Source organism: Schistocerca nitens, chromosome 2 (assembly GCF_023898315.1).
Source record: "Schistocerca nitens isolate TAMUIC-IGC-003100 chromosome 2, iqSchNite1.1, whole genome shotgun sequence".
In the NCBI taxonomy this organism is placed as follows: domain Eukaryota; kingdom Metazoa; phylum Arthropoda; class Insecta; order Orthoptera; family Acrididae; genus Schistocerca; species Schistocerca nitens.
Genome location: NC_064615.1, coordinates 615,203,646 through 615,275,734, shown reverse-complemented (window position 1 = coordinate 615,275,734; position 72,089 = coordinate 615,203,646). Strand labels below are relative to the sequence as shown.

At 37.7% G+C, this 72,089-nt stretch overlaps 1 protein-coding gene across 1 annotated transcript; it reads right to left on the bottom strand.

Moving 5' to 3' along the window:
* Positions 1 to 42,086: 42,086 nt before the first annotated feature.
* On the bottom strand, positions 42,087 to 71,334 carry LOC126236707 (esterase FE4-like). Its single transcript, XM_049946230.1, has 11 exons — positions 71,181 to 71,334; positions 70,754 to 70,897; positions 62,916 to 63,050; positions 62,274 to 62,424; positions 56,961 to 57,146; positions 51,120 to 51,319; positions 49,008 to 49,173; positions 44,804 to 44,985; positions 44,202 to 44,334; positions 43,926 to 44,046; positions 42,087 to 42,361 (listed from the first exon to the last, which is right to left on the bottom strand). The coding sequence occupies exons 1-11, from the start codon at positions 71,247 to 71,249 to the stop codon at positions 42,208 to 42,210; spliced, it is 1,641 nt and encodes a 546-aa protein (XP_049802187.1). The 5' UTR covers positions 71,250 to 71,334; the 3' UTR covers positions 42,087 to 42,207.
* Between the last annotated feature and the right edge of the window lie 755 nt (positions 71,335 to 72,089).

Sequence of the window (72,089 nt, the reverse complement as noted above, 5' to 3'; positions counted from 1 at the left end):
AAGTGCCAGTGCTTAACCAAACCATTGCTCTGCAGGTGGTAAGCTGTTGTTAAGTTCAAATGGTTCAAATGGCTCTGAGCACTATGGGACTTAACTTCTCAGGTCATCAGTCCCCTAGAATTTAGAACTACTTAAACCTAACTAACCTAAGGACATCACACATATCCATGCCCGAGGCAGGATTCGAACTTGCGTCCGTAGCGGTCACGCGGTTCCAGACTGTAGCACCTAGAACCGCTCGGCCACCCCGGCCAGCTGTTGTAAGTACTTTGTTTGCACTGCATAGGTCACACAGCTCGGAAAAAAGAATAGCCAAAAATTGTCATTCCTGGTCCATTGTGACAGAAAAAGGAAGCAACCTAGGAGGTTATAAAGGCTGCAACAGAGTCAGCTGTTATACCTGCAATCAGAATGGCCTCAGCCCACCGACTATGCAGTAAGTACCTGTTTGGGGGAATGGGCCAACCACACAATATGTGCATGATGGAATCTGCCTTTAGGAACGTCAAACGAGCCCAATGGTAGGTATGCATCACGACCAACCTTGTAGTGTTGGCAGGGCATGCATGCATGAGACCAGTTTTTACAGTCAGCCCTAACCCCTCTACATACAAAACACTCTGTTATTAGATGCATGGTGGCCTGAATACTAGGATGTGTGATGTCACAGACAGTAGCAAATATCCATGGCGCAAGAATGCTGGAACTAGAGGGCAGTCCATACCTGTGGAAACATCGCAGAGGAACAGTAGAGAAGAACCTGGAATTTGGCATGGCTCAGCTGAGAGCAAGGTAGACTCACATGTAGCTACTGCTGCATGTCATCATCTGTCTGTTACTGGGCTGCTAGTTCATCCAAGTTCCAAGAGGACGAGGTAGACCAACCCATGACAGGTAGTCAGCGCGAAGTTGTCTGCACCCTTGATTCAACAGAAATTTGTGGTGAACTGACATACTAGATCCATGTGTCAGAGTGTCGTGGGGGGAGGTCGGCTGTGGGGTTACGCACTACATTGGCCAGAGGCTCGTGGTCAGTATACATAGTCACTGACCTGCCCTCAACATCCTCATGAAAGTATCGAACTGTTTCACAAATGGCAAAAAGTTCTTGGTCAAAAGTGGACCATTTACGCTGGGAACTGGACAACTTTCACAAGAAGAAACAAAGGGGTTGCACAGGACCCTCGACCTACTGAATAATCATGGCACCTATGACTGTATCACTTGCATCCACTGTGGTCGGTATCAGAGCATTGGAGATCAGGTGTGTGAGATTGACTGAGTTCGCAAGTGCAGTTTTTAATGCATCGAATGTTCATCACATGTCATCACACAACAGAACCTTGCGTTGACAGGAAGTGTTCTTTCCCACAAGTTTATCATTCAACAGTGCTTGCAGGGAAGCAGTATGCAGACTGTATTGGTGAAAAAAGTTTATCACTCCTAGGAAATGGTGTAGATTGCGGTAAATGTCATGGGTAAAGGCGACTCACCAAGATGTAGGGTGGAACCCTTCCGCAGATACAGTATAGCCTGGGAATGTCACACTAGCAGCTCGCAGCTATGATTTGCTGTTGATCATGACCCATTCTCAGTGAGTATATTAGGGACTCCTCAGGCATGACGTTCATGCTCCTCGGTGGTGGTTGATGAAATAAGAATATCGTCTAGCTACGCATAAACATGTGGGAGCGAAAATACTACGGAATTAAACGTTGTGCAGCGTTTATTAGGCCATACAGCATATAACAGTACTCATAGAGTCCGAAAGGGGTGATTGTTACAGTCTTGGGGTTGTCATCCTAATGCACTGGGATCTGGTGGTACACTTTCCAGCAGTCTATCACACTGAAAACTCATACACTATGGAGCTGCTGGGCAAAATCCTGTATGTGCAGTATTGGATAGTTATCTGACATTGTCAAGGCGTTCAGTTGTTGGTAGCCACCACACAAATGAAATGAACCATTCTTCTTAGGAACTAAGTGAATCGATGACGGCCAGTTGCTTTTGGATGGGCGCACAATACTGGAATCTAGCAGTTGTTGTACCGCGGTTTTTACATGCTGCAGTTTTGTGGCGTTAAAGTGCCGATTCTTATGGCCTATTGGTGGGCCTTCTGTGGTGTTCAGTTGTTGACACGTACCATTACTAATTGTGCCTACCGTCAACAGGATTCCCTGTGCAGTCACAGTGGTGGCAGATGTAGGAACACTCGTGACAATCCATGCCACAGCAATATCAAGTCGTCATGCCCCTGCAGTGCAGTGACATCCTCTGCTCCCTCGAGTGCACGTGTAAAGTCAGCTGACATGGCAGCGATCAGCTATTGTAGGTGTGTGTTCTCCACGCGAAGGTCATTGGTCTCGCAGAACTGAGTTGATAGATGGGCCACGGAGCCAGTGAGTTCTGCAGTGAGATGGGAACATTCAGTTGTAGCAATAGACACGGCATCTCAGTGTGCGGCAGGAGGTGATGGGGCAGTGGCAAAGATTCCTGGCATCTGGTTACCAGTAGCGTGGTGCAGGAGGGCTGCTCCTCGAGTTCCAGTGAGAATCCAAAGTTGCATATGAGCTCCATGCCAATGATGGGACAGGCAACAACTGCAATAAAGGATGTCCAAGTGTAACATAAGGCAGACGAAACATGCAGTTAAAGTTTGGCTGAGTCATAGACGCGAATTGTTGGCTGCCTGGAGTGGCATAAAAGATGGCAAGAGCACAGGTGGGGTGCTCGACTTGGGAATGCCACTAGTGTTGGCACCCATTTCCACAAGGAAATAGAGCATACTGATCTTGTTGTAGATGTATAGTCTGCCAGCATGATGGGAGGTAGGAGTGGTGGGATGGGATGTGTTGACGCCCTAAAGTATTTGGACTTTCGTTTCTGTTTTGGGTGGTTGCAGGGCACGCGATAAGTACATGTAGCATCCCCAAATGTAACGTGGTACCAAAATAGTGGGTATGCTATGGGCAGTGCGTCGGCTGGTGAACTGGCCATGTGGGGTGAGGTGGTCTGCTGCAGCATGGGGGTGGGCGGGGCAGCTGTGTAAGAAGTGGCAGCAGGTACGATAGTCTGACCATCAGGTGGCAGGTAGGACAGTCTGGCCATCAGGTGGCTCTCTCGGCTTTTTGGACAACATGTTCATGGAGAGAAGCAGCGATTAGTATGATTAATCAGTAATTCAAAAACAGTCTTAATCGCATATATTATTATTATTACACCGCCAACCGGTTTCAACCAGACGTAGGGGTCATCTTCTGGGCATTTAAACCATTGGTCGACTGCTGGTGGTATCACTCCTGTCTACATAACAGCAGATAGTTTCCTGCCGTTATGTAGACAGGAGTGACACCACTAGCAGTCGACCAATGGTTTAAATGCCCAGAAGATTTCCCCTACGTCGGGTTGAAACCGGTTGGCAGTGTAATAATAATAATAAAAGCAATTAAGCCTGTTTTTGAATTATTGGCTCTCTCGGCTGCTGGTGCATGCTATGCGCCTGACCTCTGCTGGCCGGCCAATGAAATGCAGGAATCAGGGACAGCACAGTGCTACTGACTTCCAGTGTACCCAAAAAACTGGCGGACGTTAGCTGATGATGTTTAATAATGTTGTATGCCTGGTCTGCCAGGTTCAGCTTTTCTTCCAGGGCAATGTTTTTGTGAGCCAACAGATGTAGCTGAAGATCTGACAGCAATTTTATGAGCCACAATGACTAGAGTACGAGGCTGCAGAGTTTGTCCGTGCCGATCTGAGCTCATAAGTGGCACCGAAGATGAGAAGGCGTATGGTCCCCTAAAGACACTATATGAATAATAGAGTGGATGGCTTCTGTAGAGGGGCCACATTAAGCACTTGATGATATGGGTTCTTGTGACTGCATATTTGTCCTGGCTCGGTGGTGTGAGCAGTAGATTGCTGACCAGTTCTGGCTCATTGTGTAGATGGATCAGCAATCAGCTGAAGCATGCATCGTCTCCCAGCATGCCTTGGATGTCCAGGATATTATTCACCAGTATGAACTATGTTGTAGGTTTGTCCTGTTGGAGTTGTGGAAACTTTGTGAACTGCCTGACAGGTGGGTGCTGAAAGATGGTGGGGGGATCCAGAAACTGGTATATGATCTGTTTGTAATGCAGCACAAATTTTCATCTCTCCACACAATAGATAAGACGTGGGAGAAAATGCTGTAGGTATGGGTGTTGCGGCAGCTGTGAAGGCGGTCACAGGTTTTTGATGCGGGAACATAATGACATCTGAGTCAGACAGAAGTACATGCTCATGTGTCGGACTGGCAGGAAATGTGTTTCCTTAAACTATTGTGAGGCACTGCAGTGAAGGCAATACTTGTTTTAGCTGTGGTACAAAGTCCGGGAACTGCCACACATGTAGACACAGTGCAGTCTGTGTCTGCCATGGCTCATGGACAATATTTATGGTTGGTTATGTTGTCCCTGTATGGAAACACATGGACACAAACATGCACTCAGACCCATTGATGTCTGGACTGCCAGCTGGTCGTCAGTGAAAGAGACTGTAGGCAAACTCATGACCACTTCTGGATGACACACCACATGGTGGTTCATTAGTACAATAGTACATGAATAATACGAAAATAGAATAGAGAAAACAGATGCACGGTCATATCGAAGAAGTTCGAGTTCACCACTATGAGGAACAGGTCACATAATCATCGATTAAAAACCCGAACACCACTTTGTACATAAAATCTATATTTGTTAAGAACACTGTACACAACACAGCATCACAAATCAAGCATCAAAATATGACTGAAGAACAAAACAGCCATGGTGGCACTAGTTTGAATAGTCAAAGATTTTGGTAGTCAAGGATAGTACATTTCATCGCCAATCAATTTTGGTGGTCGATTACTGCCACACGCTCTTTTATAATCATTTTTGCACTACAATTTATGTATAATTAATGATTATAAGCAAAATGATAATACTTATGGTCATATTTCTAGAAAACAAATTATTTGATTTATTTTTCTGTGATTACTGCATAAAAATTTAGAAATGAAAGAACAATATTATTAGAAGCTGTAGCGTGTTTTATATATTTTTATCGTCAGTTAACAAGTTATCAAATATATTTAATCCAAATTTTTACTTTCCCACAGTATAAATCACTATTCAGCACATATGAATTGCTTGACTTGATTACATCACACTGTTCACTTAATATGAAACCTGTTTATTTTTATACTTATTAAGCAAAATCCACTCCTAGCATTTTGTCATTTCTATAGACACCCTTAGTATGTGACAGTGTAAGGGTATTACATTCTTGTTTTTTTCTGCTGTATATTAACTGAATCAAAAAGGTTCAGCCTGTTTGTAATCAAAATATCTAAGATGTTCCCCTTACAAGATCTCTGTTTAATTTATGGGTAAGGTATATAGAACAATATCACTGAATCCTTGTTCACAACAACTGCCTTAATCTCTTGAGTCTCCCAGTCTACAGCTGGTATGTTGAAATCTTCTGCTAATCCTATAACATGTTTGGGAATTTACACAATCTGTCAAAAATTTTCTGTGAGCTCTCAATGGTCAGAAATGCACTCTCTTTACTTGACCAGAATTTTCTGTGAAACTGACCAGTGTCCAAACAGATAATGCAATCTATACTGGCTCACATGTGTCCATAGCAATGATCAAGAAATCAAAACAGTTTTTAAAGCATAAATAGCAGCAGGACAGCCAGTACCTATTTTTGTCTCCTGATCATAGATTTTTGGGCCTGACACTCTTTTCTCTTCTTCCTCAGCTCAATGAGAACTGGCCGTATTGAATACATCATAAGTCATAGTGAAATCATAGATCCCAGGCAATGCTAGTCCTAACACCACTTTCAAGTTTTCACTGAAAGTGATCAGCCTCTACCTACACCTGTAAATGAGAAGCACAATACATATCTTAACAAGAAATATAACAATAACCCAAGAAAGCACTAGACACAACCTAAGCACTCATGCTATAGCTGCTCTTGACTGTCAATCCATAACAAGTTCACTACACCTGAGACTAACACTAAAACACTTTAAAAAATCAAAGCTGCTTCAAAATAATAAATACACACATAATATTAACTTTTTCATAGAAACATGGAAGATAAAGACTAAAGCATACACTGAGTACAAGCTGTGTATTGCCACTGCCAGTGGTTACACATGCCTCTGCAGTTGTAGCACTACTTACTATTTGTCATACTATCTGCAATGGTCACAAAATTCAAAGTGAATCAGATGATAGTCGATGCTTAAATGATTTGAAACTACACAATGAAGTCTGTTCACCGCGTGGGATTAGCTGAGCGGTCTAAGGCGCTGCAGTCATGGACTGTGCGTCTGGTCCCAGCAGAGGTTCGAGTCCTCCCTTGGGAATGGGTGTTTGTATTTGTCCTTAGGATAATTTGGGTTAAGTAGTGTGTAAGTTTAGGGACTGATGACATTAGCAGTTAAGTCCCATAAGATTTCACACAGATTTGAACATTTTTTTGAAGTCTGTTCATTCAAAACAAATAGTCATAAAATAGGCAAACAGAAAGAAATTAATAAAATTACCCAACAGATAAATACCAAGTACTAATCACAACTTCACAGAAGCACCTAAGAAAAATAATAACAGAAATGCTGTGTACAAACTAGGTACTACTGCTGCTGGTGCCTTGATAACTGAAACACTACTTTGCATATGTTGAAAATGAGAAATTTTCACCTTTAGAAATGATAAGTTGATTCTATATTCAAACCTCCAATGGTATAATGCTTTTTGCAATGGAATGTAAGACTTTTGCTGTAAGAACTATGAAGGTAATTTAACAGAAAGGAAAAATAGCATTATGAGAGTATTTAGATTATCAACTATGACCTACCATTTTGATTTTCATGATGTAAAAGTGTCTCTCAGTTAGTTTATGTGTCAGTCAAATCACAGTTATATGAACTCAGAGACCTAATTTTCAATTTAAATGGTATCATTGTTTCCATCTAGTATTTATAGATTATGAATTTTTCTTTTGGTGAAGATAATTTGGTAATAGTTTGGATAACTTCTATGGCTTGTGCTAATCCTACCATCCACTATATTATTATTTTGACCATTATCTATGAACGGATAAAATAAAGGAATTGTACATATTACTAGATTAAGTGCTCAATGCCTAGACATATGGAAAATTGAAGTAATTGAATTGGTTGAGTTGGTGGGAGATGAGGGGTATTGATGTGTGAAATTGAATAAAAGTTTCAGTACACTCAAATAAATCTAATACTTAGAATTTTATTAAAGCTTTCCATTTCAGTTATAAATAAAAAATGAGATACAAAAGACTAAACATTAATTGAATTTGTTTGAAAAGCACCCTTCAGACTTATCTTCATCTGAAGGGAAACACATGAAGGTATTAACTATATTTCTGAAAAAACAAACCTTAGTAAACATTTGAGATAGCCTATAGTGTACTCTTGGCAAGCAACTGAACTACTGAAATAATTAGTGAAGGATTTTTGGACTGAATTAATACATTCCTCATTACAGACATAAAGTAGTTGTATTATTTAATGACACACAGTTGAATGACTGTTAATTGTAATAAATGTTTATGGAGTAAAATATTGTTTGCTGGGTGTAGTGGTAGTTTTTAAGAAAAAATACTACTCATCTTGTTCTTTAAGGAACTCCTTAAATCTGTTGCTTGAATTTCTTCTGTCTCGAAACCAGGTTCTCTTGTAGGTCTGGAAGCCCTATAGGTTGATGTGTTTCTTGAAATAACATAGACGACAAACAGATTTGTACATAATTTTCATATTTTATAGTCCTAGACCCCTTGATGCCATAAATTTACAATGTTCACGAATTGAAATACATACCATTTGTACGCAACTCGAGTAAAGTTATAGTCATACTAAGATTGAAACATAGAGCATTAAATCAAAAATAATTTACAAATAAATGACATTTATTCAACAGCACAATAGAACAAATTATGATAACATATATTATTCACATACACACACACACACACACACACACACACACACACACACACACACACACACACACACACACACACACATATATATATGTGTGTGTGTGTGTGTGTGTGTGTGTGTGTGTGTGTGTGTGTGTGTGTGTGTGTGTGTGTGTGCGAGTGTATACCCGTCCTTTTTTCCCCCTAAGGTAAGTCTTTCTGCTCCCGGGATTGGAATGACTCCTTACCCTCTCCCTTAAAACCCACATCCTTTCGTCTTTCCCTCTCCTTCCCTCTTTCCTGATGAGGCAACAGTTTGTTGCGAAAGCTTGAATTTTATGTGTATGTTTGTGTTTGTTTGTGTGTCTGTCGACCTGCCAGCACTTTCATTTGGTAAGTCACATCATCTTTGTTTTTAGATATATTTTTCCTACGTGGAATGTTTCCCTCTATTTTTTATGATTTTTTTCACAGGGTTTAATTGTGTTGGCATGACATATTATACAGTCAGAGTTTAAAACATTTCAAATAAAATTGAAGAATGAATAAGATCAAAATTTGTGAATTTTTGTGCTTATAGCACGATACAATTACCTACACCAACATTTCTCATTGTGCATTGTCATTACTGTATTTGTCTTTATCTGCATGTATTTAGTATCACTGTAAACAGAGAGCATGCAAGGTCATTTCTTCATCAGTATTTTAATGCCTACGAAAATTTATCTAAAAACTTGTTTAGTACACCAAATGCAAAGCCTACATACGTGACCCAGTACTGTTTATTATGGCACTTGTCTAAATGTGTTGATCTAAAAGATGTTAATAAAGGTTTATCTAATGCACAATAACCATTAACAGCTATTATATGTGGAAGAGTGTGATTTCAACATATAGGCATTGATTTGTTCAACAAGGTCATGCTAACATTTTTATAAATATTAAACTTTTGAAAACAATAGTATAGTACTCTCTTTGTTAGTAAATGGTACACATTGAAACTATTATGGATAAGATTATTAACTTGTCTGCATGCATACTGAGGAACATAGTTTACTTGGTCTTCACTGAAATGAGAAACATTCCTCGTTTCCTCTCAACCTCCATAATGGCTTCCTCTCATCCTGGAATGTGAATGACACACTTGTGTCTCAAGTGTGCTAACTAAATAACTATAAGCTCTTAGAAGAACTTTACATTTCGCATTTGCATAGTTCTCATAATGCAGTATGTTACTTTGATTGTAACTTTATCATTATTTGCAGCCACCAATACCTGTGTCTTCTTTGACAGAACAGAAAGATGATTTGCAAACACCAAACCGATGCATACAGATGGATGGTTTGGGAAATGTAAAGGGAGGTAAAGACTACATCTACCTGAATGTCTTTAGCCCAGAGGTAATCTCACAAGAGATTATCTAATAATTGCAGTTTATGTAAACTTCAAAAATAGAGCAAAATTTCGTCTAATTGACTGTTCCTAAAGTTAGGAATATCTATGAACGTAAATGAGCTAATATGTGTAATGAATATATAAAAACAATGTTTATATACTGAATCTCATGGTAAATAAGAGAGTGTAGAGAAAGAGAGCTACATCCAATTTTCTTCTGTTGACATTTCTTCCCCTAAAGTTCTATACAGTTCCTAGATTAATTAGCATGTTAGTTGAATTTCACATCTAAATGTTGCTTGACAGTTAGTAATTACTGATTGGAAAATTCTTGTTCAAGGCTGTGGCATTCCATCTACCACAAAGAAACTGAAACTTGTAACACGCTCTTTTATTTAATCCGCTCGTTCGTGATCTGAATAGCAGCCCAACATTAGGTAATTAAATTAATGTGACCGTGTACCTAATGGGCTGGCAATCAGATTGGACTGCTCAGGGGATGTTACATTCCGTATTGTCCTTCGCAAATACTGTAATAAGTACTGTTTGGTGGTAAGAAGGACACAACACAGTTTCACAAACAAGATCTATATTCTTAGCAAAAGCACAAAATAAGGAGACAGCCACTGCCTTCGTCAATACACTGTTAATGACGGCTAATCTCAGCACAGGTTTCTCTAGTTATTCTCAATCGTCACACGCAACATCCAATCACTGTAATCCAAGTAATGCCGGCGCGGTAGACGCGGAAGTTCAATATCGGCACTTAATACCACTGAAATCACTCTGTAATTAAACTTTCTCACTTTCCCGTATAATACTAACACAAAGGGGTTAAACCGCGGCGATGGCCACTCCCTTTGTCGATAATTTATATTAATTCAACTGCTGGCTTCTGCACAGCTCTGCCCGCCTCGCGGGAACCTAGCACACCCTGACTCCGCACTCTCCACACTCTAACTCTTACTAACTGCTCTCCACCCAGTTCTTCCCGCCTCGCAGGAATCTACCCAAGCAGCACTCGGCACTCCGGTAAACCCCCTCTAGCTCTCGCGACCTGCACACACTAATCGATAGTTGCCCTGTCGACCTGTGTGAGCGCAAACTTAGCAGTAAGGGCCTGCGGACCCCTTACATCCCCGCCCTCAAAAACTTCTTTTGAACCGCAGGTGAAAAAGAATTGGCAAGGGATTTAAAACATGGCTACATTTGAACAGAACATACAATACAAATAATTAATGAATTTACAATTTGTCAAGATAGTCCTGGACTCTGGTAGTGGGCTGCCTCCACAACAATTTCTACAAAGGTTATTACATCACATAAATGGCATTGTCCAAATTTACAATTTTTTTTATCTCAACCAGCAATAGTCCTCTCTAGTTCAATATCAAATGAAACCACACAACATATATATTCAAAAATTATTATCTAAACACAGAACATATGAACTCTACACTACCATTTAGCTATTACAGGTTCTATATTCATTCTTAGATAGTCTTTGACATGAAATATGCAACTCTAATTGTAATACATCACAAAGCACAAATGTAAATAAACCCTTTCCTCTTTCAAATGTCTATTTTACAGCTAATTGTCCTAACCATGTCTTAGCAGGTTTATTTGGGTCCTTATAGCCCTCACCCTTGACCGGACCTCACCTGGAGTGTCATGGGGTTTTTCGATTCCTCCGCCTCTTCCTCGGTAATCAGACGAATGATTAATATGAATCCTTGGGTCATTACTCCCTTCTCTGTTTCGATCATTAGCTTGCTTGTATTTCTGTGATTTAATAGACTCCAACTGCTCCAGTATCTTCATTAAGGCCTCCTTATCTTTGATTAGGCTCCGAGATATAGTTCCTTGCTTTTTCTGATTCAATCTTCTTTTTATTGCAGATACCATTATGTTATCACTCAGGGGTTGTTTCAACATCTCGTTCCATTTCCACAAATGTTTGGCAAATTCTTACGACGTTCCTTTCCAATTACTAAGTGGTCTGCATCGTAGTGGGTCCACAAGTGCTGCACACTGACGACTTTTGGGCCAGCATTTCTTCAATAATCCTCCTCCAAACTGATCATAATTAGTAGTCTCTTTCTTCCTCTTGATTCCACAAGTGAAGTCCTCACCTTCGATTGCATCCCTCTGGTTACCCTCTTCTCGCTGCATGGCTACAACATTTCTCAGACTGACAGGCAATTGGTTTTGCCTATATCCTATCTCCTTAACTACCTCGTTGCATTGTTTCTGCATATGCGTCACCTCAGTGATCTTTCCTCCCAATTCGGTTTTAGTTTCTTCAACATCGTCTTCTATCTTCTTTGTTAATTCTCCTTCCATCTTCTCCATGTTTCCCTGGACCTGGTCTATATTCTTCTGTAGCTTACTTTCTTTCTCGTCGACGTTCATCTTCAATCGTTCTGGTAACTCCTGCATTTCCTTCTTCAGACTGCATTCCATCTTTGTGTACGATGTTTTGATCTCATGTAAATCTTCCTTTAGTGATTCTCTCGTTTCTTGTGAACTCTTCTTAAATAATTCTCCAGTTTTTCGGTAATCTTCCTTTAATGCCTTAACCTCCTTTAGCAACTCTGCTAACATCGATCGTATATCTGCATCCTTTGAAATCGGCCTAGCTCTCGTCGTTTGTCCCGGTGTCTCGGGATAATTAGTTGAATGTGCTGATGGGCTTCCTAATGACAATCCACAATCACTAATTCCTGAATCATCTCTGTCTTTCTGTCCTATCCCTTTCCTTTCAACTACTGCCTCGCAGACCTGCTTATCTTCAGAAGACATGTTTGGTTTACATTTAATGCCCAGGCAAGTAATACAAAATAACCTCCAATAACCCAAAACACTCCTAATTATCATGAAACTCATCAAACAGTACCTGCAGCCCTTTCAGTAAATTCCCAAAATGATACATGCATGCGTACTGGACATAACAGCTCTCAAAAACCTAAATTTCCAGTAACAATTTCCACATACACAGTTTATGTAAAAATATTTTAAACAAGATAATCATAACACTCACAAAATCTATAAATGCAAAATTACCAAAACAATTACCATTTATACAGTGCAGTGTGCATAAGTAAGCATGCTAGACTTCCCAGTATGTTTCGCAACTTTTCTGAAATTACTGCAATTGAGCACTTTTCCTAATATAAGTACCAGTTAAAAACTGTTTATTTATCGCGAATACTGCACACTGCAATTTACTGTTATGTTAACCCGTCGTCTTCACTCACCAACCGACGTTACCGCGAGTCGCGATGTTTTGACGTTTGCGATGGGCGTTGCTGTGCCGCCGCTGGAGCTCGCGTGAAGTTGAAGATCAGCTGCAAGGCGACGTAGTTCCCCGTCGGCCGCTCCGTGGCGCTGCAGGCGGACGTAGTTCGTAGTTCGGCCGCTAGATGCCGGGACTGCGCTCGTTGTCTCGAAGTTGCGTCGCTCGCCGTGGTGTCGTGTGAAATCACCTCGCGGATCGAAGCTCTTTGGTGCGACTGCTACGTGGCTCTGCGTGACGTCACTCACTAATTGCGTCGCCACAATACGTTATCGTCAGCATACCAGTTTATGGGTCCACACGAATTGGTCCGATTTTCACCGTTCAAAAGGCAATTTCGGTCAACATATTACCACAAAACACCTTCTGACGACTTGTATGACGAAGTCTTGGCTCGTTTTGCTATTTTACTGTTCACACGTGTCTTTCTTTAGCGTCCACTTTTCACAGTTTTTCGCGCGGATTTTCGCATTTGCACTTATACTACAGTTTATTGACGCTATTGTTCTATTTAATATGGCAAGAAAAACAGTTTTGTCACAATCGTAAGATATTATTACTTCGTATTGTTCAAAAAATGCACTGTTCCTTGTCGCGATTTTAACGTTCATGCACTGTCCCGATTCCACATTGAAAAATTAGTACGACTCGTCCGAAAATTGCACTTGTCCTGTCACGGTAAGCCAAGGGTGTAACACGCCCTTTTATTTAATCCGCTCGTTCGTGATCTGAATAGCAGCCCAAAATTAGATAATTGATTAATGTGACCGTGTACCTAATGGGCTGGCAATCGGATTGGACTGCTCAGGGGATGTTACATTCCGTATTGTCCTTCGCAAATACTGTAATAAGTACTGTTTGGTGGTAAGAAGGACACAACACAGTTTCACAAACAAGATCTATATTCTTAGCAAAAGCACAAAATAAGGAGACAGCCACTGCCTTCGTCAATACACTGTTAATGACGGCTAATCTCAGCACAGGTTTCTCTAGTTATTCTCAATCGTCACATGCAACATCCAATCACTGTAATCCAAGTAATGCCGGCGTGGTAGACGCGGAAGTTCAATATCGGCACTTAATACCACTGAAATCACTCTGTAATTAAACTTTCTCACTTTCCCGTATAATACTAACACAAAGGGGTTAAACCGCGGCGATGGCCACTCCCTTTGTCGATAATTTATATTAATTCAACTGCTGGCTTCTGCACAGCTCTGCCCACCTCGCGGGAACCTACCACACCCTGACTCCGCACTCTCCACACTCTAACTCTTACTAATTGCTCTCCGCCCAGTTCTTCCCGCCTCGCGGGAATCTACCCAAGCAGCACTCGGCACTCCGGTAAACCCCCTCTAGCTCTCACGACCTGCACACACTAATCGATAGTTGCCCTGTCGACCTGTGTGAGCACAAACTTAGCAGTAAGGGCCTGCGGACCCCTTACAAACTGCCTATGTTTTATGTGATGCTGCCTCTCACTACAGTACATTCATTTCATCAAGTATGATTTTAATTTGTAAATCATTTCACATATAGGCCTATATTTCATGTATGATTACAAAACATATAAAATTATAGGATGCATATGGAAAGAATTACGAAATGCATGAAATTAAAAGAAAATTTCTAGCACTATAATAAATTCAATGATTTTCATTATTTTCTGAAGTACAGCTCATGTCAGTCCAAAGCAGCACACTGAACAGAAGCACCAACCTTGCAATTATATATTGGACTTTCATCTTCTTTTTTCTGATTGCTCTTTGTTTATAATTCTGATGAACATGTATATTAAAGACAGAAGTACACAGCCTAAGCATTTCATAAAGTATGATTTTTATTAAATTGTAGTTACCATCAGATACAAGTGTCCCAAGACCAGTACTGGTGCTGATACATGTTGGCTGCTTCACAACTGGTTATGCTCAGCAACATTATTTAGATTATTATATTGATCATGGAATAGTGGTTGTAACCATACAGTACTGTCTTGGACGCTTAGGTAAGAACATTGACAATATAAGATAAAATCCTGAATGTTACAAGTAATTATATGCAAATAATAATTCTCTTATTAAATATAATAATACTATGAGATTGATTGATTGGTTTTTAATTGGTCCTGTTCGTTTACATTATGTACTGAGTGTCTACTTGGAACACAGAACAAGTCAGCTTACCCTAATATTCTAAAATATTTAGCTTACATATTACATTATAATGCAGCAAATTAGCAACAATGTTTGCTACTAATTGCATCTTCAGTTTACATAACTCATACTACAGTATATTTAACTGATTACAGTTCACACATACAAGTAATATCAGCATTCCCCATTCTTTACCAATATACTCCTCTAGAATACAAAAATCTTTTTCCATTAAACAATCCTCTAGAAGTTGATGAAACATTATTCACTTACACTGCTGTATAGACTCTTAGGAAGACGCTTTAATAGTTGCACACTAGAATTTCAAGGATATTTTTCAGCAGCTATCACTCTGTGTGGTAGTCTACTCTGCTGATCTTTATTTCTTGTGTCATATGAGTAATAATCTGCATCTTCATCTAGCAATGTATTTCCTTTTATTAATGAAATTACTTTTCTTTACATGCACATGGATGGAAATGTCAATATATTTATACTGAGCAAGGCAGATATGAAAGAATCTGCTGCTTTTTTTTTATTCAAGATGGTACCAATGGTCTCTTGCAAAATAAAAATTTGTATTTTATTTTTGCTTCTGGGGTTTCCCCAAACAGTAACACCATTCTATAAGTATAGTTCAAATAGAACATAGTACAATGTACATGCAAGTTTTTTGCCAGCATAATGTGCAGGCAATTACATAATAAATATCACAGTATCTAATTTACAGCAGACATTGTCTATGCATTGTCTACATTGATGGTTATCATTCACTGTAATCCCTTAAAATTTGATCGAGTTAGCTTCTTCCAGTCTTGTTTCATCTCTGAGTGTATCTGTACATGTCTCCTTTCCTATGTTTTCAAATGATCTCATATTGCTTCTTCCCGTTATTTGCAAGAAAGTAAATGACCATTAACACTGTCTTTATTTAGATTTACTGCAAAGTCATTCTCTATGAGCCACTGTACTTTGTTATTTGTTGATATACACATACTTCATTCCAGTGTTTCCAGATTTTCTTCTGCATTCACTAATATCATGTCTCAGCATACAATGGCTTTTGATCCTTCTCACTGACATCAATATTTTTAAAAGAAGGTTGAGCAGAAGGAGACCAATTATAAATTCTTGAGATACATTGTATTTAGTTTTCCAGTTTCAGATGTGCATTCAGATTGTCTTTTCCACTTACTATGATTTTACTCATTGTACTGCCTGTCCATGTATGCTGTAGCTTTCAAGTTTTTCAGTTAGTGCTGTATAAGTGATTGTGTCAAGAACTTTAGACCATCCAGAAACATAGCAGATACAGAGTCTGTTTTGCCTAATGCATCCATAACAGATTATGTTAGGTTTGAGATAATGGTTGCTGTCTACTTTCGTTTTCGGGAACCATGTGGTGCTGGAATCAGAATACTGTGTTCCTCTAGTAATGTAACCATCCTGCTGTGCACGAGTATCTCTTGCGGTTAGGAGTATTCAATGGTTAAAGACGCTAGTCTGTAGTTTTTCATGTTACCTTTTCCACCATTTTTGTATACCGGTACAGCCTTTTATAAAGACACCCTTCTCCAAATGAATAATTTACTATATTCAGAGGAATTTAATAATTTCTTCATTTACACATTTTATGAAATGTGATACTTCATTGTCTCTTGCAGACTTCTTTGATTTTAATTTCTGAATTATTTTTATGAGTTCCATTTCTGTTACTGGTTCCAGGAACACTGACTGGGATGGCTGACCAAAGGTTCTAGATTTCTTTTACCCTGATGATTTCTTTTCCCTTTTAAATTTTGTACAGCAGCTTTGAAATTGTTGTTGAATACATTGGCAATTTCAATTCCATCTATAACTATGCTGTTCTCATTTCTCATTTACTTCATAAAAATTCTGTTATTTACACCATTCTCTTCTGACTACCTCTTTTAGTGTTGATTCTGCCCCATGCAGTTTCTTTTTCATGATATGATTTTGCTATGGTTCTGTGTGCTGCAGTGGCTTTTGGTTCTCTTATTAACTGGCTGCACTACTTATGATGATGTTCACATGTCCCCATATCCACTATTTGTCAGAGTCCCTTCACTATAGTCCTGGTTCATAATCCATTGCCAACTGTGACCCCCTGTTAAAAAAATCATGTTTTGTTGATTGATAATCCTGAATTTTGCTTGTTCAGCCTTACTTCTGTTTTTGATGCCTATTTTTTGTAGCTTTAAAGCTTTAAATGAAGAAAAGTGAAAGACGAATGGAAAACATTCATAGGAAAATTGATATACAGGCATTACTTCAGCACACATGTCCAACAGAAAACATGCCTCCTGGAGGGATATGCTCTTCATTTTTCAGTTCAGTCCTTTTTGGTAAAAGTGAATGTATCATGCTTTGTCTGTTGGTAATGATCCATGAATATCCAGTACTCATTTGTGTCCTGGAGTACTTCAAAATGCATCCGAGTTCATGTGTTATATGCCTTGATACACTATCTATGCTCTCTTCAGTGACAGTCAACAGTTGTCTTGAAACAACCCTTTTGTATTCAATGTTATGAAAATTTACCATAAATTTTACATGTCAGTGTTTTATGCACAATGCATCTTTTTTGTGTCTCAATAACTCAATACAAATAATTATCACTCTTCTACAACTAATAGATGTAGTGAATTTTTTGAATAAATTTTTCCTATGCTTTATGGCACAAAACAGGAGTTAGAAAGTATAGTATATAAAACAAGAAGTCATATGCCTCTTGTCAAGAGAAGACACTCATTATTTTATTAATAACCATTTTAATCTTACATTGAGTGCCACAATTGTTGTAGTCAGACCACCTTCCTACATTTATGACCAGGTGTGCAGCAATTTCCATACCTCATGATGATTGGAAAGTGCTTATATGTTAGATGCTTCAAAAGTAATGTAGATTTCCAGCATGGTATCATTAGAAGTCATTGTGCCATTATGGAGTTGGAGTGTTAATGTGTGATGTCAGTGATAAAAAGCTTATTCAGACATGGTGAATATGTTGACACACATACTATCTTGCTGGTCCTCTCTAAAGTGTTTGAAAAGATTGCAGCAAAACAAATTAATAAATTTCTTACTGCAAATGATATAATTTTTAAAAACCAGTTCGGATTCCAACAGGGTAAAAGCACTATGAATACTATAAATGAGTTTATCCAAAAAATATTCTGTGATCTAACTAAAGCTTTCAATCTGTATATTGAGCAAGCAGTAAAGGAAACAAAAGAAAAGTTCAGAGTAGGTATTAAAATCCATGGAGAAGAAATAAAAACTTTGAGGTTCACCGATGACATTGTAATTCTGTCAGAGACAGCAAAGGACTTGGAAGAGCAGTTGAACGAAATGGACAGTGTCTTGAAAGGAGGGTATAAAATAAACATCAACAAAAGCAAAACGAGGATAATGGAATGTATTCGAATTAAGTCAATTGATGCTGAGGGAATTAGATTAGGAAATGAGACACTTAAAGTAGTAAAGGAGTTTTGCTATTTGGGGAGCAAAATAACTGATGATGGTCAAAGTAGAGAGGATATAAAATGTAGACTGGAAATGGCAAGGAAAGCATTTCTGAAGAAGAGAAATTTGTTAACATCGAGTATAGATTTAAGTGTCAGGAAGTCGTTTCTGAAAGTATTTGTATGGAGTGTAGTCATGTATGGAAGTGAAACATGGACGATAAATAATTTAGAGAAGAAGAGAATAGAAGCTTTCGAAATGTGGTGCTACAGAAGAATGCTGAAGATTAGATGGGTAGATCACATAACTAATGAGGAGTTACTGAACATACACTCCTGGAAATTGAAATAAGAACACCGTGAATTCATTGTCCCAGGAAGGGGAAACTTTATTGACACATTCCTGGGGTCAGATACATCACATGATCACACTGACAGAACCACAGGCACATAGACACAGGCAACAGAGCATGCACAATGTCGGCACTAGTACAGTGTATATCCACCTTTCGCAGCAATGCAGGCTGCTATTCTCCCATGGAGACGATCGTAGAGATGCTGGATGTAGTCCTGTGGAACGGCTTGCCATGCCATTTCCACCTGGCGCCTCAGTTGGACCAGCGTTCGTGCTGGACGTGGAGACCGCGTGAGACGATGCTTCATCCAGTCCCAAACATGTTCAATGGGGGACAGATCCGGAGATCTTGCTGGCCAGGGTAGTTGACTTACACCATCCAGAGCACGTTGGGTGGTACGGGATACATGCGGACGTGCATTGTCCTGTTGGAACAGCAAGTTCCCTTGCCGGTCTAGGAATGGTAGAACGATGGGTTTGATGACGGTTTGGATGTACCGTGCACTATTCAGTGTCCCCTCGACGATCACCAGTGGTGTACGGCCAGTGTAGGAGATCGCTCCCCACACCATGATGCCGGGTGTTGGCCCTGTGTGCCTCGGTCGTATGCAGTCCTGATTGTGGCGCTCACCTGCACGGCGCCAAACACGCATATGACCATCATTGGCACCAAGGCAGAAGCGACTCTCATCGCTGAAGACGACACGTCTCCATTCGTCCCTCCATTCACGCCTGTCGCGACACCACTGGAGGCGGGCTGCACGATGTTGGGGCATGAGCGGAAGACGGCCTAACGGTGTGCGGGACCGTAGCCCAGCTTCATGGAGACGGTTGCGAATGGTCCTCGCCGATACCCCAGGAGTAACAGTGTCCCTAATTTGCTGGGAAATGGCGGTGCGGTCCCCTACGGCACTGCGTAGGATCCTACGGTCTTGGCGTGCATCCGTGCGTCGCTGCGGTCCGGTCCCAGGTCGACGGGCACATGTACCTTCCGCCGATCACTGGCGACAACATCGATGTACTGTGGAGACCTCACGCCCCACGTGTTGAGCAATTCGGCGGTACGTCCACCCGGCCTCCCGCATGCCCACTATACGCCCTCGCTCAAAGTCCGTCAACTGCACATACGGTTCACGTCCACGCTGTCGCGGCATGCTACCAGTGTTAAAGACTGCGATGGAGCTCCGTATGCCACGGCAAACTGGCTGACACTGACGGCGGCGGTGCACAAATGCTGCGCAGCTAGCGCCATTCGACGGCCAACACCGCGGTTCCTGGTGTGTCCGCTGTGCCGTGCATGTGATCATTGATTGTACAGCCCTCTCGCAGTGTCCGGAGCAAGTATGGTGGGTTTGACACACCGGTGTCAATGTGTTCTTTTTTCCATTTCCAGGAGTGTAATTGGGGAGAAGAGGAATTTGTGACACAACTTGACTAGAAGAAGGAATCAGTTGGTAAGACATGTTCTGAGGCATCAAGGGATCAGCAATTTAGTACTGGAGGACAGTGTGGAGGTTAAAAATCGTAGAGGGAGAACAAGAGATGAATACACTAAGCAGATTCAGAAGGATGTAGGCTGCAGTAGTTACTGGGAGATGAAGAAGCTTGCACAGGATAGAGTAGCATGGAGAGCTGCATCAAACCAGTCTCTGGATCGAAGACCACAACAACAACAACAACAACTAAAGCTTTCAATTCAGTGAACCAAGCATTACTCCTCCACAAATTACAGATGTATGGAATCAGGGACACTGCTTTGAAATGGTTTAGCTCTTACCAGTCAGGTAGGAAACAAAGAGTAATTTTAACTTCAAATGGAACCAGTTATTCCTCAGACTGGAAAACAGTTTCCCAAGGAGTCCCACAAGGTTTGATATTGGGTCCCTATCTGTTTCTATTTTACGTAAATGACTTACCACTTGCTATTGATGTTCATTCAGTCTTATTTACTGATGATACATCAGTTCTAAATGAAAATGAGGTATCTGAAAATATTCCAGAAAAGCCAAAAATACTTTAGAAAAACTCGAATCTTGGTTCTATCAAAATGGACTAAAACTAAATGTAACTAAAACCAAAATGATGCAGTTTGAAGCTAAATCAGTAGAAAGGACTGAAATAAAGATAACTTGTAATGATCAGGATATCACAGAAGCAAACCACGTGAAGTTCTTAGGACTAAATCTTGACAAAAATTTAAATTGGAAGTACACATAGATTACGTAGCAAATAAACTGAACAACTTAGCATTTTCAATCTGTATTTTGTCAGGTGCCACAAACATGGATACCATAAAGATAATTTATCACTGCTACTTTGAGTCAACTATTCGTTATGGCATAATCTTGTGGGGAAATTCAGCAACTGTCACTAGGCTCCTAGTATTACAAAAGAAAGTAATTAGAAACGTGTGTTGCAAAAAAACGGGAATCCTGTCGACCACTGTTAAAAAATAAATTTAAAAATACTATCTATCCCCTCACTTTACATATATGAGATGGTGGTGTTCCTATATAAAAATCAACATACACTAGACACTTTCCGTTTTGACCACAACTACAGCACTCACCACAGAGATAACTTCAGACTTCCAACACATTATTTAAAACTTTATGCCCAAACGTCAGAGTATATGGGGTTAAAAATTCTTCTGGTGGAAAAGTGTTATTATTCTGTCGATGAATTCATTGAGGACAGCTTTACAGTCTGAACACAGGGATTGTACTGTATGTATTATTTTCTATACATGTGAAGCTGTAACTTAGAAATGTAAAATATAATGTAAACTTTTGTATTTCTCTTAAGAAAGTGAAAAAAGTTTCTTTTGTAAACCTTGACATGTCTCCTGTACATCAAATCAAATGACTTGAAAATTGTACTTAATGAGATGAATAAATCACATATCACATATCACTGTTGGCCCATGATGGAGTTGGAGTGCTAATGTGTGGTCTCAGTGATATAGAAGCTTATTCAAACATGGTGAATATGTTGACTCGGTTTCATATGTGGTAATCATTGACCACCTAAAACAGTACCTTTGTGCTTTGACAGAACAGATTCTATGGTTTAACTACACTTTTGTTTTCATGCACTGGCTGTTTCCCATTCTTTGTTCTTATGTACTTGATATTTGTATATAAAATTTTCTCCAGTAATTTAATGTGTGTTGGTCTAGTATTCCCTCATTTACTGCAGGGGAACAGAGATTTCCACACATACCAGTAATATACATCAGTACATTATTACTGCCAACACTTTTGCAGCCTATGTAACCAAGAGATGATTAATGTATTAATATTTTTGATCATACTAACAATTTATCACATTTGATAAAAATGATCTGTTTTATGTAAAAGTTTAAGGAACTATACATCCTTCTTCAAGTTGTGTATTATTTCCTTTCTTCAAAAAATACATCATCATATCCCTCCTGCTCTCTCTCTCTCTCTCTCTCTCTCTCTCTCTCTCTCTATTTATCTATCTACCTCTCCCCCCTCCTCTCTCTATAACTCTCTCTTCTTCATCAGTCTCTCTGTCTCTCTCTCTCTCTCTCTCTCTCTCTCTCTCTCGCTCTGTCTCTCTCTCCCTCCCTCTCTCTCTCTCTCTCTCTCTCTCTCTCTCTCTCTCTTTCCAAGATAGAAAAGGAAAACAGATCAGCATCAGAGAATCTTCCTTCCCAAAACCCCTCCCAAAACAGTAAATTCATACATTTTAATAATCATTTCTTATTTTCACTGTTTGTAGCATGTAAATTAAACTTCACCTGATGCAAATGGCAATTTTTGTCTATTATAAGCCACGTGTAACAGTATAATTGCAAATGAATTTTGTTTATTTTTCAAGACATGTATTTTTTTTTCATGCTGAAAGAAATTATGTTGAACACAGGGTTCATGAGTATAGGCGTCTCACTTCTTCCTGGAAACCTTCGAATGAAATATCAAGTCCTTGCACTAAAGTAGATAAAACAAAACGTTAAAGCATTTGGTGGTAATCCAGATGAAGTTACTATTGCAGGTAAAGTTCAGGAGGACTTGCAGTACATTACCAGTTGCTGTCACCATTATCAAAAGGTATAGCAATAAATGTAAGATTTGAGAATTGATAATGAGAAATAATATTAGGATAATTATTTGAAAAGCTGTAAGGTGCTGCCATTCCAAGTATGTGAGAAGTGGTGGTATACACCAAAACATCAAACACAAGTCCAATAAACATGGGTCAGGAAACGCAAATATCCTCTCTGAAATTTGAACACCAATTCACAGGAGAAGCTGAACATGACATCCATTAATGACACTTTTCATAGAGGTGTTCAGTGTTATGTCTGCCCATGGAAATGCATCCCTCTACCATTTTCCATTACACATTCTTGACAATGTAAAATTATATGATATTTATTTTGTTTAGCAGTATCCCATTACAGATTTTGTTCTGTCTTCCCATTACAATATTTTTTAAAGGTAAAAAAGCTCCATAACTGTAATGTGAGGATGGAAAGCAATTACCAGAACCACTAATTTCCATCTGAATTTGTATCAAATTGTGCTGAACAGCAAACATACGCGACTATGTTGCAGCTAGTAAAACTAGTGCCATGTCTGGCATAAGACAGAGTCAAAAGGCTCTGTAAACTGAAGCAGAAAATCAGTACTGAGTTAATGAATATTAGATTCAATAAGCAGTGTCTTGCAGCAGGTGGCACACTGAATTATGCGAAAGTGAACATTAAACAATGGTCAGCCCTCGCCTTATTAATCAAAGCCAAAAGTGAGAGGAACTGGATTAGAGCCCAATTATGTGGATCATATAAACATAAAGACTTGCTAAGTAGAGAAGCTTTCGATTTACATTTGCAATTAAGTAACGAACTGTCTAGTACTCAGTTTCAGTTTGATTGGCAAGAAATTTCTAACAGAGTAAGGTCTAATGTTGAAAGAATAGAAAAGAGGCATAAAAAAATGTTAGGCTTATTGCTAAAGCGTCAGAAGGCTAATGTAAAAGTAAGGATGGCCTTGGACAACATCGCTTTTATGATAGAGTAGCTAACTTGACAAATATCGAATAGAATGAGGACAAAATCCTCCGCTGAATAAAGGTTTACAACATAACGTCACTACTAATCCTAATAATCAAAGCATTATAAGAGTCATAGTTGCAACTAAAATGGTACGGTATGTGAAGCAGCTAAGATGACGAAACTAGAAGTTGCGAACACAGCTGTTAAAGTTAATAAAGCTTTATCCAGTCAGTGTAACTCTTCTAATGCCGTCAATCATAAAAAATCTTAATACAAAGTTAGAAAAAGATAAGGCAATGGTCATTCGTGCAGACAAGGGTAATACAGCAGTCCTTATACATGAAGAGGACTATATTAAGAAAATGGAGGAATTCTTCTCTGAAAATGAGATAATAGAAGTTCACAAAGACCCAATACAGAAGTTGCAGACAGATCTACGGAAAAAGATAGACAGCTCCCAATTTCTGCTTAACGATCAAGAAAAGAAATCGCTAAAAATGATGAATCCTAAGCTCCCCCAATTGAGATCACAGGTTAAGATATATAACAAGGGAAACCCAGTCCATCCAATTGTTAACAATTTGTCATCACCATGTTGTAAGCTAAATAAGTTTCTTAACAACAAACTTAAAGCACTTTCTCTACCAATTTTGGGGTGAAAAACAGTTCTGACCTTGCTAATGCAATTAAAGATATACATATTCCAAGTAATGTGACACTAGCTTCCATATGTGTAAAAAACCTCTACAGTAGTGTCCCAATAAAGGAAATGATTCAGATCATTAAATGTAATTTGCTAATTCATAACAAGATTAGCACTGCAGAATATACAGAGTTATTAGAACTTCTAGAATGTTTGTTAATTTATAAATAGTTTATCTTCAACAGCAAAATATATCAACAAAAAGATGGTCTTGGAATGGGCAACAGTTTGGCTGGTACGTTAGCAGACATTTTCATTAACGTCTTAAAATGTAAGTTCTTTGCTATGTTTCCACGACTGAAAGACAAGACTATATATTATAAACGTTACATTGATGACATCTTGTTACTGTTAGAGGGGGATGAGAATGAGGTTACCGCATTTGGTCAAGCCATAGGCAGCATGCACCAAAAATAGTGTTTACTACAGAAATAGAAGAATTTTTATTTATTTATTTGGTCCTGTTGATTACATATTATAGAGCCAGTGTACAAGTAATATAGGACAAGTCAATTGATGCAATTACAGTAGTACATGAACATTTATACATTACATTGCACAGACATTGGTTATTTAACCCTTAACTACTATAGACCGTCTCTCAGACTGCTACTAATTTTTGTGTCGAGATATTTCTCACACCCGTGCAAAGCCAAATGGACTCTTCTGTGTACCTGCCTCTTGGCTGTCAAGCTACATGTGCCAGCATTGTTGCATTGTCGCTGCTCTTTGTTTCATAATTATTAGCCTTGAGAGGTCTCACAGACGTACCATAGTGGTTGCATGCCACGTTTTTGTTGCATGCTACTGTTTCTCCATGGCAAGGAAAGCTGGGCCTTCCATGCAACGTGTGTTTTGTGAGGCAAATGTGGATGTTCAAGATCTCTCCATTGAATCTTCAGATGAAGGCTTTGATGACAGCAATAATGACCCTGATTTTGAGATATTTAGTGATCACAACACTAATTCAGAGCAGGAAATTCAAAGTGATGAAGATGTGACAGCTGATGATTATGGAGCTTACTTCTTTAGTAAGAATAGATGTTGTCGATGGAGAAAAAATCAGCCACCACCTAACGTGAGAACAAGGCAACACAACATCGTCTTGCAGCTTCCTGGACTGCAAAAGATGGCGAAAAGTCTTGGAGAAAACCCTGCTGTTTAGGAGGTATGAAAACCGTTCTTTACACCAGACTTTCAAGACAAAATCATTCGATGGACAAATCTGAAAATATCTAAGCTTAGAGCACAGTATGCTAACGATCGCTTATCCTATCTACAAGATGTTGATGGCATTGCATTGAAGGCTCTAATTGGTCTATTAGTGTATTCAGCCATTTTCAAGTCGGGGAACGAGTCTGTTTACAGTTTGTTTGCAACCGATGGAACAGGCAGAGATGTTTTCAGATGCACTCTTAGCAAAGAAAGATTTCTGTTTTTATTGTCTGCATTACGATTTAACAATCCAGATGATCGGGTGGAAAGAAGGAAAATAGACAAATCAGCAGTAGTTTCACAAATCTTTTTGCGTTTCATCAAAAACAGTCAACTTTGCTACTCTGTAGGTGGAACAGTGTGTGTTGATGAAATGCTTGTTCCTTTTCGTGTAAGGTGTGGATTTAGAATGTACATGCCAAACAAACCGGCAAAGTATGGCCTGAAAGTCCAGTGTTTGACTGATGCTTCTACAAATTACTTGTACAATGCATATATTTATTCTGAAAAAGGCAGTGACAGTGACACCCTTCCCAGACACGAGAAAGGTTACAGTGTTCCCACACAGGCAGTTCTTCGATTGGTGAAACCCATTGAAAACACAAGGAGAAATATAACAGGTGACAACTGGTACTCATCAGTAGAACTAGTGAATGAACTTTCAAAAAAAGGTCTCACATACATTGGTACACTGAAAAAGAACAAAAAGGAGATATCCCACAGAACTTCTTACCTAATAAGAAACGTGGTGTGAAGACATCTGTTCATGGTTTTACAGAAAACATGACTCTGGTTTCCTTCATGCCCAAGAAGTCCAAAGCTGCAATACTGATCTCTTCTATGCACCATTCAGTAAACAATGATCCTGAATCAGGAAACCTGAGATTGTCCTGTTTTATAACACAACAAAAGGTGGTGTGGACTGTCTCGACCAAACGTGTGCAGCTTATTCATCAAGTCGCTGGACAAGAAGACGGCCTTTGGCCATTTTCATCACATTAGTGGATGTTGCTTGTGGTGTAAATTGTTACGTGGTACATCAAGCTTATCCAAAAGTAGAGGTAATGTCGAGATTGAGCTTCATTAAGACTCTAGCAAGAGACCTAGTTGAACCTCATATGAAGTGTAGATTTCTATTGGATGCTTGCCACGAGAGTTGAGTGACACCATCAGAAGAATACTTGTCTTACAAGGTGAGCCTCAGACACCAAAAGAAGAATTCGAAAATCGAAAAACGTGTGCCTTTCTCCCTCCTCGTCTGAAGAGGAAAACAAGATATCCATGTCAACAGTGTGGTGTTCCAATTTGTTTGAAGTGTTCCAGAAAGGTCTGTGTGAAGTGTTTGCAGGTGGAAATTGACTAAAGTACGATTCAGTGGCACATGAGAACATGTATTTAGTTTTTACTTGTAATTTCAGAAGTAAAATGTGGCAAAGTTTATCCATCCATAGACTTATGGACTGATATATTCGCTCTACATTGCAAAGATGAGTCATAAACTGAAAGTTGACTTTGCACACAATTTATCGTAAGTCAAGTTGGATTTTTCCACCTAGTTATATTGCCAATCAGTTATATAATCCGTCTGATGAATCTCTGTGTGTGAGTAGAGAGATAACTATTTGCTGTTATTTTTGTAACTCATAGAATAAAAATTTACTCCAAATTTTACTTTCTTTTAATTGTTGACGTGATATTCTTCTCGGGTATGCAGCCGGATCACGACGTCTTCAAGACACAATATTTCCGCGGTCCAACTGGCCGCCATCATCAGGTGACAGCGCTGGTGCACAATCTCGCCGGAACTGACTTCCCAGTGCAAGCGGCAGCCCATATATAGGCCGCAGAAGACCCACAACGCGTGCGCGAGAAGGTGCCGTAGCTGCCCTCTAGTGCAGTAAACATGCCGCGCCGCCAGTGGTGGAAAGAGGTGAAACCGAGATATCGCTTTCAAAAATAAAAGAAATTTTAAAAAATTCTATTCCGACGATTGAGACGCAGACCGTTGTTTTTTAATGTCAGATAACACCGGGTCCCAAGTCTTACTTAAAAGATAACCCTTGTCTCTATTAATAAGATTGTCAGATAAACGAATCTCTATGGATTCTTTTAAAACACAGTCCCAATAGCGAGATACAGGGGCAACCATTTGTGTCGCATCATATTGCATTCTGTGTCCCTCGGTGAGACAGTGCTCCGCCACTGCGGATTTCTCGGGTTGAAGCAGCCGTGTGTGCCGCTGATGCTAAACACATCGGTCCTGAATGGTCCGGATCGTCTGACCAATATAAGCCTTCCCACAGTGGCAAGGGATCTTATACACACCGGGCTTCCTCAAACCCAAGTCATCCTTAACAGAACCAAGAAACGCTCTAAGCTTGGCCGGCGGACGAAAAATACTTTTGATGTGATATCTTTTTAGAATTCTTCCTATCTTCGAGGAAATGCTCCCAGCAAAAGGCAGAAAAGCCACCGATTTTCAGGTATCTTCTGGTGGTTCAGGCGATGGTCCAAACTGGAAAGCACGATGGATCTGTTTATCTGTATAGCCATTCTGCTTGAACACAACCTTAAGGTGGTCCAATTCTTGTGTCAAGCTTTCTCCATCTGAAATGGCATAAGCTCTTCTCGCCAACGTTCGCAGGACCCCCGTACGCCGGAACGATGGATGACAGCTAGAAGCATGCAGGTAACGGTCCGTGTGCATAGGCTTTCGATAAACAGTGTCCCAGTGTCCCATCATCCTTTCTGTACACCAGAACATCCAGAAACGGAAGCTTTCCATCACTTTCCACCTCCATAGTAAACTTGATGCTAGGATGCAGGGAATTAAAATGATCTAGGAGGCGGTCAAGAGCCTCTCTCCCATGAGGCCACACCATAAACGTGTCGTCAACGTACCTCCAGAAACAGGTTGGTTTTAAGGACGCCGTCTTCAGCGCCATGTCCTCCAAATCTTCCATAAAAAGGTTGGCGACTATTGGGGACAGTGGGCTCCCCATAGCCACTCCGTCAGTCTGTTCAAAATATTTGTCATTGAATAAAAAGTACGTCGACGTCAGCACGTGGCGACAAAGCCTGGTTGTGTCCTCATCCAGTTTCTCACCAATTAATTGCAAGGATTCTTCCAGAGGAACCCGGGTAAAAAGTGACACGACATCAAAGCTCACAAGCAAATTGCCGGGACTAAGAGACAAGGACTTCAATCTCTGAATAAACACCATAGAATTGGGAATGTGATGTTCGCATTTACCGACGTGAGGGCCAAGAACAGATGCTAAATACTTGGCTAGATTGTAGGTAGGAGCACCCAAGTTACTCACGACCGGACGAAGCGGGAACCCTTTCTTGTGAATCTTGGGTAGGCCGTATAGTCTCGGTGGCACGGCAGCACCAGGACGAAGTTTTTTGAGAACGTCGTCAGGTAAAGAACTCTTCTTCAACAGTGAAAGCGTCTTCCGTTTTATCCGTTCAGTTGGGTCATCCTGCAATCCTCGTCTTCTCTAATGGATCGGACGGCTGCCCTTTCGAGAGAGGAGATGTTACTCCGTGGAGGCGGCGCCCGCCGCAATGTATGTGAGACCTCTTGCCTAATCTCTTCAGCTTGGCCCTCCGAAAGGTTGGACACTGCTTGTTCGACCGCACAAATGAATTCGGTGATAGGCACATTCCTCGGTGTAGGGGCAACATTCAGGCCTTTCTCCAACACTGACAGCGTAGCGTCATCCAGTTCTTTACTCGTGAGGTTAATCACTGTCCGTCGACGGGTGTTGTCATCAGATCTCATAGGTTGAGAACAAAGCCGTTGAAACTTAGAAGACTGTTTCCTGACGGCGCTCCTATGCGTCCAATCTGATAGTGCCCAAGAAGAACTATCCACCCATTCCCAGGATGCATCCGACAGCAGCGACGATAACTCCAAGTGCAAGAAAAGTAAATCCTTGGATATGAGATCCATTTGTCTTCGAGTGAAGCGAATGCGCTCCTTGACGAAGGCGAAACTGGCACGCTTCTTGATGTTGTTGGCCTATGAGATCTGATGACGACACCCGTCGACGGATAGTGATTAACCTCACGAGTAAAGAACTGGATAACGCTACGCTGTCAGTGTTGGAGAAAGGCCTGAATTTTGCCCCTACACCGAGGAATGTGCCTATCACTGAATTCATCTGTGCGGTCGAACAAGCAGTGTCCAACCTTTCGGAGGGCCAAGCTGAAGAGATTAGGCAAGAGGTCTCACATACATTGCGGCGGGCGCCGCCTCCACGGAGTAACATCTCCTCTCTCGAAAGGGCAGCCGTCCGATCCATTAGAGAAGACGAGGATGTGATAGTTCTACCAGCCGACAAAGGCAACGCAACGGTTCTTCTGTCACGTGATGACTATCTGGGAAAGATGGATCTCTTACTTGAGGACTCAGCATACGGAACATTGTAGGACGACCCAACTGAACGGATAAAACGGAAGACGCTTTCACTGTTGAAGAAGAGTTCTTTACCTGACGACGTTCTCAAAAAACTTCGTCCTGGTGCTGCCGTGCCACCGAGACTATACGGCCTACCCAAGATTCACAAGAAAGGGGTCCCGCTTCGTCCGATCGTGAGTAACTTGGGTGCTCCTACCTACAATCTAGCCAAGTATTTAGCATCTGTTCTTGGCCCTCACGTCGGTAAATGCGAACATCACATTCCCAATTCTATGGTGTTTATTCAGAGATTGAAGTCCTTGTCTCTTAGTCCCGGCGATTTGCTTGTGAGCTTTGATGTCGTGTCGCTTTTTACCCGGGTTCCTCTGGAAGAATCCTTGCAATTAATTGGTGAGAAACTGGATGAGGACACAACCAGGCTTTGTCGCCACGTGCTGACGTCGACGTACTTTTTATTCAATGACAAATATTTTGAACAGACTGACGGAGTGGCTATGGGGAGCCCACTGTCCCCAATAGTCGCCAACCTTTTTATGGAAGATTTGGAGCACATGGCGCTGAAGACGGCGTCCTTAAAACCAACCTGTTTCTGGAGGTACGTTGACGACACGTTTATGGTGTGGCCTCATGGGAGAGAGGCTCTTGACCGCCTCCTAGATCATTTTAATTCCCTGCATCCTAGCATCAAGTTTACTATGGAGGTGGAAAGTGATGGAAAGCTTCCGTTTCTGGATGTTCTGGTGTACAGAAAGGATGATGGGACACTGGGACACTGTTTATCGAAAGCCTATGCACACGGACCGTTACCTGCATGCTTCTAGCTGTCATCCATCGTTCCGGCGTACGGGGGTCCTGCGAACGTTGGCGAGAAGAGCTTATGCCATTTCAGATGGAGAAAGCTTGACACAAGAATTGGACCACCTTAAGGTTGTGTTCAAGCAGAATGGCTATACAGATAAACAGATCCATCGTGCTTTCCAGTTTGGACCATCGCCTGAACCACCAGAAGATACCTGAAAATCGGTGGCTTTTCTGCCTTTTGCTGGGAGCATTTCCTCGAAGATAGGAAGAATTCTAAAAAGATATCACATCAAAAGTATTTTTCGTCCGCCGGCCAAGCTTAGAGCGTTTCTTGGCTCTGTTAAGGATGACTTGGGTTTGAGGAAGCCCGGTGTGTATAAGATCCCTTGCCACTGTGGGAAGGCTTATATTGGTCAGACGATCTGGACCATTCAGGACCGATGTGTTTAGCATCAGCGGCACACACGGCTGCTTCAACCCGAGAAATCCGCAGTGGCGGAGCACTGTCTCACCGAGGGACACAGAATGCAATATGATGCGACACAAATGGTTGCCCCTGTATCTCGCTATTGGGACTGTGTTTTAAAAGAATCCATAGAGATTCGTTTATCTGACAATCTTATTAATAGAGACAAGGGTTATCTTTTAAGTAAGACTTGGGACCCGGTGTTATCTGACATTAAAAAACAACGGTCTGCGTCTCAATCGTCGGAATAGAATTTTTTAAAATTTCTTTTATTTTTGACAGCGATATCTCGATTTCGCCATTTCCACCACTGGCGGCGCGACATGTTTACTGCACTAGAGGGCAGCTACGGCACCTTCTCGCGCACGCGTTGTGGGTCTTCTGCGGCCTATATATGGGCTGCCGCTTGCGCTGGGAAGTCAGTTCCGGCGAGATTGTGCACCAGCGCTGTCACCTGATGATGGCGGCCAGTTGGACCGTGGAAATATTGTGTCTTGAAGACGTCATGATCCGGCTGCATACCCGAGAAGAATATTACCAATTATTGCGCCGGGAAAGCCTTCGTAGTCACAATTGTTGAGGTGTTTAAAATACTGCATTTTTTTATAAAGAGTCAAATTTCTACAAATACCACCTCTAAGAAGTGTAATGAACGACAGGAAGTTAAGAAACTATAAATATTCAGCAAAATTCTGGTTTGATATATAAAATATAAAAATGCGGTCTGTGTGACCCCTCCATAGTAATTGTGTTCCTGTGAATGACCATAGTAGTTAAGGGTTAACAAGAACCATTACTTGCATGCAGTATTAAAGCCTGCATTATGCCAAAAACAGTTTAAGTGTTTGTTTAAAATAGTAGAATAAGTGACAGTGCATATTTTTATGCTACTGACATATATAAGGAAGTAAATTTTCTTCATGGTCGTGGTTTGAATTGAATACAAATTTTAACTGCATTCCTTAAGAAGAGGCTTAAGTGAATGCTCAGGAGAGTGCGATACATGGCAGTTCACATTTTCTCATAATGAAACAGATAAATTTACATTTTATCACCACAATTTCAGTTAAACTACAAGTAACAGCATCACACTTTATCTTTAAGGGAGTGCTTTTCTTAGGCAGTTTCCCCCACTCTCATACCTTATAACTCTAAGTATTCATTCATTTTATAGAAAGTTTGTTCAATGAGGAATAATTTTAGTTTCATTTTGAAAACCTGTACATTATTTATTTCTTTTTTTATATTGATGGGGAGCTTATTGAAGACCTTTATACCTGACTCAGTAACTCCCCTATGTACTTTGGTGAGAGTTGCAGAGCCTTGGAGAAAATATTTCACCTGTCTTGTGTCATGGTTGTAGATGTCACAATTTTTCTGAAACAGGCTCCATTAACTTACTATTAAGAAGGTTGATTACAGGCATAAATTTTCGATTTTCAGAAAGCCTACATGTGCAGATACTATTATCGGAGCCAGTTCATTCTATCCACCACTATATAAAAGGGCCTTTTTCACTTCTATGATCCACCGACTTTTCAGATTACCATTGACCGACAATGAAATACGCCAAGAACTTGGTATATTAAGGCAAACTGCAGTAGCCAATGGTTTCTCAGCTAATGATGTTATGCGCACCTTATAATAGGCTAAAAAAAAAACAGAAAGTAAATAGTAGGCAGGCCCACAATCATCTAGAAAAAAGAAAGAATAAAGAAAACCTGAAAACTATTCCAATGGAATTTTACATAAAAATGTCCCAATAAATAGAAAATTGTTTGAGTATATCTGAGGTTAGATGTGGTTTTCAAGTTAACAACATTCTGAAACACCATGTAAAACATAGTTTGAGTAAAGATTCTGATAAATTTGATGGTTCTGGGGTTTACAAGATCATTTGTAGTAGTTGTGACACATTTTACATCGGTCAAACTGGCCGTACTTTTAAAATAAGATTCAGGGAGCATCTGCAGGCACATAACAAAACTGCATTGGGAATGCATTTGGCAGAAACTGGCCACACTGTAGGCAATACTGAGAGTTGTATGCGTATTCTACACAGGGCAGGGAAGGGTCGCACTCTTGACTTGTTGGAGGAGCTAGAGATTTACAAAGCCAAAAAGCGAGAGCCCACTAAGGTACTGAATAGACAAAGTGATTTTGTGCCCAATGCCTACTTTGCTTTGTTTGATAACGTACCATGATAACAAAATAATAAATAATTATACCTAACCTTGCTTGATGATTTGTGTTGAGAACAGTAGGCATTTGCCTTACTTCCATACATTAGTTGCACTACTCCTGTAACTGATTATGTCCTGCCTATTCATGGAATGTATGGCCAAACTATATAATTTTATTTATTGACTGTTAATATGTTGTTTAAATGTTTTCTGGGAGAGACATATCACAATGTATGTAAAGCCCTCTAGTGGCTAAGTTCTTACGATTGGTACACGCCTACATAACATCCTGGTGGCCAACCCAAGAGAGCGAGCTGATCATTGATCTGTCTTTCTTCAGCTGTCATATAGACATTTATCTTTCACAGATAATTTATAAATATAATAGAGGGAAACATTCCACGTGGGAAAAATATATCTAAAAACAAGGATGATGTGACTTACCAAACGAAAGCGCTGGCAGGTTGATAGACACACAAACAAACACAAACATACACACAGAATTCAAGCTTTCGCAACAAACTGTTGCCTCACCAGGAAAGAGGGAAGGAGAGGGAAAGACGAAAGGATGTGGGTTTTAAGGGAGAGGGTAAGGAGTCATTCCAATCCGGGGAGCGGAAAGACTTACTTTAGGGGGAAAAAAGGACGGGTATTTGATACAGGCAATGTATTACTATTGTAATTTTTGACTGTAAATTCACCATAAACGGGTTGGACCTATTATATTCATATATTTCCATTTAATAATTTTATATGGTTACGAGTATTCGTCTTGTACTGTATCACAATTGGTTCTATGATAATTATCAATATTAAAAGTCTGCTACATGTATTTTACCTAATGTGTTTTTATCGCATTATGTTTTTTTTTTTTTTGCGTCAATGATGACTACATCTAAGCCCACAGTAGCTACATCTAGGTAGGATGTAGGCAAACAGATTTCTGGTAGCTACTGTACTTCAGTAGCCAGTAGCAATATTGACTGTGTGGACGATGTGGCCTATTCTACACCTTATTTTAGATCTATGTGAGAATGCTGTGTTGACTATATTTATATGTTTTGAAGATGCCATTATGGCCTTATCACTTTAGGATATGGTGTAGAAAAGGTACATTTTACCATATTTTATCTGTAAATTTCCCTGGTTGTACGATAGTATATTGTGATACGTGTTACTGCATTGTGTTGAAAGACACACTGCTCACTAGGTGTATATATTTGTATATTGTAGATCTGAGGATGGTCATCATGGACTGAAACCAGTCATTGTCAAAATAATGTATATTGTGATCAAAGACTGGAATAAAAAATAAACATATTTAAAACGAATTTTATCAGCCACAGAAATGTTAGTCACTAATGAAATATCATTATTTCCAAGAAGCTGACTCCATAGAATTCCCTGTTTAATCTCACAATGTCAAGCAGTTTTCAGTTTAAAAGTTCATGCCCTTTCACCATGTGTTGAAATTAGTAACAGGAAGTAATAATAATTCCTTTTTGTGCATAAACTTGTTTTGTAACTCTCCATTATATTTTATTCTCTGCTGTTTCCTTTTTTACTGATTAGAAAGTATGAGACATTTACAGCACATTTCAGAAACAAATAAATGGTAGTAAATCCCACTACACTATGATAAAGAGGATTGTAAATGCAATTGGAAGCCAAAAATTTGGAAGTTTACTGTACTGTACAAATGACAAAGCTCACACATTAGTAAAAATATTGAACAGAGTGTAATGATTTAAAAATACTTCAAACTTTTAAATAAGTATTGATTAGTAGGATGCAGAGTAGAAATGAACACAAATGTAGAATGAAACAAACTCAGCACACAGAATTTAAAATGGTAGAAAATGAGAATTCATTTAGAAACAGGCAGTTACATTAATGGGATGCCACTGGTTCTAGTGAATTATGAAGAACTGCTGCCACCAGCCCATGTGGCAGTTGTAATGAGACGCTGCTGACCATACCAGTGCAGCATGCCATCCACAATGAAACAGCTCTGCTTTAATTCATTTAAGATTTGACTGTGTTTTCAATAAGAAGTTACAAATTAGTATTAAAAACAGCAAAATAACATTTGAATAATGAAATGTTGAAACTGAAGCTGCAAATATAATAATACTCTTGAGAAGTTTATGTGGATTCTGGATAAGTAATGATCTAAAACAAAAAAAGTGAATTTTATAATAATTATGAACTGAAAATTTATTTAAATTTTGTGACAGATAATTTTAATGCATATGATTTAACTGATAAATATAAATGACTATGTGTGACCTGATGTGGTTGGCCACAGATGGAGTTTTGACTAGGGTACTGGTCATGTGACTCATGGAGCTGAGAGCATGCAGGGATGTTTTTGGGGTCTTTATCTGGTGGATGCCGATTGGGTAAGATCGTTTAGGTGCTGAAGTGCTGCTCAGGTATGTGAGCTGAGTAGGTCATTTTGGAACACTGTTTTGATGCTAGGACTGTAATATCAGTAACTGGTTGTCTTTTGAGTACTATGTAACATAATTTTGTATTGATAAATCTTTGAATGTGAATTATTATTATTAAATAAAGTGCTTTCAAAAGTGTTAATTTGTTTTTCATAAATTTACTGACAGATTCATTGATCAACTGATAAAACTGTAATGTGCACATAACTGTGTAAATGGATTGGTGGTCAACCTATAACTACTCCCCTCACTAGACAAGCCAGCTGCTAATTTCAGGTTGATCAGTGACAAAGTAGCATTGGTTCCTGTAATTGAAGTCTCAACAGGTGTTTATTAATGTATGCCATTTCCCCAGTATGTTGCAATTGGGCAGGGTTGTCCTGGATTGGACTGTTTCCTTTCCAATTAAGTATTTCAAGATCAAATGTTCCAGGAAATATATAGACCTGTCAACAGTCAGGCTGGGGGCTCAGAACTAAAGGCAGTGCATAGCAGTAACAGACTAACAGTGAAATCATGGCGCATATGTGAATGTCAATATACTGGTAGGCTGCAGTGTAAGAAACTCCACATGGGGGCCAAGTTCATGCTGTCACATTTCATGTGACAGTTTTTCACAAATTTGGGATGCCACTGGTCCTAGTGAATTATGCAGAACTGCTGCCACCAGCCCATGTGGCAGTTGTAATGAGATGCTGCTGACCGTGCCAGTGCAGTGTTGCTGTTCTTGCATGCTTTGCCACACATCAACTTGCTATAACTGTCCCACACCAATGCCTGGTCATCTACATGCTATCACCTGTCACCTGTCACCTGTCAGCCAGCCATCTCCACACCATCACCAGTCCATCTCCACAGCATCTGTGTTGCTGCCATGTGCTACAGTAAGTCAGAATTAAAACTTGAACTTGTTGATAAAATAGATGATATGTGTAGCAGGTATGATAATATGCTGTCACCATCTAATGAAGTAATAAAGGTGAATAATTCTTGCAAAAAAATTGGGAAATATAACCTGGAGAAGGATAAATCAGACAGTGAGAAGATCAAAATCATTAAAGGAGAAGCATTATGATATTAATGAAAAATCAAATGTAGTCTGTGAATAATTAGATCACATTGATAACAAAATAACTGAATTTAATGATAGTATTGACGATGACATTAAAGTTGCAAAAATCCAGTTCACAAATGGAAGATGTAGGAGAGGAAATAGGAATTCATGTTGAGGCACAAGCAGAGGAATTTGCACAGCATGGATTGCAAACAGATGGAGAATTAAAATATTGGGGTGTAAATCAATCTAAGGGGGGCATTAAAAATTACAGTAAAAGGTTAAGAAAGGAATTAAGTAATACTGAAAGAGAGAGATTCAGATTAAGGGATGTCATTTCTAGTGAAGTAACAGAGGAAGCAATCCTGTAAGTGCAGTTTGTGAATGGCATGGGAAGCATAATTATACAGAATTTTTCAGTGAAGGGAAGTTATCCAATTTAAGAAAAGACATGTTTAGTGCAGTGTTTGAGCAAGGGAAGCTGTTAAAAGTGAAAACATTTGTATTCAGGGAAAAGGGAGTAATGTAGTTCTGAGTAGGGATGTTAACAATGAATGGATGGGGAAAAATAAGCATGGGCATAATATAAATGATTGGCTATCAGATGCAAAGGTCCATCAGATGTTGGTGCCAGAGTAACTCAAAGCAAAAAAGAAAAATTGAGGAACTGAATTTTGAGAATGCAAGTGAAATATTTAATGATTTATTTAAAGTGAATATGACTACCCCCATGAACCATGGACCTTGGCGTTGGTGGGGAGGCTTGCGTGACTCAGCGATAGAGATGGCCGTACCGTAGGTGCAACCACAACGAAGGGGTATCTGTTGAGAGGCCAGACAAACATGTGGTTCCTGAAGAGGGGCAGCAGCCTTTTCAGTAGTGGCACGGGCAACAGTCTGGATGATTGACTGATCTGGCCTTGCAACACTAACCAAAATGGCGTTGCTGTGCTGGTACTGCGAACGGCTGAAAGCAAGGGGAAACTACTGCCGTCATTTTTCTTGAGGGCATGCAGTTTTACTGTATGATTAAATGATGATGGCATCCTCTTCGGTAAAATATTCTGGAGGTAAAATAGTCCCCCATTTGGATCTCCGGGCGGGGCCTACTCAAGAGGACGTCATTATCAGGAGAAAGAAAACTGGCATTCTATGGACTGGAGCGTGGAATGTCAGATCACTTAGTCGGGCAGGTAGGTTAGAAAATTTAAAAAGGGAAATGGTTAGGTTGAAGTTAGATATAGTGGGAATTATTGAAGTTCAGTGGCAGGAGGAACAAGACTTTTGGTCAGGTGAATACAGGGTTATAAATACAAAATCAAATAGGAGTAATGCAGGAATAGGTTTAATAATGAACAAAAAAATAGGAGTGCAGGTAAGCTACTACCAACAGCATAGTGAACGCATTATTGTGGCCAAGATAGACACAAAGCCCATGCCTACTACAGTAGTACAAGTTTATATGCCAACTAGTTCTGCAGATGATGAAGAAATTGATGAAATGTATGATGAGATAAAAGAAATTGTTGAGGTAGTGAAGGAAGACGAAAATTTAATAGTCATGGGTGACTGGAATTAGAGAGTAGGAAAAGGGAGAGAAGAAAACATAGTGGGCGAATATGGATTGGGGGAGAAAATGAAAGAGGAAGCCGTCTGGTAGAATTTTGCACAGAGCATAACTTAATCATAGCTAACACTTGGTTCAAGAATCATAAAAGAAGGTTGTATACATGGAAGAATCCTGGAGATACTAGAAGGTATCAGATAGATTATATAATGGTAAGACAGAGATTTAGGAACCAGGTATTAAATTGTAAGACATTTCCAGGGGCAGATGTGGACTCTGACCACAATCTATTGGTTATGAACTGTAGATTAAAACTGAAGAAACTGCAAAAAGGTGGGAATTTAAGGAGATGGGACCTGGATAAACTGACTAAACCAGAGGTTGTACAGAGTTTCAGGGAGAGCATAAGGGAACAGTTGACAGGAATGGGGGAAAGAAATATGGTAGAACAAGAATGGGTAGTTCTGAGGGATGAAGTAGTGAAGGCAGCAGAGGATCAAGACGAGGGCTAGTAGAAATCCTTGGGTAACACAAGAAATATTGAATTTAATTGATGAAAGGAGAAAATATAAAAACACAGTAAATGAAGCAGGCAAAAAGGAATACAAACGTCTCAAAAATGAGATCGACAGGAAGTGTAAAATGGCTAAGCAGGGATGGCTAGAGGACAAATGTAAGGATGTAGAGGCTTATCTCACTAGGGGTAAGATAGATAGTGCCTACAGGAAAATTAAAGAGACATTTGGAGAAAAGAGAGCCACTTGCATGAATATCAAGAGCTCAGATGGAAACCCAATTCTAAGCAAAGAAGGGAAAGCAGAAAGGTGGAAGGAGTATATAGAGGGTCTATACAAGGGCAATGTACTTGAGTACAATATTATGGAAATGGAAGAAGATGTAGATGAAGATGAAATGGGAGATACGATACTGCGTGAAGAGTTTGACAGAGCACTGAAAGACCTGAGTCGAAACAAGGCCCCGGGAGTAGACAACATTCCATTAGAACTACAGAAGGCCTTGGGAGAGCCAGTCCTGACGAAACTATACTATCTGGTGAGCAAGATGTATGAGACAGGTGAAATACCCTCAGACTTCAAGAGGAATATAGTAATTCCCATCCAAAAGAAAGCAGGTGTTGACAGATGTGAAAATTACTGAACTATCAGTTCAATAAGTCACAGCTGCAAAATACTAACGCGAATTCTTTAAAGACGAATGGAAAAACTGATAGAAGCCAACCTCGGTGAAGATCAGTTTGGATTCCGCAGAAATGTTGGAACAGGTGAGGCAATACTTATCTTAGAAGCTAGATTAAGGAAAGGCAAACCTACAGTTCTGGCATTTGTAGACTTAGAGAAATCTTTTGACAATGTTGACTGGAATACTCTCTTTCAAATTCTAAAGGTAGCAGGGGTAAAATACATGGAGCAAAAAGCTATTTACAATTTGTACAGAAACCAGATGGCAGTTATAAGAGTCGAGGGGCATGAAAGGGAAGCAGCGGTTGGGCGGGACTGAGACAGGGTTGTAGCCTGTCCCCAATGTTATTCAATCTGTATATTGAGCAAGCAGTAAAGGAAACAAAAGAAAAATTCGGAGTAGGTATTAAAGTCCATGGAGAAGAATTAAAAACGTTGAAGTTCACCGATGACATTGTAATTCTGTCAGAGACAGCAAAGGACTTGGAAGAGCTGTTGAACGGAATGAACAGGTCTTGAAAGGAGGGTATAAGATGCACATCAACAAAAGCAAAATGAGGATAATGGAATGTAGTCGATTTAAGTCGGGTGATGCGGAGGGAATTAGATTAGGAAATGAGACACTTGAAGTTGTAAAGGAGTTTTGTTATTTTGGGGAGCAAAATAACTGATGATGGTCGAAGTAGAGGGGATATAAAATGTAGACTGGCAATGGTAAGGAAAGCGTTTCTGAAGAAGAGAAATTTGTTAACATCAAGAATTGATTTAAGTGTCAGGAAGCCGTTTCTGAAAGTATTTGTATGGCATGTAGCCATGTATAGAAGTGAAACATGGACGATAAATAGTTTGGATAAGAAGAGAATAGAAACTTTCGAAATGTGTTGCTACAGAAGAATGCTGAAAATTATATGGGTAGATCACATAACTAATGAGGAGGTACTGAATAGAATTGGGAGAAGAGGCGTTTGTGGCACAACTTGACAAGAAGAAGGGACCGGATGGTAGGACATGTTCTGAGGCATCAAGGGTTCACAAATTTAGCATTGGAGGGCAGCGTGGAGGATAAAATCATAGGTTATTCACTTGCACCTTCAGTGGAAAAGTAGCATTGGTTCCTGTTACTGAAGGTTCAAGAAGTGTCAATTTTCTCAGTACACTCCAATGCAGTTGAATTGTACAAGTCTAGGTTGATACTGAAAGTGAGAGTTCGTTCCTTCACCGATGATTAATGGGAGTGCTTGGAGAACTAAGAACCTGTAAATATATTTTATGGGATACCTATTTTGGACTATTTTTTGATGGTAATGACTGACTGTGAAGGTCCCACTAAAGCACTCAGCGTATGTGGCAAGAGATTGTTTCTCTTTGAAGATAGGTCACCCATGGATGCCTATCAAGTATGAGAGAGACTTTTTGGTATATAAGGAGTAGCAGCTACTGAAGTGGAAAAATTTTTGGTGGGTAGTTGGCTTTGTATCAACCGACAGTTTTATGGAGATGGACAGACATCCTGGAAGGTAGCAAGTAAACTGTAGAAGACCAAATGAAATGAGTTTAGAGAATAAGGGCATGGACAAATATGATTAGAGGTGATGACACTGGAATCAAACCATGAAGCAACTGTCAATCAACCTGAACCAGACACACATTTTAAGATCATGAGTGATTAGGAGGGGTTCCTCCAGATTCTCTACATATCCTTTATTCAAAGGAGAAGCAGATATAGTCAGTCATGCAAATAAGGTCTGAGGTTGTGAATTTTGAGTGTATAGGATGTTGGGACACATTGTTCAGTCACAGGAAGATTGCTGTAGCTGCGAGTGTGTGAATGTGTTGAGTTTGCTAGTCAGTTGGCTTCAAAGGAGGACATGTTCCAGCAGCAACTGGTTTATGGTGATGATAATCATACTGTTAACTACAATTAGTTACAAGTGAATTACAGTGTCACTACACTGATTATCACTCTAGGATAGTGATAATGTTTTATTTACTGCAAGGTCAAGTCATGTGTAATGGAACATATAAGCAATACTAGTAAAATGTAGTAGCCTTCAGTGTATCCCAAGACCTGATTAAAATACACAAATGTTAGAAATCTTTATCACTAAACTGGATAATGGAAGTAAAGGTGTTTTGAAGACACCTCAAAAATAATGACTTCATTTCAACACAGTAGTACTTCCACTCATATTTGTAAGTCAATGGCAGAACTGATTAAATAGGTAGGTACCGCACTTACAACACAAAATAAATGAAATATTAATAGATTTAAGATGATGAAAAAAGTAAAGGCATAATCAACCTGTTACTTATTGTGCATCATTTCTTAATTTATTTTTCATTGCTCTTACATAATTTGTTTTCATCAACACTTCTTGTGACAAAAAGTTAAACACACATCAATAACTTTCATGTTTTACTACGTCTAATTTATGGCATAACACTGTGCCAGAAATCCATGCGTTCCTGGTTGGGTGCTGTACCAGGTTCAATAGTGGAGCCAATTTCTAGATAATTAGGGTTATCTGGCTTATATGCATTCCAGTCTGCTGTAACTACTCCACCAGTGTATGGATTAGGATCACTGAAAGGAGATAATTTAAAATTATAGACACATGACAAAATCTGGTGACTTCTTAATATATTAATGCAGCTTGTCTAACTCAAAATTTAAATAACGTAGGAGGTTAGTTTTTCAAGATTGGCATGGATTTTTTTAAATTCCTTATCCCTTTAAAAACTGAATATTTGAGGTGTACACTGAACTGAGAAACTGTGACACCCAGTTCACTTGATTCATTCACTCTCATCTCAACATGTACAACACAAACAGCCTAATACATGACCATGAAACAAGAGCTTGTCACCACCTCCATCTAGATAGAAAGAACAAGGCAAAGACGCAAAAAAAGTATATTTTATAATGGGATAAAACTGTATAACAAATTACCACAAGAAATTAAAGAAATAAATGAGCCCCTCACTTTCAGACAAAAGCTTAAAACCTTTTTAGTAAGTAAAAGTTGTTATACTGTAAAAGAATATTTAACATAGATGTAGATTATTAGCAACATATGACATTATCACCAAAATATTATGTAATTATAAATGTGTGTATGACTAGTTATAAAAACTACACAAAATATGAGAAACCTGTTTCATTGTAAATGTAAATGTGTGCTCATGTGTTGTAAACTGACGACATCCATACAATATTTATTGTTCCACGGATGAATAAATAAATAAATAAATAAATAAAAGAGATCAACAGAGGATTTATTAAAACTATTTCACAAATGATGCGTATTTGGCTGTAGATGGATTAGCTTTCAAGACATTAAACTGCCTCAAGTTATTAGGGATCCTTCTTAGTAACAAAAATATAATGGATACAGATAGAGATTCCCTTCAAATAACAGTGAACAAAATACTTAATTTTACCAATATCTTAAGAAAAAGCACATTTAGTACTAACATCAAAGTTCATTTGTATCAATTGTCTGTTATACCATTAACATTATTTGCATGTAATATATTAATATTGAGAAACAAAGATAAAGAGAAACTGTTAATATTTGAAACAAAAGTCTCAAGGATAATGTTTAGGCTTGTATCTGTTACAAATGACATGGAATGGAGGATACAAAAAATGAAGAATTACTAACACTGTAACATCATTAAAGTACTAAAGAAGAGATGGCTGAGCTGGGCTGGCCAAATAGCAAGAATGACACAGAACTAAGCCAGCCCTCTCAAGGACATCAGATGGAATGAAAGGAAAAGGAAGACACTGAATTAGGTGAGGAGATAACATACAAGAGGAGACAGCAAGAATGACCATCAACATAAAATGGACAAACACTGCACTCAACAGAAAGAAATGGAAGAGACTGAGAGCACAAGCATCTGCTTGTTTCTTTTTAAGTTGATGATCATCATTATCATTAATTTGTGACCACCAATTAATGATAATGATGATCATCAACTTAAAAAGAAACACCAAATTAATCATAACTAATAGGCCTCTAGCAGTTCTTTGCAATGGATACTGGCCTTTTAGGCACATATAAACAAAAGTGAGGACCTCATTCATAATTAGATCTTCAAAATACATCAAGCAATAGATTGAATGGAATGAATTTCTTTACCTGTATTTGACAAAATTTGTCCACATCTGTAGCAGCTGCACTGCTGTTTGGTGTCCTGCTGAACTTGATTCAAGAGATTCATAATAAGACATGTATCTCCTGTCATCTCCATGGCTAGCTCCTGTGAAATTTAGATAGTATAAAAAGTTATTCTTTTATGGAAGTGAAATTACCGACAATTTAGAAGTATTGAATTGCTTTTATTGAGTTTTGAAAATTGGAAGAAGAAAACGAGTTAATATTTCATCGATATTTATATGAATGTACAATAATTACCTGGGAAATCTGGAAATGCATTAAGTGGTCCACTGAAAGAAAACTGATAGTAGTAAACAGGTTCTGAAGAATCTCTACTCATATTCCGCACGGTGGTATCTATTCCTTCCACAATAAGGAGATCAGAGAGCATCTGAAAAAAAATTTAAAGTTGTGTTGAAATGAACATGAACAACATTAATTAGTGAATAATGGTACTCACCAGGACAGTGCCATCTTAAAAGGAATGACATGCATTGACACAATATGTAGTGAGGCATTACTTGAGAACAACGTAATAGACTGAAATTGCAATTATGGGATGAAATACTAAACAAAAGTACATCCTGAAAACGTTTTCCTTCCCATAATTTACTGACAAACATGAAAATGTTTTTAAGGGTGCTTTATGAATTATTTGATACATGGACCCTGTGGTCTTTAATGGATTATGACAGAATAAATTTGATTTGATATCTCACATATATGAAGTTCGCAGAACTGTAACAAGTATTCTGATGTTGGAAACAAGTCATCAACTACTCTTTTGTTTAAAGGCACACAAAATCAGAACTCTCCAAATAGTATACATATAACACCAAATTTTAAAGATTGGCTCTTACAGTTGCAGTTGAGTCATTCTTTGCAGGAGTGATCTCACTGTCTCCATAGTAAAACTGCCGGACTTCTTCTGCTACTTGCAGCTGTTTTTCTTTACTTGAGAATCGAAGTTCATCAGCAACATAGAGATCAAAGTTGTCATTCAGATTCTTTGCACCTTCTTCAGATGCAAATAGCCCATCGGCTGTAAGTAATAATTTAGTTAATGTATGTAGCCACTGAAAATATTGCACAGGCATCACTAGGCTAAATATGTCACTTTATGTTGTAATATTTTATTTCTGAAACAGCCTTCAATGTAAAAGGATATTAACACACTTCGTTGTTCCCAGATTGTTAGTTTTTGTTCGAGTGTGAGAGGGAGCACAGTTCCTACCTGGGCCAATCAGATAGGGCAATGGCAAGGACAGGAGTCAGTGCAAAGATTATATTGAGAATGGTCTGAATAAAACAGATAGAAAATATTTTAATTGAAAAGGGTATAACAGTTAGGTGTAGGGATTGTTTATTTTTGTACTTTTTGGAAGAAGTGATAATGTTAATGACACATCAAAGAATATGCAGGTAAATGGCATCACTGTTAAGGAAAAACAACTGTGATGAAACATTGGGAACATTATACTGTACTCAAACATTCATCAGTTGGGATTCATACTCCCATAAGAAGTTGGTGCATCAAATGGAGGTACTATGACTGTGGTAGCTCTTATGCTGTAATAAAACTTCTGGTATTTACTCTCACACATACTGTATTCTGCTTTTCTCTACCTACCAATTCATTGACTGCCACTGCAAGTGGACATTTGCCTCAGTTTTTTATTTCATTATTATTTTTGAGTACTCTTTGTCTTTAATATTATATTTTGATCTGTAATATATAGTGAATTATTACATCAGTAGATTATATTCTGTTATAAAATGTCCATGTCAGTTACACTAACTGCATTTATATCTACAACCCCATCCATACTTACATCCACACTCTGCAAAAAAATGTCAAGGTCATGGTTGAGAATACCTAATAGCAATGACAACACCTTGTATATGTTGTAGCATATTACGCACAGTCATTTTTAATACTGTGTGGTATTTTACCATTTTCATCTGTTGTTATCTCTTTTATCTAATTTTTTGAATCCCTGCACTTCAGCTCTTCATCAGGGTATAGATAATGTATTACCACTTACATTTTAGCATCATCTCAAAGGTCTCATTCATTCACATTCACATTGATGGTGATTGCTATTATGCAAGCTTCTACTATCCCCTTGTATAAGTGGTAGACCAAAATATGGAAACACCAAGAACACAATATATTACCATGCTTAATATGGTGCAGTAGTACTACTGGCATTTGAGACAGATTCCAGCCACCTCAAAATGGATGTATATAGATTGTGTATGATTTTCAAGGCAATCTTATACAGTTTTTGCTGCAGAACAGTGAAACAGTGGCAAGTTCTGATAATGATGATGAAAGTGGGCAGTGATGGCACACACTTCTCTCCAAAGTAAACCACAAATGCTCAGTGACACTGAGATCTGGTGACTGTGGTTGCCACAGGAGCTGTGACACTTCGTCCTTGTGTTCAGAAAAACAATCCCAGACTGTGTGAGCTGTATGTGCAGTGGCTCAGCCATCCTGACACACCATCGGTACGGGGGAACAATCTCTGTACCATGGGATGGATCTGCTCAGCCAAACTGTTCATATAATCCATAGAAGTAATCCAGCCTTGCAGACTGACTTTGTGAACCATGGAACTCCATGACATTGTTGTAAAAATCATCACTGAGCCCCTTGGAATGTAAACCAAACCAAAAGACAGAAAAAGTATTAAGACAAGGCACCTCTGAACAAATGATTTTTACATTGCTCCATAGCCTATTTTTTATGACTTTGGAACCAAGTTTTCCTAGTACAGGCATTTCCATCACTGATGAGTGGTTTCAGAATGCCAATTCACCTTGGAATCCCTAGTTCTGGAGCTCACTTCAGGTTTGTGTAAGTGCAACATTCACTTCATCCTCTTATTTTTCTTCACAAACCTCTTCAATGGCCGTCCATCATCACTCAATTCACACTTTCGTATGTATTGTGACTCTTGGATGACTTTTTCTGCTTTCCCTGTATCTGATATAAATCTTCAATACTGTGCCTCTTGAGACAGTGAACACTTTAGTGACAGAATAACCAACTGTAAAACAAAACTAATTTGCATATGTTCAAATTCACTTAGCTCTCATAAAATGCCCTGAAAACTACACAGAAAACTGTTCTTATCATGAATGATGCTTGCAACATTTTGAGGACATTGCACAGGTGCTATTCATGGTCAAATACAGAAGAAAAACCTGCAGACTTGGCTAGCATAAGCATTTTATGTTAAAGATGGAATTTCTCTTGGTGTTTCCATATTTCTCTCCATTTCCTTTAATTTAATGGACTATTATCTTGTGATAATGACTACCTCCATTTTGATTAAATATTTCTCCACAAAGTGGAAAGTCCAGAATGGAATAATATAATATGGAAATGATAGGTTGCTACTACTATTATTTGTCACTATTGTACGAAGACATATTACTATTCATTACGCTTAAGATAATAACTTCAAATTATAAAGCATTTCAATTAATTGTTACATTTGGGAAGTTTGTCTGCTCTTGATCAACTTCACATGCTCACATCACAGTAGTGACCCAAATCTATCAACTCCTGCTGTGGATAACAAACTTTATTCTCCTCATCTATAAAACCTGTCACTGTGAAAACTATGCACCCAAAAACCCTTAAGCCAATAGAATTGTCCTGAAATTTGGGCATGATTATTCTCTTTCTGGAGGTTATTTGTTCATCAGACAGACTGAATTAACTGTTCACTAAAGGAAATGATATTAGTAAAATTTGACTTGTTCATTTAGTAAGCACAAAAGTGTTATAGATGTGATCAAACAACTCCACTGGCAAACACAACAAGAGAAGTGTTTGATTAAGGGGTGGTTTATTGTTTGAAGAGCATACATTCCCAGAAGAATACATAAATGCTTTATGCCACACAGTGAAGTGGCTTGCAGAATGTACATGCAGATGTGGATGTGACTAATGTCAAATTAGAAATTCTGTATTATAATCAGAAGTTAGCAGCATTTTACAACCACATATCATACCGGAGTCTATAAGAGTTACTCCATTCCCAACTTTTTTCTTTTAGTTTCTACTGCCAAATATGTTAACATGTAGTTTCTTGTACCATTTTCCTGTTTTGATTTTTTTCTTTTGTAAACACAAAGTTAGCTTTTCCCTAGTAGGCTCATCATTAAATCAATTCAAGTGCCAAGAAAATATCCAAAGTAATTTCAGTAAGAAAAGTTTTAAATATATTAAATGTATACTATTTACTTAAAATGATTTAAAGTGTAAGTAGTTTCATTCATTTTGTGTACCTTGGTGATATTCAGAGGTAAACTCTTTGCTACATTCATAAAGCATTGCCTTCCTGTTGACAACCCCCAACTACCTGCTTTTAGTGCAGTAGTACATGTAATGGAAAAGACAGCAAATAAAATACCACTAGCAATACCAAAAGCAATGATGATTGGAAACCACCATCAAAGTTGAGGTAAATCATTCTTAAATTTATTAATAAAGGATCTGTTTGTATGAGCTATATGATAATAGGTTTCCCAGTTGATGAATTAGAAACTGTGTATTTGCTCTTTTTTGGAGAATTTTTAGATTTGCAGATGCATGGAGTGGTATGATAGCAATTATTTTGCTTCATCACTGAATAACATTGGACAATGAAATGAAGATATTTAGTGTTACTGAAAGACAGATATGAAAAATTTCAATTCCAAAACTTCAAATGTCATTTAGAAATATATCAATATAAATTATCAATTTTCTTGCATTCATTATGTTAAAAAGGTTACATAATCATAACTGATCTAGCTATCATTCTATTGTGAACTGAAACCTATTTTGAAATCAAAATTTATTAGGGGTTGAATAAAATAATTTTGTCATTGCCAGTAATATGACCTTTTTGATGTGCTTTTTCTACCATTCTGTACATTTCACATGCCCTTGCATTGAAAAGACTGATAGGCAATGCAATTTAGCCCTACTATGAAGCAGATATTGTCTTAAGTGTTACATCCCATCATTTAACCAACAAACATATGTATAATCTATTTCCATACCTTGTGTCCTAACAAGCAATTCATAGTTTGTTACACCTGTTAAGTATGGCACATGTATATACTGATTTTCTGATATCAGTTTAGCTGGATGCTCAGTCAGAAATGCACCTTCATTTTCTGGTTCCACATGTGGAGCCCATACACAGATAAGGGCATTTTTACGGTCCTGGAATGAAAAAAAAGTGCATGATACTTTTTTGTTTATTATCTACTGCTGCAAGTTATGTTACAAGTTCATTTGCTTAAATTAATGTACAACCAAAATCTCTGTGAGTGTAGTCATTCCTATCATCTATACCCAAAAATTAATCTTAATTTACATATGCAAGTGGTACTGCATTAACATGGAACTATTAATAACGACACTGCCAGTATTTCGCAAAATCATGAATTGTCTTACATGGCTCAAGTAGTGTGCATGTCACTGTCAGGATGTTTTTAAGGATTTATATAACTAATTGTCTTTATAGTCAAAGGGAATTTGCTCAACATCCATCTCGTACAAACAGTTGAAACACAGGTAGATCCACAAGGAAATATAATGAAGCCTTTTTCCCTTCTTACACTAGAATGATATGATCGTGGGAAACGTAAATCCCTAGTAGCTCACTTTTTTATCAGTTGCATTTTGCTTTATCTAGAGGCATAATTTTGCTGAGGAAATATAGTTTCATGTATACATATTAAGGGACAGCCTCTCTACCTGAGAGGCATTGATCTAATTGTCATGTTGATGAGCAGGCTTCAATCCCCAGTGTTATAATAGATCTTTACATTGGTGGCTGCAGTGAAACAGTTGCACTCAGCCTTATGAGACCCACTGAGGAGGTATTTGAGTGGGTAATGGTACCTGCATTATCTACGAGACTGACAAAAGATGGGAGAGAGTTGTGTGACTTCATGTCTTCCCATACTGCAACCAAATGCACCATATTTCAGAGGTTCATGATGGTGGACAGCCAGCATTATGTGGTTCTCTGGGCTTGATTACAGAAATTTTAAAATGTATATTAAAGACTAAGATATCAGTTCATATCTGCTCATCATTTTCCTTTGATGAACTTGTCAAAAAAGTAGAAAATTATTTAATATTAGTGTCTCTTTCATAGAGAATAAACTCATTCCCATTTATCTATTGCAAAGATTTTTTTTTTTTTTTTTTCAATTCTGTAAGTGAACATTTTGCATGCCCTACTAACACATGCTCCTTTCTTATTTCATTTCCTGTCTCATGATATTTTCATCTACAAATAACCTCTCTATTTTTAGTATGGGGAGATGATAAAAAATTTTAAAAGTTAAATCTCCCCCTCAAACAAATGTTGTGGTCCAGTTTTAGCTTCATTTATGATAAAATATATGAGTTTTCAGAAGTGGAAGAAAAATTCAGAAACCAATGTTGAGAACCACACTGATACATTAGTATTATTTCACGTGGAACTAATTTTCATCCTTTAATTCCACAACGATTCTCCATGGAAATTGAGCTTTAATGACTAAACCCAAAGAATCATAATTTATGTTTTGTTTCGTAACTGAACAATTGCTGGGAATTTGGGAAGGATACAGGCTATACAGTATCCTTAACTATCACAAAACAGAATGGAAGTGGTAAGATTGCGGTATCATAAAAGCAGATCTTAATACATCAGAAGCTAGTCACAGGACTCATCAAAAATGAATTAACATGGCAAACAAAATCATCATGCGTGCAGTGAGAGGCATAGTGAGGGACTGTTTAAATGAGAATTTCAATGACATATCTGACCTCTGATCTTCAATTGCAAAAATGAGATAATGTGCATCATTAATTGCTTCTCCTATTAAATAATATTAAATTATTTATTAAAGTATCTTGTAATCATGTTGACTGAAGAGCTATTAAATTGCACTCCATCACTTGCCTGAACTCTGTCCATCTTCTTAAGACTATTTGGATGAACAAACACATGAAAAATAAACACAGATTGTGCTAATTCACACTCTTATGAAACATTATATATTTTGATCTCTTGAAAGTTAAATATGGTGTAGGTTGTTCAAATTAACGACATAAATCTAACAACTTCTGTCTATGAAAACTCTCAACAGCTGACAAATTTGGAACATTACCTCTGGATCCAGAGCTGGTCCCCTTGCTTTCACGAACTCCTTGGCATCAACTGTCATCAGAAAACTCATAAGCTCTGAAGTGCCTTCTCCAATAAATCCCAAGTAGGAAGCATAACGTAATGTTCTATCTGTAGCATTTGTAGTAAATGCCCACGGACTAAGCGCAGATCCACTCTGTGCTATAGCACGCTTGAAAAGACCTGTGAATGCACAAAAATTGCTCATTCAGTATGTAAAAGGAAGAAAATAAGGGCCTTTGGGTCAATTCTAGACCTTTGTTCCATAAGAAAATACATGAATTCTTTTGTTAATATATGTCATGATAATTTATTGTGCAGGCATTAATTAAATTTTTGGCACTTGTACATAGTGTTCCACATATACACTTATGAGCCAAAAAATTGTGACCACATGCTTAATAGCATGTTGGTCCATCTTTGGAATGCAATACACCACCGATTCAGCACATGATGGCTTCTACTATCTGTTGGCAGGTTTGTGGAAGGATGTGGCATCAGATGTCTACCGACAAGTCATGTAATTCCCATAAATAATAGGCTACTGATTTGTGTATATGATGGCAGCATCTGATAATGACCCAGAGGGGTGCCATCAGATTCACCAGATTCACATTAGGCTAACTTGGTGACCAAGATATCAACATGATTTAACTACAATGCTCATCAAACCACTGCAGCACATTTCTCCATTCTGGCTTGGAGACATGGACAGTTATATGAAAAATGACATCACTGTCAGGAAAGACATCAAGCATGAAGGATGTTTTCCATTGCATAATACTGCTCCAACCAGCCTGTTACCATGGCATGGTGCACCTTTGGAGCCACTGTTCACCTTGATGATGGCATTTGTGGAGACGACCATTGACCTAGTGCAGCAAGATACATGATTCATCCGAAGAGCCAACGGATTCCCAATAATCCAAAATCAAATCCCGGTCATCTTGTGCCCACTTCAGTCATAATTGTTAATGTAATTGGGCCAACATTTGGAGATGTTGAGGTCACCTGCTGTGGAGTTCAATGTTCAATACTATACAAAGAACTGTGTGATCTGAAACATTTGTGCATGCCACAACATTGTGCTTTTTCAGCAGATATACCACAGACCACTGTCTATCCTACTTTACTGAGGATACAAGCTTTCAAACCCAATGATCTGCAAAGAGTCCTGGGCATCTAATCACTTAGTGTGTAGTGTTAGTTCCACGTAATTCTACCAGTTTCCATAGCTGCTCATGACAGTAGCACGTGAACATTTGATTAGCTTTGCCATTTTCAAGATTCTCATTCACAGGCTCTGCATGATAATAAACTGGCCTTTGTCAGAGTCACTTATCTCAATGTATATTCCCCATTTGCATTCCATTTCTTCACTAGGGTGATTCCCCATCCATCTCTGCTCCACTTATGTATTTTTCTCACCACTTCATGTGACTGCAGTGCCACCAGACAGTGTTCAATATCGAGTTGAGCAGTGGTCGTAATATTTTTGCTGTTCAGTGTATATCACTCTGACTAACTGGAGAGTGATAGTAAGAGGAACATAATCATTTTTGGTAACTATAATATGTGTATTTGTTTGTAATTCAAGTTTGAGTTGGTGGATGTGTAACTTCATATTTTATGGAATTAATATTTCCTTAACCATTTCCCCTGAAGTTTCATAAAGATGCATATTTGTATATTATTTATTGACCCATAGATATACAGGGTGGTCAGAAAGAGTCCGAAAAGCTTGTAAGGGTGTTTTAGGGAAGGTCATGCTGAAGAATAACTGTTAAGTAAAATACTGATACATTGTGTCATTTTTTAGTTATTTACCATTGAATTTAACCACTCAGATCATTGTACACAAATTAAAGCACTTGCATGCACTAAAAATTGGTAAATCACAGACATCTTTGGCTCTGTGAGTACCACTTTCTGAAATACACATTACCAGTAAAAACTGCCTTTTTCAGAAATGATAAATTTAAGCAAGATGAGCAAAAGCTACATTTGCTCAGTTTGAGAAAACCAAGTAAATAACACTTTTAACAACATTGTCTCTGGAAGCTGCTTGAATTTGTTCATGCCAGGTCCTGATTGCCAAACTTCAATCCTAAATAGCAGGGAAACAATGTAACATATTAAATTTTTTCTTAACAATTAGTTCTCAGCACAACCTCCCTTGCAACACCTTCACAAGCCATTCAGAATCTTTCTGACCACCCAGTTAACAAAAGCTAATTGCTTTGGATTGTCTGTGTAGGATGTCAAGTATTTAGTCCTGATTGAGGATGAAAATTATAAAATAAGAAACAACAGGATGTATGCACTCACAGGAAGACAAGGATTTACTACTTTAAAATTATTTGAAAGACTTTTTAAATTACTGATCTTTCCAGTCACAAGAAGATACAAATTTAATGGAAAGTTACACAGGTTTTTACAGGACCAGTTGTATCTCAAGGAAAAACTTGGCGTATTTAGGTGTGTGCATGAGCATTTAGAGGACTTGGCTCAGCTCTAGAAAAACAGTTGTTCATGCTGTGGATGTATTTCTACCTAGCGGATAAATTTGTGAAGAAGGAATTCTTTGTGGTATCTGGTCTTTGTAAAAAGATCTACAGAAACAGCGACACTGCACAGTAGGTGTTATCAAAGGATACGGCTGTAGATAGAGATATTCTGAATGAAAAACATTTGTGTCATAACAGCAATGAATGAAGACTTCAAAAATTACCACCCTACAGTCTTACCGAAGCACCTCTTTCAAGACAAATAAATTCTGATCATCTGTAAATGGTGTCAACAAAACACTGGTTTCGATTCAGACACTCAAGAACATCACAGAAACTGAAATCGAGGAAACCAAACAAAAAGCACAATAATGGGAACTGTTTTCAAATGCTACTTTTCAAAGTAAGATGAAGGATTATTCTTCCCATTTAAATTTTGCACTACTGCAAATATGGATGTATAAATATTAGTGGCTGTGGCATTTTGTAAAATTTGTGATTGCTAAAATTAAATGAAGCCTCAGAGTCTGATAAAATCATTCACTTGATTCCAAATTTACACATGAGTCAACCATCTTTTAACCATAGTATACTATATGTCCTTAGAACAGAAAAACTATGGCCGTGCTTAGAAAAAAAACACAGGTCACATCTGTTTGCATGGAGAGTAGCCAAACTCACCTGCAGAACTGATGTTCAGTATCTTTGACATCCCTTTGTTGTAGAGCATTTACATATTATGACCTAAAACCCAACGATGTATCTCAACAGAATGACTTCTCCCACATTTGTGAACTGTGAATTGTAAATTGTGGCTTGTTTGCCTCATAGCATACATAATCTAAATTATCTGATTCAGGTACAGGAGACACATCAAAATTGTGGTAAACTTTCACCAGGAACACAGAACAGCTGGTGTTAACAAACAGCATCATAACAGTAATACGATTTTTTCTATATACCTACAATAAAATGTAACAATTAATTGTTAACAATTGTAACAATTAATTGTTCGAATTGTCATTCCATCCTCTATGAATTCTTCTACTGAACACCAATATTTCTGTCACAGAATCTGTTATAGCCTCACTTCTAAAATTTCTGCCTTCATATTTAATATGTTTTTGCCCACTAACTTGTTATATATTGTCATCCAGATATACTCCCCATATACTGTGAAGTCCATGCATATAATTTCAACTGGTTTATGGACAGGATAAAATTATATTTATTTCTCATGTTATGTGTGGTTAAAATGATTCTCCTCAAATAATTTTTGTCTGTTGTGTAGGAAGATTATAATTTCATAAGTTTGTATGGGGGGAACAGTTAGGATTTTTAGTTTCTGAAATAATGGGCAACATGACTCTGTTTGCCATGCATTACACATGTATCTGACAATTTTCTTTTGCATTTTCAGTATTTGAGATATACTACTTGAACTTTCACAGAAAATTGTAACATATCTAATAACAGATTCAAAATAAGTATGGTAAGCAATTCTTCATGAACTCAAGCCAGTGGAATTTGCAAGTACTGGCACCCCAAATGCAAAACAGCATGATTTATTTGATAGGAAGTCAATATGTGAATTCCAGTTTAAGTTTTTGTCCATATTTACTTCTAGGAATTCGACCATGTCAGCTTCTGTCATAAGTTAATTGTTACCATGTATTTTTAGCTCCACATATTTTGAATCTTTTGTTTTGGAATGCACTGTATGGGTTTTTGCAGAGCTTGGTTTCAGCACATTTAACTGGAACCAGTTTTCTAAGATATCCAATGTTCTTATGATGAAGCTTGGAATTGTTTCTGCATTGTCTTCAATTAAAACAGAAGTATCGTCTGCAAACAGAACTGATGGGGAGTTTATATTTACTGGTAAGTCATTTACAGACTAATCAGCATGTGATTTTCCTCACATTACATCCTGAAAGCCATGGTTAGAGGTAATCAGGTGAATGCAGTATTCTTTGGTTCCCAAAAAGCATTTTTCTCAGGACACCATCAATTCTTATTAATGAAAATACAGTCAAATCACACATAATTTGTGACTAGACTGGGGATTGAATTGTAGGGAGATTATCTAAGGTGGAGAGACTTTGACAGATGTATAAATAACTTCATGTGCACCCCAGCAAAATTTGTTAGGAGCCTTGGTGTTCATGCTGTTTATTTATGACTTGGAAGATGGTAATAACTTCAGACTTTTTGCAGACAATGCAGTTCTCTTTACAATTTCCACATCCTTTTGAAGACATTTACAAATATCTGTATAAAATTTGGCGTTTTTGTCAGTCTTTTACAATACTTTGCTTGAAGCTCCAATCTCCTTTTTAATAGATATATCATTCAAAAATTCTTGTGCTTTTTTCCCAACCTTGTTCCATTGCACAAGTATTTTTGCTAAAAAATTTCTCTTTTCACATGCATCAGCCTCACTTTCATTTCTTAGGAAGCTGGTCTGACTGTGAAATAGCCTGGAGAGTTTTATGAAACTATCTGGATATTTCAAAACAAGTTGCTGAAAAAAATATAGTTGCATTCTATTACTAATTTTGACCCATATTGAAGAGACATGGAGTTTTAATCTGAAGACCATGCAATTTGATGAGATTACACAGTGAACAATGCAGAGAAGTCTTTTTGGAAATAATGATATTTCAGTGGTAATTGAGACTACTTTAGCTGATAAAATTCTTCTTAAGTTTGTTTATCATTCAGCACGATCATATACAATTTGAAATGGAAATAGCAGTTTGGTTGTTTCTTGCCATCTTCAGATTTCAAATTTGAAGTTTGTTACATCTTAAAAATATTTTAGTGGAAGACATCATAAAATCTGTAACATCCTAGTGCTAAGCAAAGTAGAAGTCATATAATTCGACAATCTCAACAGTGTGAAGCAAAAAGGTAGAGTGATGCTCTGGCATGGACAGACATATCATTGGACACCTCTATGGAAAAGTATCATAAATGAACATTACATTCAGCTTCTCTGCTTGCAGATGGAAAGTTTGCATATTGTGACCCAAGTTTATTGGACTCATTTTTGTTGTGTTGGTGTGTACCACCATTTCTCAAAATATTTTGAATGGTCGTACCTTAGCTTTTCAAGTAAGCATTGTAATCTTAATACTTTTTGTCTTCCACCATTTGTATGACTTTTTTGAGTAAACAGTTTGAATGCATTAGTTTTCTCAGGTTTGTATAAGTGTTGGTCATATACGTGTTAAAATTAGCTATTCAGAATACTCAGTATGCTGCTCAATTTTTACTTCTAAAATCTATTGCACTCTATGATTTTACTGCTATACCTTTTGATAATGGTGACAGCAAGTGGTAATGTACAGCAGATCCTCCTGAACTTTGACCAGCAATAGTAACTTCATCTGGATTGCCACCAAATGCCTTAATGTTTTGTTTTATCCACTTCAGTGCAAGGACTTGATCTTTCATTCCAAGATTTCCAGGAAGAAGTGAGTCACCTGTACTCATGAACCCTGTCATCAACAAAAATTCTTTCAATATGGAACAGAATACAAGCCATTTGAAAAATAAACAAATTATTTTGCAAATATTAGCTTACATGTCATTTATAACAGACAACAAATCACCATTTGCATGCAAGTGAAGCTTAAATTACATGCTACAAATAGAAAAGGTAAGAAAAAATGATTAGGCTGTTTATATTTGTTTTAAGTTGTGGAAGGAATGTTGGGAAGGAAGATTCTATTTTCCTTTTCTGGTTTGAAAAGAGAAAGAGAGAGGGGGGACATAGGGAGAGAGAGAAAGAGAGAGAGAGAGAAAGAGAGAGAGAGAGAGAGAGAGAGAGAGAGAACTATGATGTTGTATTTTTTGAAGAAATAAAATTATTTTCCGGCTAAAAATAGATGCGTTGTATCTTCAACTGTTACACATAACAGATCATTCCTGGCATCGTGGCATAAATTGCTACTATGCCAGAAAATATTAACACTGTAATGATTTTTAGGGCATACATACTACAAAACTGAGCTCACTAATACAATGAAATGGATCCCTGGTACTCAACAGCTTCAACATATTCATCATGTTAGAAAACACATATATCACTGATACTACATATTGGCTCTCCTAGAGGGTGTACTCTATCCCAACCCAATAATATCTCCATTACTTAAAATATATATATATATATATATATATATATATATATATATATATATATATATATATATATATATATATATATATATATATATATGACTTACCAAATGAAAGTGCTGGCAGGTCGACAGACACACAAACGAACACAAACATACACACAAAATTCAAGCTTTCGCAACAAACTGTTGCCCATCAGGAAAGAGGGAAGGAGAGGGAAAGACGAAAGGATGTGGGTTTTAAGGGAGAGGGTAAGGAGTCATTCCAATCCCGGGAGCGGAAAGACTTACCTTAGGGCGAAAAAAGGACAGGTATACACTCGCACACACCCACATATCCATCCACACATATACAGACACAAGCAGACATATTTAAAGTTTGGGCAGAGATGTCAGTCGAGGCGGAAGTGAAGAGGCAAAGATGATGTTGAATGACAGGTGAGGTATGAGTGGCGGCAACTTGAAATTAGCGGAGATTGAGGCCTGGTGGGTGACGGGAAGAGAGGATATATTGAAGAGCAAGTTCCCATCTCCGGAGTTCGGATAGGTTGGTGTTGGTGGGAAGTATCCAGATAACCCGGACGGTGTAACACTGTGCCAAGATGTGCTGGCCGTGCACCAAGGCATGTTTAGCCACAGGGTGATCCTCATTACCAACAAACACTGTCTGCCTGTGTCCATTCATGCGAATGGACAGTTTGTTGCTGGTCATTCCCACATAGAATGCATCACAGTGTAGGCAGGTCAGTTGGTAGATCACGTGGGTGCTTTCACATGTGGCTCTGCCTTTGATCGTGTACACCGTGTTTGTTGGTAATGAGGATCACCCTGTGGCTAAACATGCCTTGGTGCACGGCCAGCACATCTTGGCACAGTGTTACACCGTCCAGGTTATCTGGATACTTCCCACCAACACCAACCTATCCGAACTCCGGAGATGGGAACTTGCTCTTCAATATATCCTCTCTTCCCGTCACCCACCAGGCCTCAATCTCCGCTAATTTCAAGTTGCCGCCACTCATACCTCACCTGTCATTCAACATCATATTTGCCTCTTCACTTCCACCTCGACTGACATCTCTGCCCAAACTTTAAATATGTCTGCTTGTGTCTGTATATGTGTGGATGGATATGTGTGTGTGTGCAAGTGTATACCTGTCCTTTTTTCCCCCTAAGGTAAGTCTTTCCGCTCCCGGGATTGGAATGACTCCTTACCATCTCCCTTAAAACCCACATCCTTTTGTCTTTCCCTCTTTCCTGATGGGGCAACAGTTTGTTGCGAAAGCTTGAATTTTGTGTGTATGTTTGTGTTTGTTTGTGTGTCTGTCGACCTGCCAGCACTTTCATTTGGTAAGTCGCATCATCTTTGCTTTTAGATATATTTTTCCTATGTGGAATGTTTCCTTCTATATATATATATATATGTCTGCTTGCGTCTGTATATGTGTGGATGGATATGTGTGTGTGTGCAAGTGTATACCTGTCCTTTTTTCCCCCTAAGGTAAGTCTTTCCGCTCCCGGGATTGGAATGACTCCTTACCCTCTCCCTTAAAACCCACATACTTTCGTCTTTCCCTCTCCTTCCCCTCTTTCCTGATGAGGCAACAGTTTGTTGTGAAAGCTTGAATTTTGTGTGTATGTTTGTGTTTGTTTGTGTGGCTATCGACGTGCCAGCGCTTTCGTTTGGTAAGTCACATCATCTTTGTTTTCAGATATATTTTTCCCACGTGGTATATATATATATATATATATATATATATATATATATATATATATATATATATATATAGAGAGAGAGAGAGAGAGAGAGAGAGAGAGAGAGAGAGAGAGAGGCACTTTCCATTCATCATGAGATATTGAAATTGGTGCACACCTGGTAATATCTCTAAGAAGGCTGTCCTACTACTGTATGTAGTTAAAATCTTTCTTACTAAAATAATGAGTATCTTCTCTTGGAAACAGGCATATGGTATCTTGTTTAGTATACTACAACTTTTTAACTCTTATTTAGAACCATAAGTAATAGGACAACTCATTTAAAAAATTCATTACATCTAATAGCTGTAGCAGAGTGTTAATTTCTAAGACAGAAAAAGCAATGCATGGTGCATCAAAATATTGACAAGTAGAATTTATGGGTGATTGTCATTACAGTGAATATAAAAGAGTTGTTTCAAGACAGCTGTGGATAATCATTTAAGACAGCACAGATAGAGTATCAGAGTACATATACTTGAACTCAGATGCACTTGAGAGAACTCCAGAACATGAATACTGGATATCCATGACTTATGACCTACAAACAAAGGATGATGCATTCACTATTACCAGAAAGGGCTAAACTTAAAAATAAAGTGCACATCTCTTCAGGAGGCATGTCTGCTTGTGGGTGCATGTGCTGAAATAATTATTCCTGCATGTTATTTTTCTTATAAAGATTTTCTATTCTTCTTTCAGTCAGTTTTATTCAGTTAAAGCCTTATAAGTACAAAAACAAGAGCTCAAAAATTGGAAGTAAAGCTAGACAAGAGAGATGTCAGGATTACCAACCAACAAAACATGAATATTTTTAAATGACAGTATAAAGAAGACTAGTCAGGAACAATGCAAGTGCAGGGCACAAATTAGAAGTATAATGCATTTCTGAAAGCACTAATGCAGTCTTCCACAGAATCATTGTCAGAAAAATAAGTCACAGAATGCAATGGGTAGTGAGTCATGACAAGGGGCTGTGGAGGCATATAAACAGTATCAGATGTACAGGCAATAACTAAGACACACAAAGGCAATTTCAATTATAAAATTGAAATGGCATGGGACATAATCAACACTGAAAGATGTAGTTGGAACATTGTAAATCACAAAAATTTTATTAAGTCAATGAGAACTGAGAACAACAAAGTTATAGATGGAATGATAACTGATAATATATTCAACAATAATTTTATAGGTGCTGCAAAAGATTTAAAGAGGAAAAGAAATCATTGGGGGTCAAAGCACCTAAAAATAATACATTAATTGAAATCCAAGATGTCTGCAGGGGAAGATGAAATATAAAGCATGTAAATGGAGAAATAACTGAAACCATTGGTTTATAGCAAACTGCTTGTTTAGAGGAGGAGTCTTTTTAGAAAAATTGCAAATAAGCAAAGTAGTCCAATATATAAGAAAGGTAACAAAGATGACCTGAACAACTACAGATCAATATCTTTAACCTCTGGTTACTCAAACATACTATAAATTCTCATGTGTAATAGAATGAACGCATTCCTTGAGTAACACAGTATTGTGATCCTAGCACAACATGATTCTCAAAATTGTAAATCTACAGGAAACACTATCTCAAGCCTAACACAATCTGTTATAGATGCATTAGACAAAACAACCTACATGACACTGTTGAATTCAGAAAAAAATCTGGAAATACTGGAAAGAAGTGAGTTTATGTGAACATATAACACAGTGCAGTAGCTCATACTTCCTTGTAAGTAACAGCTAAAAGTAATAAATCACTTAAAAAGTCTTCATGGTATTCATTAATAGAAGAAAGGAAGATTCATAGAGGAAAAAGTTACCTCTATAAAATTTTGTAAAAAATGTTGATAATAGGCTCAAATGCAGACAAGATATAGACAATGACTACTGTAAATTAAGAACTGTAATATTTAGTATGAAATAGCTGACATGTTATGTTGACAGACAACTTCTAGATACAGTGTACCATACTCTATTTGAACCATGCACGCATAATGAAATTTATTATTTGGGAAAGCTCCAACAGCAATAACAAAAAATTAATTTCTGTGTTGAAAAACAATCTAAAAATATTGATAAGTTCATCCATGTATATGTATAGAACAATAATTTCACTAGTCATAGGCATTTCATTACTAGAAGAGAGTGCAGATGGTCATTCATATGACACAAGAAATCAAGACCAGCAGAGAAGTATACCACACAGACTGATAGACCTGAAAAAAGTCTTTGATACCCAATTGTACCGGTAAAGTTTTTTGTGTAAGAGGCTAGAGGACAGTATGAATGCAAATATGTTCCAGGAACTTCTGAAGGATTATTTAATAGAAGAATATTTTTTTGGTGTAGAGGAGTAGGCGCGTAATGAAAGAGGAATGCTATTATTACCTACATTTGTATACAGCAACCATCCAAAGGCCTTTTAGTATGTAGCATGTAAATAAATTGAAGCCACAAATATTAATCAAGTGAAAATGTGTGCAATGTTACTACTGCTGTTGCCAATTTGCTGTTTTATATTTAATATGTAGGCTAAGTATTTTAAGATATTAGGGTAACATGATTTGTCTTACATTCAAAGTACACACTGTACATAACATAAATAAATGGAACTAAATAAAAATCAATCAATCAGTCTTATAGTATTGTTACATTTAATAAGAGAGTTATTATTTGCAAATAATTACCTATAACAGTGAAGACTATATCTTATATGGTCAGTGTACATACCTAAGGCTCCAAGACGGTACTGAATGGTTACAACCACTATTCCATGATCAATATAATAATCTAATGAACGCTGCTGCGCATAACCAGTTCTGAAGCAGCCAACATGTATCAGCACCAATACTGGTCTTGGAACACTTGTATCTGATGGTAACTGCAGTGCAACAACAATAATATGTTATGTAAAATTTAAGAGTTCTACCTTTATCTTTACTCATCTACATCACAATTATAAATGAAGAGTAATCAGAATAATGAAAATGAAAATCCAGTATAACTGCAAAGTTAACGTTTATATTCAGTATGGTATCTTACATTGACACAAGCTTTGGGAAAAAAGGAAAACTTGAATTTATTTTGGTCATTGTAGTTTTCTTTTAGTTTCATGCATTTCATCAATCTTTCTGTGCATGTCCTACAGTTTTATAGCTTTCATAGTCACATATGGAATACATATGTGAAACAGTTAACAAATTATTATTGTACTTTCTGAAATGCAATGTATTTAGTGAAAGGCCACATAGACAAGTTCATCTTTTGTGTGATAGATGGACTACTACTACACTGAACAAGAATATCCCTCTCAGTAATCATTTTTGGAGCAAACATTAACTGAAGTTATCTGATAATCTCTTGTGAAATTACCTCTGGACTAAAGACATTCAGGTACAGACAGTCTTCATCTCCCTTTATGTTTCCCCAACCATCCATCTGTATGCATCTGTTTGGTGTTATCAAAGCATCTTTTTCTTCAGTCCAAGAAGACACAGGCACTGGTGGCTGCAAATTACAATAAAATTACAATCACAATTACACACTGTATGAACAATATTATGCAATTTCTATACGTACATTTCTCCTAGAACTTTATAGTTATTTAGTCACAACACTTAAGACACAAGAGACTTGTTTTAAAATTCTCTCTATTACATATACAATATTTTGTGGTAAAAGGTATCTATGTGAGGCAATGAGGACTAAAAATCAACAGAATGACCTAAAGTGGAATTTGTGTACGACTTTGCAAGAAGACATCACTAGCATTTGAGTACGAAATACAAGAAAGTGAAAATGCAAAATTATAATTATGACAGAACTTTGGAGTAGAATCAGTATCTCATTCATGATTTCATTTACAGAAAATTGTGTGTCAATGAATCAATTAATAAAAATTATTTTATTGCAGTATGAAAGTGGATATTTGTGATTATAGAAATATATGAACTTGTATCAAAATAAAATTTCACTTGAAAAATCCGCAAAATTATGAAGAGACAGATAAACTGTCTACTAGCTTTAGAAGACAAAATTCTTTAACTTCCAACAGAAATCTGCTCACAGCTTTTGGAACTCTCAGTTCCTTTCTGAGAGAGGAAAGGGCAATAGGTAAGAGAAGGCTAGAAAGGATAAGCAAGAGCAAAGTCTCCAGGATGAGAGGAAGACATGTTGAGAGATGGAGAGGAAACTAGAACTTTTGTCATTTCAGTGACAACAAAATAAATTAGGTAATTCCATAGGGACAGGCAACCAAACTGTTCAGTAATAATCTCATCAGTAACAGTCTCATTGTGTACCTTTTATTAATAAAGAGAGTGTTAAACTATTGTTCGTAAAATTTTAATATTTTCAGAAATACTACCGTATGCATTGGTCAACAAACAGTGCCTTCACTTTTAAATGGCAAGCACAACAATTCTTCCATCAATAATTGTTGGTAATGGTTGTTCTGCATTATACAAATATTCATAAAGAACTTTTAGATCAACAGTTTTACATAACAAGCAGTATTGAATTCACATTTCTTATTAGTAGACAAATTTTAAACACTGGAAACTCCAGGTTAAAATATCGATAATAGTAAGAATAGGGATAGGTTGCTACTGACCATAAGGATAATGTGGATTTGCAGCCAGACACAATGAAAAAACTGTTACACATTCAGCATTTGGCCAAAACATTCTTCAGAAAAGAAAATCCACACATATTTTCAAAAAAATAAGTACACCTCACACACACATGACTATCATTTCTGGCAGCTTGGTCTGAGCTGTCGGAGATGGTGGTCTCAAGTATGAAAGGGTGCCGGCTTGTGTGTGTGTGTGTGTGTGTGTGTGTGTGTGTGTGTGTGTGTGTGTGTGTGTGTGCTTTCTCTTCTGAAGCAGGCTTTGACCAAAAGCTGTATGTGTGACATCAAATACATGCAGAGAAAGAAAATGTCAGTAATTAAAATGCACAATGACAAGTGTTAGCTATGGTAGTACAATGAATTTACATATAAATGAGAAATCTACTAATTCAGTCAAAAAATTCTATGTTGAATAGTTCACTAGTTTAATTTCTTAGCAGGATTGCACTGCTGGTAATGGTAAATATGTAATCAATCACGTTTCTCCAGAAATATTATTAATACCTCCATGCTTCTCTTTTCAGGTAAAGTTATCTCTAATGAGTACCTTTGAAACAAATGCATAGAAGTTTTAGTCTTTTGTATTTCATTTTTTGTTTATAACTGCAATGAACAATATTACTGAAATTGTAAGCATTTCAGTTAAAGTGGCATGCCAAAAATCTGGTACAGGCATGTGTATTCAAATACAGAGATCTTTAAACAGGTAGAATACGGCACTGCAGGCAGCAATGCCTATATAAGACAAGTGTCTGGCACAGTTGTTAGATTGGTTACTGCTGTTACAATGACAGGTTATTAAGATTTAAGTGAGTTTAAATGTGGTGTAACAGGCAGTGCATGAGTGATGGGACACAGCATTTCTGAAGTAGCAATGAATTGGGGAGTTTCCCATACGACCATTTCATGAATGTACCTGGAATAGCAGGAATCTGGCAAAACATCAAATCTCTGACACCACTGCCACCGGAAAAGGATCCTAAAACAATGGGACCAACAACAACTGAAGAGAATTGTTCAGCAAGACAGAAGTGCAGCCCTTCTGCAAGTTGCTGCAGATTTCAATGCTGCGCCATCAACAAGTGTCAGCGTGTGATCCATTCAATGAAACATCATTGATATGGGATTTTGAAGCCAAAGCCCTCGATGACAGTATGACACAAGGCTTTATGCCTCGTTTAGATCCATCAGCACCAACATTGGACTGTTGATGACTGGAAACATGTTGCCTGGTCAGACGAGTCTCGTTTCAAATTGTGTTGAGCAGATGAACACATACAGGTATGGAGACAACCTCATGAATCCATGGACTCTGCACATCAGCAAGGGACTCTTCAAACTTGTGGAGGCTCTTTATTGATGTGGGGCATGGGCAGTTGGACTGATATGGGACACCTGCTACACTAGGTACAACCCTGACAGGTGACACATGCATAAGCATTCTGTCAAATCACATGCTTCCATTCATGTCTGCTGTGCATTCTGACAGACTTCAGCAATTCCAACAGGACATTGTGACACCCTACACATCAAGAATTGCTACAGAGTGGCTCCAGGAACACTCTTCTGAGTTTAAGGACTTCTGCTGGCCACCAGACTCACCAGACATGAACAATATTGAGCATATGTGGGATGCCTTGGAACATGCTATTCAGAAGAGCTCTCCAACCCCTTGTACTCTTACGGATTTATGGACAGCCCTGCAGGATTCATGGTTTCAGTTCAGCACTACTTCAGACATTATTTTAGTCCATGTCACATTGTGTTGCAGCACTTCTGCATGCTCACAGGGGCCCTACACTATATTAGGCAGGTGTACCAGTTTCTTAGGCTCTTCTGTGTATTTGAGTGTACTGAAGTTCTTATTCAATTTCACACATGTATACTATCCCCTGCCACCAACTCAACCACTTCAATTACTTTAATTTCTCATATTTCTAAGCAATGAGCACTTAATCCAGTAATGAGTAGTATTCCTGTAAAGTATCTCATCCTTTTCTAAATAGAACTCACAATGATATATTGAGTGATAGGATTATCACATGCCATAAAAGATCAGAAAATTATTTGGACAGAATTAACTGTGCTAAATGTGTAAAATTACATCAAAGAGCTAAATCTCAGTTAAAAATGGAAACACAATTACCAGTATACCAGAATAAATTTCTTCAGAGGAAACGTTCACAACTTTTAGCTGCTAAACAAGAAGAAAAATGAAATTAAAGAGTTATACTGTTCATCACTATTTGTACTGATGTATTTTAATTTGGTGCTGTGTATAGCTATGTTTTGACTAATACATAAACTAACTTACAAACACTTTTGGAATATATAGATCAAAAGATAGGTCATCATTAATGAACTGAATATTCACATAATACTACTTTTCTTTCACATATATTAACATTTTAGTTCTCACAGAAAAAAAACTTTCCCTTCCATTACATAAAGTATTATATCTCAGACTTTTGAACACAGATGAATCCTAATGGTCATTTCTAAAGATGCAAGGTTTTAAGTTTCAACATATGCAAAGTTGTGGTTCAGTTTTCAAGATATGGCAGCCAGCAGCAGAAATAGTAGGCTATCACATTTGCACACAGTATTTCCTTTAGAAATTTCCTTATATGCTTCTGTAAAGAAGTGAGTCTTATGTCTTTATTTATTTGTTGGTAGTGCTTATTAGGTTACATACTGACTGAAAAAGAAGTTGGGTGATGACAAGTATTAAAGATGGATCATATATGGTAATCAGTTGCTTTTATTATATGTCCTCTGCCTCAAGAACTGTAGTAGTATTACTTCTCATGGACAATTTTCAAAAGATTGTGTGTAAATTTCCTCATTATATTATAATATTAAGAGGAGAGTTCAAGGTATCAGATGTTGACTGGGAGACAAGATATTAAGGCAAATGTTGTGAACAGGGATTAAGGCGATAATGTTCTATATATCTTACCCCTAAATTAATCAGAGAACCTGCCTTAAATAGCCTGGTTACAAACAGGCCCAAACTTTTTGATTTAGTGGAGTTAAACAATGAAAGAAAGACAAATAAAGTATCACAGACTAAATGTGTCAATAGAATTTCATAAAAGGATAGGAAGGGTTTTTGCTTAGTACATGCAAAAAGAAACAGATTTCATATTAAGGGAGCAGTGTGATTTAATCACGACCAGCACTCTTCATGTACCTAGTGATACCATCATCTTGTGACAACTACAGTAGAATAATAAAAATATATGAAAATTTATTTTCAAATATGAGTAATGTAAATTTGAGCCCTTGCATTCATTTATTATGGATGAAGTAATTTTTTTATAATTTGTAATTTGCAAAAATTAAATTATATAAAAGTATGCTACAATTTGTAATAATGTCTTCTTTAAATTTATATTTTTTATGTCAAAATTATAGACCTATTATTCAAGTAATTTGTCTATTAATAATTTGAATGTAATTGCTATCTATTTTGCTTATAATGATTAAGTTTACAATAAATTATACAGAACAGTAAGCAAAAAAACTGTGCATTGTTTGGATGATAGTTATTTTCATGCCATTCTTGGTATAAGGGCAGTATAAGTTGGTAGTTGTTTGCAGATAGTTGAGTGCTTATTTTTCTGTAAACTGATTGTAATGTAATTGTTGTGAAGATGAAATATATTATCATTTAGAAAGTTACTTTAAAGGCAGCATACAGAATAGAGAACTCAAAAGAAAATTGAGCTAACATTATTTAATAGCTTATGATGCCTGCATGATCCACTTCAGTTTATTAAAATAATTAGAGCTTCTTCATAATTAAAAACCCAAACTAACACTCATAACCCCTGATGAAGACAACAAAGCCATTATATAATGAGATAGGTATTAGATTAATAAATTATTAAAATCATTATGTTCTGTTTATGTTGTGCATTGAAATGATACAAATCTGAATATGGAAGGTACAGCATTTAAATTTGAACACTGGTTGTTTGTTACATCATAGCAAGAAGAGTTTTACAACAGACACTATCAAAGATTAATCTCAGATACTGAAAATGTATAGTCTAAATGAACAAAGCTCAAAAGCATTGTAAAATTCTTCTTATACAGATACATGGGTGATGAGAAAGACTTGTCATGGCTCAACAACTGTGTCAGAAAGCTGCTGAGTAACCAAAGAGAAATTTACCATAGATTTAAATGCAGATAAATCATAGATAAACAAAAACTAGTCAAAGACAAAATAAGAAGTATGGGAAGATATGCTTAAAACACAAAATCAAATCAAATAAAATATGATTATCCACTGAGGTGTCACAAAATCTTAGGAATCTTAAATTAAATCAGCCAAGAGATCAAAAGCATATGTCCACTGATTATACTACCACCAAACTACAGAATGACAGAGAGAAGTCCTACTAAATACTAAATTCTGCTTTACAAGGTCGTTTCATTTAAGAACATTTTACTTTCATGCTTTATTTGAAGCATCACATGAACATAAAAATTACAGATATTGGAATAAGTCACCATAGGAAAGAAAATCAACTACAGCTGCTCAACACTAAAAGTGAGGTGGAACAGATGGGATAGATATGGAAATCTGAAAGTTCCTTCTTCTCTACTAACAGCAGCCTATAATGGGTTGCTAGCAGAACAATACTGAAGGGCGTTCATATACACAAACAAAGTCATCAAACAGATACACACAATTAAGGTCTATACCATTGATATCAGTTCACTGTAAGATTTTTGAATATGTTTTATGATCATAGTTTACGATGATTCTGGAGTCTAATCTCTTCTAGAAATCAACATACTGTTTCAACAAAGAAACACTATGTGAAATCCAACTCAACCTATTTGCCAATGACACACAGGAAGGCAGTATAGATCAGTGCCCAAGTTGATGTTTTTTCCTTGACTTTTTGTTTCAACAAAGAAACACTATATGAAATCCAGCTCATCCTATTTTCCAATGACACACAGGAAGACAGTACAGATCAGTGCCCAAGTTGATGCAGTTTCCCTTGACTTTTGGAGGACCGTTGACAGAGTTATCCATTGTCATCTTACAATAAAATACAAGAGTATGGAGTAGTATCCAACCATTTTGTAGTTGGGCAAGGGAGTGTCGCAGCACTGTTACTGTTTGCATACAGGGGAAGTTGCAATGAAAAATAAAATGCAGAAGACCTGACCTCTTTTCCAAGGATAAAACATCAAATAATTTAATATCCTGTACTAAAACTAGGTAGGAAAACCCCTTACTGTTTGATTACACAATTACATTAAAATCATAATAGTTGGAGTCAAGAGACATAGCAGTCAAGTTTAGGCTTGTTCTGCACACATGCATCATGCATTCTCCAACACCAAATGAGGATTCAGTAGTAATTTGATTTTCCGCTTTGAATTTTCTTGCCAGTGCAAACATTAAAAATGATCATAGTGAATTGTTTAGTAAATTGTTCCTCCATATGTTTGGGCTTGTCATAGCTGAATGTGATGGTTAGCAACAAATTCTTCATAAGAAAGTGAGAGACTAATTTGCAGGTACACGCTTTCTCCAAACACAAAACACATATTTTCTTATACTGCAACTACACTTGTGACCAGCAACACTACAGTCACCATCCAAGACTGAACCTGCATGAAACAACGTAGTTTGTGAATCAGATTACAGGAAGAGTCACAACTGTCACATGTGTGGGAGTATGTGCACAGGATAATGTATGTTGAAACGATCACCTAAAACTAATTGTAGGAAATACAGACAGAGACTGAACCAAAGACTCATCTTGTAGTGTAGTTCACCCATGAAGCTGGAAGCTTACAAAACTTTCTTTTGAGTAACACTACACTATTTCTTCTCAACCTGTGACCAATATCAGAGAGGATTCATAAAGGAACCAGAGATCAACAAACAGAAGGAGCACATTCCATCTTGAGGTAATATAGCAAACATGTAAGCATCACACAAATTTGCATCCAAATTCAGAGGCATATGCTACAAGAAAAGTGGTGTGTGTCATGTTATGTTTTACTGTTGAAATTCTGAGAGTGTAACCTAACAGAAGAGATAAACAATATATTGTGTCGTCCTACATATATCTTACAAAAAGACCATGTAGCTAAAATGGGACAAATCTGGGCCCAAATTGAAACTTAAAAACAGATGTTCTACCTGCAGACAATTTGTGGCTAGAACTGACAACTGTAGATGTGACCAAACACTATAATGTGCCTTGTGGGATATGAAAGTAGATGCAGGTACAGAAACAAATACACAATTACATGCAAAACTGAAAAGTTGTATATTATCTTTTATGGTCCTTTGTTGGGTTTGCTATTTAAATATGGGAATTCTGCTATAACATAATTCTACGGGAATACACTAAACTAACATATCAAGCATATTTCAAAATAAAAAAAGAAATAATATTAGCCAGTCCTTCTTTTTTAATTTACTTCTTGTAAAGATAAATTGAAACATGTGATAATACTACCCTTGCAATACTTAGTAATAGTGTTACATTACACATACATAAAAAATTACATTATTTTAAAGAATATTTCTGCTCACCTGAAAACGCAGTGATCCAACTGGTGGTTCAGCATATGGAATTCCTTTGAAGGTATAAACAGGGTTGCCAGTTGTGGTATTAAGTTGTCGACCTCTTATGGGACCCAGAGGTGTGACAACTGTTTTGAATATTCGTGGTGCACCCTACACAAAATGTTAATGTCAAGTATATTAAGAAGGGAAATGTAAATTTCAAATAATGAACCAAAAGAAACTGCTATAGTTCCCATGAATAGTATAAACCTATGTCATGAAATTAATTTTCAAAAAAAACTGAGAAAGGAACACACATAATCATTACTAAAGCATGCTACTACTAAACAATTGGTGTTAAGCTTAAAATTACAGATGGTATAAAAAGCATAAAATGTTTCAATTGTTATAAAGCAAAAAATTAATAGTAAATGTTAATTAATTGCTGCTTTACCTCAGTTTGCGTCACTAGACTGTATATGGAAAGCGCAAAGGCTAGATACACAATTTTTATGTGAGGCATTGTTGTCTGTGAGAAACTGTCAAAGCACAGACTTTCTAGGCAGAGAGGTGTTCCTCTCAACTACTATATATACAGATGTATATGAACAATTATAATTTTGCTCTAAGATAAAATATACATCAAGATAAGTTCCTGCATCTAAATCTTTTCTGCTTCCTAATTATACCTGAGCTATTTATTACTCTAATGCATTTTTGTAAGATAAGACATGTGATAAAACAAAGCTCAAGTTTTGCAGGTAATTATATATTTCATGTTGAGATAATTTAGCACTTCTGAACCTGATAAATGGCTGCTTGGGAATAACTGATTTAAGGTAATCATTATTAAGGCAATGATTATGATTTTACATTATTCTTAATAGGATGACAATTAACTCCCAGATGAATTTACTTGAAGGTAAAATATTCTTACGACCCATGAAGATACTTATTAGAGAAGTCTGAATTAGCTAGAGAAGGATATGAAAAATACTTGATTTAAGAAGAGTCACCATTTCATATCATTCTGGTGTCAAAGACAATTAGTTCTCATCATAAATTGGTTTACGAGCCACAAAAACTGATGTTAAAGAACAAATTTTAATTGATTGTTACAGACCAGTTATGAAAGATAGAAACACAATATGCATTTCACTGGATAGAGAAAGGTTCAATGTTTTATATTCACACAGTCACTATACCATGAGACCATGTGTTGTTCAAGAAACATCAAACAGTAGTCGACTTTGTTCCACACATGAATCAAGAGATCCCTATTTATTGGCTTGGCAGCCTCAATAAAATTTGTCCGTCATCTCTTGCAGAGTTGCTGCCATAGATGGGACAGAGATTCTGTCTT

Coding starts and splice junctions, on each gene's coding strand:
- LOC126236707 (XM_049946230.1), bottom strand. CDS start 71,249: ATGCCTCACATAAAAATTGTGTATCTAGCCTTTGCGCTTTCCATATAC. Junction 51,320..56,960: donor GCTGTCACCATTATCAAAAG/GTATAGCAGTAA, acceptor GTGCATTCACAG/GTCTTTTCAAGCGTGCTATA. Junction 44,986..49,007: donor ATTGCTTGTTAGGACACAAG/GTATGGAAATAG, acceptor TATTACTTACAG/CCGATGGGCTATTTGCATCT.